Below are 72,089 nucleotides of genomic sequence, written 5' to 3'. Positions count from 1 at the left end.
TAATATGGTTAACATATCTTATCTTCCACCCCCATGCTACACAGTAGGTATGGTGTTCTTTGGATGCAACTCAGCATTCTTTGTCCTCCAAACACGACGAGTTGAGTTTTTACCAAAAAGTTATATTTTGGTTTCATCTGACCATATGACATTCTCCCAATCTTCTTCTGGATCATCCAAATGCTCTCTAGGAAACTTCAGACGGGCCTGGACATGTACTGACTTAAGCAGGGGGACACGTCTGGCACTGCAGGATTTGAGTCCCTGGCTGCGTAGTGTGTTACTGATGGTAGGCTTTGTTACTTGGGGCCCAGCTCTCTGCATGTCATTCACTAGGTCCCCCCGTGTGGTTCTGGGATTTTTGCTCACCGTTCTTGTGATCATTTTGACCCCACGGGGTGAGATCTTGCGTGGAGCCCCAGATCGAGGGAGATTATCAGTGGTCTTGTATGTCTTCCATTTCCTAATAATTGCTCCCACAGTTGATTTCTTCAAACCAAGCTGCTTACCTATTGCAGATTCAGTCTTCCCAGCCTGGTGCAGGTCTACAATTTTGTTTCTGGTGTCCTTTGACAGCTCTTTGGTCTTGGCCATAGTGGAGTTTGGAGTGTGACTGTTTGAGGTTGTGGACAGGTGTCTTTTATACTGATAACAAGTTCAAACAGGTGCCATTAATACAGGTAACGAGTGGAGGACAGAGGAGCCTCTTAATCAAGTAAGAACTGTCTTGTAAATTAGGAATATTTTAGATGATGACACTTATCTAGATAGTTAGCTAGCTAACTATAGCTACAGAAACAGATTATCTAGTTTTGCTATGTTTTTGGGAAAGAACATTGTTTGTATCCATCAGCTAACGTTAGCTAGCTTATTTACGGCCAGCACTGTCCAGAACTTGGGGAAGTGTTTCTGGGATAGTGCGACATAGCATACATATCGGCGAAACGTTGTGACATATGAAATACGAGTGTTAGTATAATCAAAGATAGTGCCATTTATTTAAACTTGTCCTGTTAACAAGTACGGTCCTGTCACGTTCTGACCTTTATTTCCTTTGTTTTGTCTTTATTTAGTATGGTCAGAGAGTGAGTTGGGGTGGGCAGTCTGTTTGTTTTTCTATGTTTGGTTTCTGTTTCGGCCTAGTATGGTTCTCAATCAGAGGCAGGTGTCATTAGTTGTCTCTGATTGAGAATCATACTTAGGTAGCCTGGGTTTCACTTTTGGTTTGTGGGTGTTTGTTTCCGTGTCAGTGTTTGTCGCCACACGGTACTGTTTCGGTTTTCGTTCATGTTCACATTTATTGTTTTGTATTTCTTAGTGTTCAGTTTATGTTTTAAAATAACCGATATGGACACTTACCACGCTGCACCTTGGTCCGATCCTTACTCCTCCTCTTCCATTTTTTTTGTTTTAGCCTTATTCTAAAATTGATTAAATAAAACATTTCCTCAGAAATCTACACACAATACCCCATAATGACAAAGCAAAAACAGGCATAATTCTGATATTAAGTTTGTATTTCATAGTTGTCAAAATGCCACTTGCGTCCAATTACAGTACCAGTCAAAAGTTTGGACTCACCTACTCATTCAAGGGATTTTCTTTATTTTTACTATTTTCTAAATCAAATCAAATTTGATTGGTCACATGCACATGGTTAGCAGATGTTAATATGAGTGTAGAGAAATTCTTGTGCTTCTAGTTCCGACAGTGCAGTAATATCTATCTAGTAATCTAACAATTCTCCAACAACTACCAAATACACACAAATCTAAAGGGATGGAATAAGAATATAAGAACTGGAAGAAGAATATAAGAACTGCCGATCTGCGGCCAACAAGGCAGAGTTCATCTCAGCCTATGCCTCCCTCCAGTCCCTCGACTTCTTGGCACTGACGGAAACATGGATCACCACAGATAACACCGCTACTCCTACTGCTCTCTCTTCGTCCGCCCACGTGTTCTCGCACACCCCGAGAGCTTCTGGTCAGCGGGGTGGTGGCACCGGGATCCTCATCTCTCCCAAGTGGTCATTCTCTCTTTCTCCCCTTACCCATCTGTCTATCGCCTCCTTTGAATTCCATGCTGTCACAGTTACCAGCCCTTTCAAGCTTAACATCCTTATCATTTATCGCCCTCCAGGTTCCCTCGGAGAGTTCATCAATGAGCTTGATGCCTTGATAAGCTCCTTTCCTGAGGACGGCTCACCTCTCACAGTTCTGGGCGACTTTAACCTCCCCACGTCTACCTTTGACTCATTCCTCTCTGCCTCCTTCTTTCCACTCCTCTCCTCTTTGACCTCACCCTCTCACCTTCCCCCTACTCACAAGGCAGGCAATACGCTCGACCTCATCTTTACTAGATGCTGTTCTTCCACTAACCTCATTGCAACTCCACTCCAAGTCTCCGACCACTACCTTGTATCCTTTTCCCTCTCGCTCTCATCCAACACTTCCCACACTGCCCCTACTCGGATGGTATCGCGCCGTCCCAACCTTCGCTCTCTCTCCCCCCGCTACTCTCTCCTCTTCCATCCTATCATCTCTTCCCTCTGCTCAAACCTTCTCCAACCTATCTCCTGATTCTGCCTCCTCAACCCTCCTCTCCTCCCTTTCTGCATCCTTTGACTCTCTATGTCCCCTATCCTCCAGGCCGGCTCGGTCCTCCCTCCCGCTCCGTGGCTCGACGACTCATTGCGAGCTCACAGAACAGGGCTCCGGGCAGCCGAGCGGAAATGGAGGAAAACTCCCGCCCCTGCGGACCTGGCATCCTTTCACTCCCTCCTCTCTACATTTTCCTCTTCTGTCTCTGCTGCTAAAGCCACTTTCTACCACTCTAAATTCCAAGCATCTGCCTCTAACCCTAGGAAGCTCTTTGCCACCTTCTCCTCCCTCCTGAATCCTCCTCCCCCTCCCCCTCTGCAGATGACTTCGTCAACCATTTTGAAAAGAAGGTCGACGACATCCGATCCTCGTTTGCTAAGTCAAACGACACCGCTGGTTCTGCTCACACTGCCCTACCCTGTGCTCTGACCTCTTTCTCCCCTCTCTCTCCAGATGAAATCTCGCGTCTTGTGACGGCCGGCCGCCCAAGAACCTGCCCGCTTGACCCTATCCCCTCCTCTCTTCTCCAGACCATTTCCGGAGACCTTCTCCCTTACCTCACCTCGCTCATCAACTCATCCCTGACCGCTGGCTACGTCCCCTTCTGTCTTCAAGAGAGCGAGAGTTGCACCCTTCTGAAAAAACCTACACTCGATCCCTCCGATGTCAACAACTACAGACCAGTATCCCTTCTTTCTTTTCTCTCCAAAACTCTTGAACGTGCCGTCCTTGGCCAGCTCTCCCGCTATCTCTCTCAGAATGACCTTCTTGATCCAAATCAGTCAGGTTTCAAGACTAGTCATTCAACTGAGACTGCTCTTCTCTGTATCACGGAGGCCCTCCGCACTGCTAAAGCTAACTCTCTCTCCTCTGCTCTCATCCTTCTAGACCTATCGGCTGCCTTCGATACTGTGAACCATCAGATCCTCCTCTCCACCCTCTCCGAGTTGGGCATCTCCGGCGCGGCCCACGCTTGGATTGCGTCCTACCTGACAGGTCGCTCCTACCAGGTGGCGTGGCGAGAATCTGTCTCCTCACCACGCGCTCTCACCACTGGCGTCCCCCAGGGCTCTGTTCTAGGCCCTCTCCTATTCTCGCTATACACCAAGTCACTTGGCTCTGTCATAACCTCACATGGTCTCTCCTATCATTGCTATGCAGACGACACACAATTAATCTTCTCCTTTCCCCTTCTGATGACCAGGTGGCGAATCGCATCTCTGCATGTCTGGCAGACATATCAGTGTGGATGACGGATCACCACCTCAAGCTGAACCTCGGCAAGACGGAGCTGCTCTTCCTCCCGGGAAGGACTGCCTGTTCCATGATCTCGCCATCACGGTTGACAACTCCATTGTGTCCTCCTCCCAGAGCGCTAAGAACCTTGGCGTGATCCTGGACAACACCCTGTCGTTCTCAACTAACATCAAGGCGGTGGCCCGTTCTTGTAGGTTCATGCTCTACAACATCCGCAGAGTACGACCCTGCCTCACACAGGAAGCAGCGCAGGTCCTAATCCAGGCACTTGTCATCTCCCGTCTGGATTACTGCAACTCGCTGTTGGCTGGGCTCCCTGCCTGTGCCATTAAACCCCTACAACTCATCCAGAACGCCGCAGCCCGTCTGGTGTTCAACCTTCCCAAGTTCTCTCACGTCACCCCGCTCCTCCGCTCTCTCCACTGGCTTCCAGTTGAAGCTCGCATCCGCTACAAGACCATGGTGCTTGCCTACGGAGCTGTGAGGGGAACGGCACCTCAGTACCTCCAGGCTCTGATCAGGCCCTACACCCAAACAAGGGCACTGCGTTCATCCACCTCTGGCCTGCTCGCCTCCCTACCACTGAGGAAGTACAGTTCCCGCGCAGCCCAGTCAAAACTGTTCGCTGCTCTGGCCCCCCAATGGTGGAACAAACTCCCTCACGACGCCAGGACAGCGGAGTCAATCACCACCTTCCGGAGACACCTGAAACCCCACCTCTTTCAGGAATACCTAGGATAGGATAAAGTAATCCTTCTCACCCCCTCCCCCCTTAAAATATTTAGATGCACTATTGTAAAGTGGCTGTTCCACTGGATGTCTTAAGGTGAACGCACCAATTTGTAAGTCGCTCTGGATAAGAGCGTCTGCTAAATGACTTAAATGTAAATGTAAATGTAATATGTACATATAAATATATGGATGAGCGGTGGCCGAGCGGCATAGGCAAGGTGCAATAGATGGTAATGAGTAATGAGATTAATATGGTTAACATATCTTACATTACTCAAGTGGCATTGTTTAAAGTGACAAGTGATCCATTTATTAACCTTGCCAGTGATATGAGTCTCTATGTAGGCAGCAGAGTTCGTGATTGCTGTTTAGCAGTCTGATGGCCTTGAGATAGAAGCTGTTTTTCAGTCTCTCAGTAGGATAGTCAGTTTTACGAGGGTATGTTTGGCAGCATGAGGAGGCTTTGTTGCGAAATAGGAAGTCAGTTCTAGATTTAATTTTGGATTGGAGATGCTTCATGTGAGTCTGGAAGGAGAGTTTACAGTCTAACCAGACACCTAAGTATTTGTAGTTGTCCACATATTCTAAGTCAGAACCGTCCAGAGTAGTGATGCTAGTCGGGCGGGAGGGTGCGGGCAGCAATCGGTTGAAGAACATGCACTTAGTTTTACTCATATTTAAAAGCAGTTGGAGGCCACGGAAGGAGTGTTGTGTGGCGTTGAAGCTCATCTGGAGGTTTGTTGCCAGGTCGCAGTTGAAAATGAGAACTTGTTCTCAACTAGCCTACCTGGTTAAATAAAGGTGAAATAAAAAAATAAAAATAAAGTGTCCAAAGAAGGGCCAGATGTATACAGAATGGTGTCGTCTGAGTAGAGGTGGATTAGAGAATCCCCAGCAGCAAGAGCAACATCATTGATATATACAGAGAAAAATGGTCGGCCTGAGGATTGTACCCTGTTGCACCCCTGACGGGATGAGGTCAATATCCTTCCAGGATACCCAGGCCAGGTAGATTAGAAAGGCCTGCTCGCTGAAGTGGTTTAGGGAGCGTTTGACAGTGACGAGATCCTGGTTGAAGACAGCAGAGGTGTATTTAGAGGGCAAGTTGGTCAAGATGATATCTAAGAGGGTGCTCATGGTTACAGATTTAGGGTTGTACCTGGTAGGTTCCTTGATAAATTGTGTGAGATTGAGGGCATCTAGCTTAGATTGTAGGACGGCCGGGGTTTTAAGCATCTCCCAGTTTAAGTCGCCTAACAGTAAGAACTCTGAAGATAGATGGGGGGGCGATCAATTCACTTATGGCGTCCAGGGCACAGCTGGGGGCTGAAGGGGGTCTATACCAAGCAGCAACGGTGAGAGACTTGTTTCTGGAAAGGTGGATTTTTAAAAGTAGAAGCTCGAATTGTTTGGGCACAGACCTGGATAGCATGACAGAACTCTGCAGGCTATCTCTGAAGTAGATTGCAACTCCGCCCCCTTTGTCAGTTCTATCTTGTCGGAAAATGTTATAGTTAGGGATGGAAATTTCAGGATTTTTGGTGGCCTTCCAAAGCCAGGATTCAGACACGGCTAGGACATACGGGTTGGCGCAGTGTGCTAAAGCAGTGAATAAAACAAACTTAGGGAGGAGGCTTCTAATGTTAACATGCATGAAACCAAGGCTTTTACAGTTACAGAAGTCAACAAATGAGAGCACCTGGGGAATGGGAGTGATGCTTGGGTTTGCAGGGTGTGGGTTAACCTCTACATCACCAGAGGAACAGAGGAGGAGTCGGATAAGGGTACGGCTAAAGGCTATAAGAACTGGTCGTCTAGTGTGTTCGGAACAGAGTGTAAAAAAAGGGATTTCTGCACGAGGAAGAATAGATTCAAGGCATAATGTACAGACAAGAGTATGGTAGGATGTGAGTACAGTGGAGGTAAACCTAGGCATTGAGTGATGATGAGAGGTTTTGTCTAGAGGCACCATTTAAGCCAGGTGAGGTGACCGCATGTGTGGGGGGTAGAACAAAAGGGCTAGCTAAGGCATATTTGTAACGGCTTTCTAATGGTGAAGGAGAGTCGGACCAAACTGCAGCGTGTCTATTGTGATTCATCTTTAATAAACAAACGTAACACACAACAAAACACTAACACTACAAAACGAAAAACGAAAACAGCCTATACAAGTGTCTACTAACCTCTAACCAGGACATCAAGACACACAGGACAATCACCCACAATACAACCAAAGAATATGGCTGCTTAAATATGGTTCCCAATCAGAGACAACGGTAAACACCTGCCTCTGATTGAGAACCACTTCAGACAGCCATAGACTCTCCTAGAACACCCCACTAAGCTACAATCCCACTATACACACATTCCAAAATCCCAAGACAAAACACACCACAATACAAAAACTCTATGCCACACCCTGGCCTGACCCAATACATGAAGAAAACACAAAATACTTAGACCAGGGCGTGACAATATTGAGCAGGGCTGGAGGCTCTACAGTGAAATAAGACAATAATCACAAACCAAAACAGCAATAGACAAGGCATATTGACATTAGGGAGAGGCATGTGTAGCCGACTGATCATAAGGTCCAGTGAGTTGCTAGGCGAGCTGGAGACACGGCAATTCAGACAGCTAGCAGGCTAGCTGATGGGCCTCCGGGGGACGTGGAAATGAAAGAGCCTGTTGAAACCGCCTCGGACGGTTACGTCAGCAGACCAGTCGTGATGGATCGGCAGGGCTCTGTGTCGGCAGTAAAGGGTACAGGCCAATTGTAAAAATAATAGTGAAGACATCAAAACTATGAAATAAGACATATGGAATCATGTAGTAACCAAGAAAGTGTTAAACAAATCAAAATATATTTTAAATTTGAGATTTTTCAAAGTAGCCACCCTTTGCATTGAAGACAGCTTTGTACACTCTTGGCATTCTCTCAACAAGCTTCACCAGGAATGCTTTTCCAACAGTCTTGAAGGAGTTCCCATATATGCTGAGCACTTGTTAGCTGCTTTTCCTTCACTCTGCGGTCCAACTCATCCCAAAGCATCTCAATTGGGTTGAGGTCGGGTGATTGTCGAGGCCAGATCTCCATCACTCTCCTTCTTGGTCAAATAGCCCTTACACAGCATGGAAGTGCATTGGGTCATTGTCCTGTTGAAAAACAAATGAATGTCCCAATAAGCACAAACCAGATGGGATGGCATATCGCTGCAGAATGCTGTGGTAGCCATGCTGGTTAAGTGTGCCTTGAATTCTAAATAAATCACAGACAGTGTCACCAGCAATGCACCCCCACACCATCACACCTCTTCCATGCTTCATGGTGGGAAATGCACATGTTGAGATCATCCGTTCACCTACTCTGCGTCTCACAAAGACACAGCGGTTGGAACCAAAAATCTCAAATTTGGACTCATCAGACCAAAGGACAGATTTCCACCGGTCTAATGTCCATTGCTCATGTTTCTTGGCACAAGCAAGTCTCTTCTTCTTATAGGTGTCCTTTAGTAGTTGTTTCTTTGCAGCAAATCGACCACGAAGGCCTGATTCACGCAGTCTCCTCTGAACAGTTGATGTTGAGATGTTGCTGTTGCTTGAACTCTGTGAAGCATTTATTTGGGCCACAATTTCTGAGGTGCAGCAGAGGTAACTCTGGGTCTTCCTTTCCTGTGACGGTCCTCATGAGAGACAGTTTGTATCATCATATCGCTTGATGTTTTTTGCGACTGCACTTGAAGAAACTTTGAAAGTTCTTGAAATTTTCCGGATTGACTGACCTTTATGTCTAAAAGCAATAACAGACTGTCGTTTCTCTTTACTTATTTGAGCTATTCTTGCCATAATATGGACTTGGTATTTTACTAAATAGGGCTATCTTCTGTATACCACCCCTACCTTGTCACAACAAAACTGATTGGCTCAAACGCATTAAGGAAAGAAATTCCTCAAATTAATTGAAATGCATTCCAGGTGATTACTTCATGAAGCTGGTTGAGAGAATGTGCAAAGCTGTCATCAAGGCAAAGGGTGGCTACTTTGAAGAATCTCAAATCCAAAATCCACTTTTTTGGGTTACTACATGATTCCATATGTGTTATTTCATAGTTTTGATGTATTCCCTATTATTCTACAATGTAGAAAATAGTCAAAATAAAGAAAAATCCTTGAATCAGTGTGTCCAAACGTTTGACTGGTACCGTATATCAGTGCATTTGAAACAACCTAAACATAACAAAACTTCTATTCGATCAAATAGGTCTCATGCAGCAAATGAGCAATTCCATTTTTTGTTGACCTAATCCTCTCATTGACCTCCATAAAAAATTCCTCACTCTGTGGTCTTATTTTCGTGTAGAGATTTTGGGTAGAGTAAACCCTCTCGTTTCCCTTCTTTCGCTTTGGTTTTAATCAGGTATTGGGTGACGTGAATATATTTAGTATAGTTTCAACTAAAAATGTTAATGCTTTAAAAGAGTTTCTCAGGTACTTCATCAGTGGTGGAAAAAGTAAATACTACTTGAGTAAAATACTACTTGAGCAAAAGTCTAAAAGTATTTGGTTTTTAACTAGACTTAAGTATCAAAAGTAAAAGTAAACGTATAAACAATTTCAAATTCCTTATATTTAGCAAACCAGATGGCACCATTTTCTTGTTACAAACAAAGCATTTGTGTTTAGTGAGTCCGCCAGATCAGAGGCAGTAGGCATGACCAGGGATGTTCTCTTGATAAGTTTGTGAATTGGACCATTTTCCTGTGAAAATGTAACGAGTACTTTTGGGAGTCATTGAAAATGTATGGAGTAAAAAGTGCATTATTTTCTTTAGGAATGTAGTGAAGTAAAAGTAACAGTTGATATAAATAGTAAAGTACAGTTACCCGAAAAAACTACTTAAGTAGTACTTTAAAGTATTTTTACACAACTGCACACTCTCTCTCTCTCTCCCTCCCTCCCTCCTTCCAATTTAAGGGGGCTTTATTGGCATGGGAAATATATGTTTACATTGTCAAAGCAACTGAAATAGATAATAAACAAAAGTGAAATAAAAAAGGAATAGTAAACATTATGCTCACAAATGTTCTAAAAGAATAAAGACATTTCAAATGTCATATGTCTATAATGTTGTACAAATAGTTAAAGTACAAAAGGGAAAATAAATAAACATAAATATGCGTTGTATTTACAATGGTGTTTGTTCTTCACTGGTTGCCCTTTTCTTGTGGCAACAGGTCACAATTCTTGCTGCTGTGATGGCACACTGTGGTATTTCACCCACTAGATATGGGAGTTGTTTTCGAATTCTTTGTGAATCTGTGTAATCTGAGGGAAATATGTGTCTTTAATATGGTCATATATTTGGCAGGAGGTTAGGAAGTGCAGCTCAGTTTCCACCTCATTTTATGGGCAGTGTGCACATAGCCTGTCTTCTCTTGAGAGGCAAGTCTGCCTACGGTGGCCTTTCTCAATAGCAAGGCTAAGCTCACTGAGTCTGTACATTGTCAAAGCTTTCCTTAAGTTTGGGTCAGGTATTCTGCCACTGTTTACTCTCTCTTTAGAGTCAAATAGCATTCTAGTTTGCTCTGTTTTTTGTTAATTGTTTCCAATGTGTCAGACATGACAGATGTGGCAAACCTACGACTACGAATAGTTTCTATTCGTGCTAACTGTTTTTCTACGACTACAAATCGATTTCTACGCATGAGAACCTTTTTATTTTTCTTGTCGTCAAATCCCTGCCAAAAGTCAGGTGACCTAAGCGCTTCCAAATATGGAGTGGCAGGTTTGCCATATATGTCATATTTGTGCATATCTCTCTTATGTGCAAATCTTTATGGCAGTCATTTTACTTAAGGCCCTTGGAAATGACCTGCATATCTGCAGCTCTAAAAAAAATTCTAATGCAATATATCGATTTACAAATACAAATCAAAAGGTTTTGTTTGTGGATAGTGATTTACATATGTGGAAAGTGATTTACATTTGTGGATTGGTACTTATTTGTACAGATCATGATACACAAATACAAAATGCATATTGTGTGTTCACAATGCATTTGGTATGATTCAGGCTGAATCACATCCGGCCGTGATGGGGAGTCCCATAGGGCAGCTCACAATTGGCCCAGCGTCAACCGGGTTTGGCCGGAGTAGGCCGTCATTGTAAATAAGAATTTGTTCTTAACTGACTTTCCTAGTTGAACAAAGGTTAAATAAATAAATAAATAATATTGATCCCATAGGTATCGGCCTAATTCTCTCTGCTGTGTCCAGTGAGCCATTGGGCCTACCCTACAACCTAATTGGATAGCGCTGGGCAGTCCTCTTGTTAGCTGTCACTCAAATGTGAGGGGCTGAAGATCATTGGCTAGAACTCAGACTGCTAGGGGGCTATCCTATGTGGGGGGAAAATGTAGGGAAAATGGCATGGCACAGCTTCAAGACAACAGTCTCTTTCAAACTAGGGATTTCTGCTCATAGATTATGCATGTATGACCTACACATTGACACCTTCAGCCCAAAGCAGGAGATTTAAAAAATACTTTCGAACATGCTGACCAAGCCGGACACGTGCACGTTGATTTTGTTCACCCACATCAGAAACAATCAGGGCACGCAGGTTGCAATATCAAAACAAACTCTGAACCAATTATATTAATTTGGGGACGGGTCGAAAAGCATTAAACATGTATAGCAATTTAGCTAGCTAGCTTGCTGTTGCTAGCTAATTTGTCCTGGGATATAAACAATGGGTTGTTATTTTACCTGAAATGCACAAGGTCTTCTACTCCAACAATTAATCCACAGATATAAAGGTAAACCAAATTCCTTTCTCATCATCTCCTCCTTCCTCAGACTTATTATTATTTTGGACTTAATATGGCGGTTGGCAACCAACTTTACAGCATTACTCCAACCTACCGGAGAGTGGACCTAAATTAATCTTTCAATCACCCACATAGGTATATTCTCCTAAAAACCTATGAGGAGGTGGCACGTGGTTATATGCTTCTGAAAACCAACGAAGAGATGGGAGAGGCTGGACTTGAAGCACGTTGAGCTTAACAAATTGAACCGATTTCTATTTTAGCGCCTGGCCACGCACACTGATGCCAACTTAGCAATTTTGTTGCTAGATTTAGCACCTTTTCAGACTACCCTGGCAACTTATTTTTCAAACAGCACCTAGCAACAAATATAGGTACTTTAAAAAATGTATTTTGAACTTTTAGCAACTTTTGAAAAGTGACTCAAAAGCTAAAATGAACACATTTTCCCTCTAAATGACACAAAAACTATTTTCTCTGTCACACACTCAGTCACAACACACGTGCCTGGCTGCAAAAGTGCATTGTGAATGACGTCAGCAGCAGGCGCTCAGCTCATGCAAAGGCATCAGCAGACCTGCAGCAATTTCAGCAAATTGCACATCATTGTTGGCTAATTCCAGCAGCAGTAGTATGTGTTCGACGAGACAAACCCAAGGAATATAGTTGGTCACGAATATTTGAGCTTGAACAGAACGTACAACATCAATCAACATGTCTCAATCAAAATTGTACAGCCAGAAGTACAGAATAGAGTGGGAGTCTGTACCTGAATTTAAAGGGTGGCTGAAGCCAGTAATTGGGGATGATTGTCGGGCATACTGTGCGTACTGCAAATCAGATATGCTTGCAAAAATGTATGACATCAAAAAACATTGTGCTACAGCAAAGCATAGAAATACATCAAAACCGCAACGCAGTCTACATTACCACAGTTGGTTAAGAAAGTGGATAACTGCAAAAGCGCCGAAGCTACTATGGAAATGGCCATTGTTAGCTGCTAGCATGAGACCATTTAGGTATGGCTTGCAAAGTGTAGGGGATGAGAAGTTCAGTCTCCTTTTGGATGAGTTCACTGATGTCAGTGTCTTGAAATACCTGGGTGTGGTGATTTGGTATTTCAGTGCTAAAGAAAGAACCGTTGTGTCAACATTTCTTGGGCTGGCTGAATTGGAGGGGGGCGATGCCAGATCAATAGTAAAGGCGGTAGTTGAGTTTCTTGAGAAGTGTAACCTTAAAAAAGAGATCAGTATTGCCACTGATAATGCGTCCGTGATGACTGGGGTGCACAACAGGGTGCACAAGATATTAAAGGGAAAATGTGCATTGCCCAAATTCCCCTTGTGTGTGCCATTCTGTACAATTGGCTGTCAGTGCAGCATCCAAAGAAACCATCCCTCGGAGTGTTGAGTACTTAATCAGGGAAACCTACAACTGGTTTTCGATTTCCCCAAAACGTTGCGAGGCGTACAAAGCAGTGTATGCCGCAATAATTGTGGCCAGAAACCCCTGCAGATCACCAAAGTGTGTGCCACACGTTGGCTATCGATTGAGCCTGCGGTAACTCGTATATTGAGCCTGCGGGAAGAACTGAAACTCCACTTTGAGTTGACCAAGGCCAGTGAGCATTACTACATGGTGGATGTGCTCCACGCCACGTACATGGACAAGACCAACTATGTCTACCTGACATTCTTGAAATCAATCCTGTCCGACGTACAAGTTGGAGTGAAGTCACTTGAGGGAGAGCAAACATCGAGAGCGTCCTGACCGGTTTCATCACTGCCTGGTATGGCAATTGCTTGGCCTCCGACCGCAAGGCACTTCAGAGGGTAGTGCGTACGGCCCAGTACATCACTGGGGCAAAGCTGCCTGCCATCCAGGACCTCTACACCAGGCAGTGTCAGAGGAAGGCCCTGAAAATTGTCAAAGACCCCAGCCGCCCCAATCATAGACTGTTCTCTCTACTACCGCATGGCAAGCGGTATTGGAGTGCCAAGTCTAGGACAAAAAGGCTTCTCAACAGTTTTTACCCCCAAGCCATAAGACTCCTGAACAGGTAACCAAATGGTTACCCGGACTATTTGCATTGTGTGCCTCCTCCCAACCCCTCTTTTACGCTGCTGCTACTCTCTGTTTATCTTATATGCATAGTCAATTTAACTATACATTCATGTACATACTACCTCAATTGGCCCGACCAACCAGTGCTCCCGCACATTGGCTAACCAGGCTATCTGCATTGTGTCCCACCACCCGCCAACCCCTCTTTTTACGCTACTGCTACTCTCTGTTCATTATATATGCAGTCACTTTAACCATACCCACGTGTACATACTACCTCAATAAGCCTGAGTAACCGGTGTCTGTATATAGCCTTGCTAATCTTATTTTCAAATGTCCTTTTACTGTTGTTTTACTTACCTACACACACACACACATACACACTTTTTTTCTCCGCACTATTGGTTAGAGCCTGTAAGTAAGCATTTCACTGTAATGTCTATAACTGTTGTATTCAGCGCATGTGACAAATAAACTTTGATTTGATTTGACAGATCCTGTCAAGCTTTTGGACAATCTGGTATACCTCTTAATATCAATTTGCAGCAGAGTAGTCAACCCTATGGCAAAAATGTATGTCCCGAAGGATGCCATTGATGGACATCTCAGTCCATCACTATTCCTCGCTGCCCTCTCCTTGCCACACTCAAATGTGGAGGTTGAACGGCTGTTCAGCCAAATGAGTGTGTTCAAGTCAAAGTTAAGAAATAGAATGTCACTGCACACTCTCAAGTCCATACTCCTGGTGCGGTGTGGACTGAAGCTTGCTGGTGATACCTGTTACCAGCATAAACTACCAAGTGAAGTTCTGCAGCAGTTTGGCACCACAGCAGCATACATCTTTTAAGGCCACTCCATCCTCTACTGCTGGTTCCAGCTCCGTGACAATTCAGTTAGACAGTGAAGATGAAGAGGATTTCCTTGCCAATCTATGATTCATCATATTTACAGTACGTATGCAAGGAGTGGACTTTCTGAAACTGGCGGAGACACACAGCTGATGGTGGCAGTGTGCACTGCAGTGTCAGCGAGAACAGTGGCAATATCTGGAGGAAACCAGTGAGCAGCTAGCCAGCCAAGCAGCACAACAACCTGGAGAGATGCCTAGCACACACATCAGTATTTGAGTTAAGCTGCGTGTTCAATAAGATAGCATTTATACCTTGTTATTAGCTTATACCTATAATTGTTGATCAGTTTGGTAGCATGTTAGCTACCAATACACTGCTTAAAACTATAATTGTTCAGAATATGTAGGTTTACTAGTTAAAAATAAAATAAATAAAATGCCATTTTTCAATAATGTGTAATGTGTAATTGTTCAATAATTCAATGTGTTGTGTTTAAAAAAATCTGATAATATAAAATGTGTTGTGTTTATATTATTTATTTATTTTATTTTATTTCACCTTTATTTAACCAGGTAGGCAAGTTGAGAACAAGTTCTCATTTACAATTGCGACCTGGCCAAGATAAAGCAAAGCAGTTCGACACATACAACAACACAGAGTTACACATGGAGTAAAACAAACATACAGTCAATAATACAGTAGAAAAATAAGTCTATATACGATGTGAGCAAATGAGGTGAGATAAGGGAGGTAAAGAGTGCCCGGCTGATTTGTAGGGGACCCGATTTTGCAGCTCTTTCAGAACATCAGCTGACTGGATTTGGGAGAAGGAGAAATGGGGAAGGCTTGGGCGAGTTGCTGTGGGGGGTACAATGCAGTTGAGTATAGGTAGGGGTAGGGGTAGCCAGGTGGAAAGCATGGCCAGCCGTAGAAAAATGCTTATTGAAATCCTCAATTATAGTGGATTTATCGGTGTTGACAGAGTTTCCTATCCTTAGTGCAGTGGGCAGCTGGGAGGAGGTGTTCTTATTCTCCATGGACTTTACAGTGTCCCAGAACTTTTTTGAGTTTTTGTTGCAGGAAGCAAATTTCTGCTTGAAAAAGCTAGCCTTGGCTTTTCTAACTGCCTGTGTATATCTGTTTCTAACTTCCCTGAAAAGTTGCATATCACAGGGGCTGTTCGATGCTAATGCAGAACGCCATAGGATGTTTTTGTGTTGGTTAAGGGCAGTCAGGTCTGGAGAGAACCAAGGGATATATATGTTCCTGGTTCTAAACTTCTTGAATGGGGCATGCTTATTTAAGATGGTGACAAAGGCATTTAAAAAAAAATAACCAGGCATCCAATACTGACGGGATGAGGTCAATATCCTTCCAGGATACCCGAGCCAGGTCGATTAGAAAGGCCTGCTCGCTGAAGTGTTTCAGTGGAGGTCGCTTGACCGCTGACCCATTACGGATGCAGGCAATGAGGCAGTGATCACTGAGATCTTGGTTGAAAACAGCAGAAGTGTATTTAGAGGGCAAGTTGGTTAGGATGATATCTATGAGGGTGCCCGTGTATACGGCTTTGGGGTGGTACCTGGTAGGTTCATTGATCATTTGTGTGAGATTGAGGGCATCAAGCTTAGATTGTACGATGGCTGGGGTGTTAAGCATGTTTCAGTTTAGGTCACCTAGCAACACGAGCTCTGAAGATAGATGGGGGCAATCAGTTCACATATGGTGTCCAGAGCACAGCTGGGGGCAGAGGGTGGTCTATAGCAGGCGGCAACGGTGAGAGACTTGTTTTTAGAGAGTTGGATTTTTAAAAGTAGAAGTTCAAATTGTTTGGGTACAGACCTGGATAGTAGGACAGAACTCTAGAACTCTGCAGTAGATTGCATCATCGCCCCCTTTGCCCGTTCTATCTTGTCTGAAAATGTTGTAGTTAGGGATGGAGATTTCAGAGTTTTTGGTGGTCTTCCTAAGCCAGGATTCAGACACAGCTAGGACATCCGGGTTGGCAGAGTGTGCTAAAGCAGTGAATAAAACAAACTTAGGGAGGAGGCTTCTAATGTTAACATGCATGAAACCAAGGCTATTATGGTTAGTGAAGTCCTCAAAAAAGAGCGCCTGGTGAATAGGAGTGGAGCAAAGCACTGCAGGGCCTGGATGCACCTCTACATCACCAGAAGAACAGAGGAGGAGTAGGATAAGGGTACGGCTAGAAGCTATGAGAATTGGTCATCTAGGACGTCCGGAACAGAGAGTAAAAGGAGGTTTCTGGGGGCGATAAAATAGCTTCAAGGTATAATGTACAGACAAAGGTATGGTAGGATGTGAATACAGTGGAGGTAAACCTAGGCATTGAGTGATGATGAGAGAGATATTGTCTCTAGAAACATCATTGAAACCAGGTGATGTCATCGCATGTGTGGGTGGTGGAACTTAAAGGTTGGATAAGGTATAATGAGCAGGGCTAGAGGCTCTACAGTGAAATAAGCCAATAAATACTAACCAGAATAGCAATGACAGAGATGGCCGCCTCGCTTCGCATTCCTAGGAAACTATGCAGTTTTTTTTTTTTACGTGTTATTTCTTACATTAGTACCCCAGGTCATCTTAGGTTTCATTACATACAGTCGAGAAGAACTACTGAATATAAGATCAGCGTCAACTCACCATCAGTACGACGCATATAAGGCCCTGCTCCGCCCCCCTTTCGGAAAAGCTGACCACGACTCCATTTTGTTGATCCCTGCCTACAGACAGAAACTAAAACAAGAGGCTCCCACGCTGAGGTCTGTCCAACACTGGTCTGACCAAGCTGACTCCACACTCCAAGACTGCTTCCATCACGTGGACTGGGATATGTTTCGTATTGCGTCAGATAACAATATTGACGAATACGCTGATTCGGTGTGCGAGTTCATTAGAACGTGCGTTGAAGATGTCGTTCCCATAGCAACGATTAAAACATTCCCTAACCAGAAACCGTGGATTGATGGCAGCATTCGCGTGAAACTGAAAGCGCGAACCACTGCTTTTAATCAGGGCAAGGTGACTGGTAACATGACCGAATACAAACAGTGCAGCTATTCCCTCTGCAAGGCTATCAAACAAGCTAAGTGTCAGTACAGAGACAAAGTAGAATCTCAATTCAACGGCTCAGACACAAGAGGCATGTGGCAGGGTCTACAGTCAATCACGGACTACAAGAAGAAATCCAGCCCAGTCACGGACCAGGATGTCTTGCTCCCAGGCAGACTAAATAACTTTTTTGCCCGCTTTGAGGACAATACAGTGCCACTGACACGGCCTGCAACGAAAATATGCGGACTCTCCTTCACTGCAGCCGAGGTGAGTAAGATATTTAAACGTGTTAACCCTCGCAAGGCTGCAGGCCCAGACGGCATCCCCAGCCGCGCCCTCAGAGCATGCGCAGACCAGCTGGCCGGTGTGTTTACGGACATATTCAATCAATCCCTATACCAGTCTGCTGTTCCCACATGCTACAAGAGGGCCACCATTGTTCCTGTTCCCAAGAAAGCTAAGGTAACTGAGCTAAACGACTACCGCCCGTAGCACTCACTTCCGTCATCATGAAGTGCTTTGAGAGACTAGTCAAGGACCATATCACCTCCACCCTACCTGACACCCTAGACCCACTCCAATTTGCTTACCGCCCAAATAGGTCCACAGACGATGCAATCTCAACCACACTGCACACTGCCCTAACCCATCTGGACAAGAGGAACACCTATGTGAGAATGCTGTTCATCGACTACAGCTCGGTATTCAACACCATAGTACCCTCCAAGCTCGTCATCAAGCTCGAGACCCTGGGTCTCGACCCCGCCCTGTGCAACTGGGTACTGGACTTCCTGACGGGCCGCCCCCAGGTGGTGAGGGTAGGCAACAACATCTCCACCCCGCTGATCCTCAACACTGGGGCCCCACAAGGGTGCGTTCTGAGCCCTCTCCTGTACTCCCTGTTCACCCACGACTGCGTGGCCATGCACGCCTCCAACTCAATCATCAAGTTTGCGGACGACACAACAGTGGTAGGCTTGATTACCAACGACGACGAGACGGCCTACAGGGAGGAGGTGAGGGCCCTCAGAGTGTGGTGTCAGGCAAATAACCTCACACTCAACGTCAACAAAACTAAGGAAATGATTGTGGACTTCAGGAAACAGCAGAGGGAACACCCCCCTATCCACATCGATGGAACAGTAGTAGAAAGGGTAGCAAGTTTTAAGTTCCTCGGCATACACATCACAGACAAACTGAATTGGTCCACCCACACAGACAGCATCGTGAAGAACCTCAGGAGGCTGAAGAAATTTGGCTTGTCACCAAAAGCACTCACAAACATATACAGATGCACAATCGAGAGCATCCTGGCGGGCTGTATCACCGCCTGGTATGGCAACTGCTCCGCCCTCAACCGTAAGGCTCTCCAGAGGGTAGTGAGGTCTGCACAACGCATCACCGGGGGCAAACTACCTGCCCTCCAGGACACCTACACTACCCGATGTTACAGGAAGGCCATAAAGATCATCAAGGACATCAACCACCCGAGCCACTATCTGTTCACCCCGCTATCATCCAGAAGGCGAGGTCAGTACAGGTGCATCAAAGCTGGGACCGAGAGACTGAAAAACAGCTTCTATCTCAAGGCCATCAGACTGTTAAACAGCCACCACTAACATTGTGTGGCTGCTGCCAACACACTGACTCAACTCCAGCCACTTTAATAATGGGAATTGATGGGAATTGATGTAAAATATATCACTAGCCACTTTAAACAATGCTACCTTATATAATGTTACTTACCCTACATTATTCATCTCATATGCATACGTATATACTGTACTCTATATCATCGACTGCATCCTTATGTAATACATGTATCACTAGCCATTTTAACTATGCCACTTTGTTTACATACTCATCTCATATGTATATACTGTACTCGATACCATCTACTGTATATTGAAAATATAGAAAATAGGTCCGGTATGCTCCGGTCTGAGTCGCGTGGTACAAAACTGTCGATAGCTTTTCGAGCTAAAGGATAGCTGATGACCACCAACCGTGGCTAGCTTCTATTGTGGATTTCAAATGTGAGGTGAATAATACTTTTTTTTTGTTTAAATTGGTGAGGTGGTTTGCAGGAGAGTGTTTTGAAGTTGAGATTTTTAGAAAAAAAATATATAAAAATATATGCGAGGAAAAGATGTAAATAAATATATACACGGGACATGACAAAGGACGTATGCCATCTTGGGTAAATTTTTTACAAATAAAAATATGTGACAATAAACAAATCTAAACTAACCAATGTCAAATCATATTTTTCGCCGAGATGGCCAGTCAATTTGAGGAACGTCATTGTATTTACGTGACTGACGCGGTTTTCGTTATTACATAATGACGTCATCACGCAATGACATCCCAACGTAATTTAGCAACTTTTAGCAACAAATCGACCTGCCTCTAGCAACTTCCCCTTAAAATGTGTTGGCAACACTGGCCACGCAGACCAACTAGCAGTGTGGGTTTAATGCTTGAGTAACATGTATGTGAAAATGTATTTTGCAACGCTCGCGCGCGACGTGTCCGGTCTGGTCAGCATGTCAGTCGCCAAAGTACCCAATTGTCTTACCTCAATAAATGTAATACCTTAATTAAGTATTTCAAGGGCTCAGACGGAGTGACGTCACCAATTGAATCGCTACTAGTGCGCACCGGTAACTAGTGAGCCATTTTACACGGGTTAAAATAGCAACATATTTTTTTTTTATGTCAGGTGGTCGCTGTCATCTCTCTGTATTGTTATTTCCAACTCCACAAGCAAAACAGGAAGGTGTATCATGGTCTTATTGTTTAGCCTAGTCTGCAAAACCATGGTGGCCAAGGTTTGACCTTTTGCACAATCATTCATCCCAAATGGCAACCTATAGACTAGTCCCTACATAGTACACTACTTTTGAATTGAGCCCTACGCTGGACAAAATTAGCTAGTGCATACTGGGAATTGAGTGTCTTTTGGGAGTGCAACCTTTTACTTTTATTGCGGAACGAGGAGCTGCTGTGACTCATTTTTATAACATGGAACTTGTCATTTTTACTGTAGGGACGAGGTAATGATGCGTTATACTGACAAACATGTGACTCCTGTAAGACTTAGATAACTTGTTATACCTCCTATAGGCTAATTGTAGCAAGAGTTACCTTGTCTTTTGCATTTCTGTTAAGCCAGTCGTGTTTGCACTTGTCTGCTATTGCAAGAGCGACTCAACAACGATATGTCAACATGGGGACAACGGGTCCGAACATTCGTGACCGTGGAGCCGGTCATTTTTTTCTACATGACCAGCACGTTCATCGTGACGCCTGCGTATCAGCAGCTGGTCATCGCAAAGGTACAGTGGGCCAACGATCTGCTCGCGGCATTATCAAACACACCTGTTTACTTACACATGTTCGCGTATTAGGCTATTCATTAAACTATCAGAACTATGGTTGATATTTTCAGTAGCATCGGCTATACTCGATTTTTGTTGCTTATACATGTTCAACTAGACCAATGTTTCCACCAAAATGAGGTGAAACAGTCCTGTCAGTTCCAGTGACATATGAACAGTAAAAGTCTAAATCAATCAACCTGACATTGAGATTAAAATAGTAGGCCTACCATTAGATATGATATCCCGAAATTTAGAGTAGAGTGTATACAATTTGGGAACAGTTTTTTTTTATTTCAATGGAACTCAAAGCAAATGTAAAGCTCAGACATAGGACTGAACCGATATAGGCTACTGTATGCTTGTGGGTTACAAATAGCATAGATATGCAAATATCTGATTCTCACAGCTCCCTGCCTTTTCATTAATATACAGTATACTCCCTCCTCTCTCTCCTACCTCTGCTGAACTCAATTCAATATCCATGTATAGGTGAGGCAGCACATACATATAATACACTACAGAGTTCAACCGTCAAACAACGTCTGTATATACTGTACATAAAACTCTGTAGACAATGTGCCTCTTGCAGCGAGGGCCATCATTTCTCTGTGTCGTTTTTCTCTGTTTTATGGTTTATATTGTCCAGAAGTATTTAATAATTTCAGACTGACATCTTATCTGTCTGTTTGGGCTCATTAATGCTGCAGCACTTTCCATGTTGCAATAGCATGCATAGCAGATGAAATGGTTCCCCAAGAGTAAGTTCAGCTCTGCAGGTTCGATTTTATCCAGTAAAATGTGAATGATGAATGTAGACAGGGAAGCAGAAGTATGGTTTGAATTAAATGTGTTCTTGAGTCTGTGCAATGGGAACTGTGGGATTGACTAAGGTCATTTTACATGCCTCAACACTGCATACGTATTTTGAGCTGAAGCCTAGGCATTAGCTCTGGGAGTCATTATGAAATTATATTATGATAAAAGTGTATAATAGCAATAGTCCCTAACATGAGTACCTACTAAATTAGGGAACAATTCCTGTGTCCAGATTACGCCTTTTCCTGGACCAAAAAAATGTATTAAATAGATTCTCTATTGTGCACGCTTTCTATTCCAGGACTAGGCTTAATCTTGATCTGGAAACCTTAAAGTGTCTGTTCCTCTGTCCAGGTGTGCTATGAGCTGTTTCAAGACTCTTACATCTGCAGCAGCCCGGCACACCTCAAGGATGAGGAGGAGCTGATTGAGGGTCGTTCCTCCTACATCCTCCTGATCTACACATGTGTGACCAGCCTACTGTCCATCCTTCCAGCCATGCTGCTAGGCTCCTGGTCTGACCGCTCCAGCCGCAAGGCTGTCATGCTGCTGCCTTGCCTTATGTCTCTGGTCAGTGGTGGTGTGCTCATAGCAATGTCTCTACTGGAGGACATTAGTGTGTACTGGTCGCTAGTCGCCGCAGGGGTAACGGGCCTCTCTGGAGGATACGTCTCAGTATTCCTTAGCTCGTTTAGTTACTTAGCAGATGTCACAGCCGGGTTGGGGAGTAACCGTACTCTGCGTATGGCGGCGGCAGAGTCGATGATCTACGTAGGAGGGATGGTGGGGTTCTTGTTAGTTGGTTTCTTGATACAGGAGTTTGGGCTGATGTCTGCATTTGTGGCATACTGCTCCTGCCATGTTCTCTCAGTGCTCTATATTCTGGTTTGGTTACGGGATCCTGAACGCTCAGTCCCACCTCCACCCTCAGGGGAAGATGGAGACAGACTGCCATGTGAAGCTGGTGACACTGACACTGAACCATCATCCAACCTGTTGTGCCTGTCTGATGTCAAGAGGTCCTTCAAAGCCATGTTCAGGAGGAGGCCAGGACAGCAGAGGCAGAAACTCCACCTTCTTATAGTCTGCACATTCATCAACAACCTGGTAGCTGTCGGTGAGTAAACTCCATCTGTTGTTTGATCATTATTGTCTCAACACAGCTGTTCAACTGAGGGTTTTCAAATGAGCTATTAATGCCATTGTTTTCCTATTTGAAACATACAGTATGATAGACCTTCACAGTATAAGCAATACAGCATCTGTGCACTCAACAATGTTGAATGTGGTTAAAGAGCTCAGAATCCAGATCGAAGAGGTGATGCTTTCCCATTTAGTCTGTGTCGGCTCGCTGCTCCGCACGGTGCCACAGGGGCTCTCAGAACGTTCTGCTGCCTTTTGTTGGGCCGACTCTGAGGCAGGCAGCCGCATCGATTTGGAGGAGGAGGTGTATTAAGTCCGTAGTCTATGGGGGATGTCTGAGTGTTGCTTCTTGCCCTGAGGGTTTTCAATCGAGCTGTCATATTGTTTTCTTATTTGACACATACATTATGGTAGGCCTTTACAGTATTAGCAGTACGCATCTGTGCACTCACTGTCACCAAGAAACAATTTTGAATGTGGTTCAGTGTTTACATTCCCTACATACCTCAATGTCAATGTACAGTTTGTCATCCATACATGACCACATGATTTTTTAATTAATGTACAGTTATGGTACACTTCATAATAAACCCAATCCATTTTTTGAAATGGCCAAGACTGTCAGTTATATAGTCACCATTATAGTAATTCATACTTGGTTATGAATACATTACAAATGTACTTCAGAGCTCATGTCTATACATACAAGAGGCCATGTGTTCAGGCAATGTCCTTAGAACCCTAAATAGTGAATAAAATGCCCGTATCTCAAATGTCTTATAGAATCATTCCTAGCAATTATTTTATGAAATGGAAAATGAGATGTACCATTTCAGTGACACTTCTGTAAATACAGACTATGTGATTGCCCTGTACACCTACATGTAAAATTACCCATTTAAAGACAGTCATGAAAATCTATGGTTCACGTACAGTACCCGTGAAAAGTTTGGACACACCTACTCATTCCAGGGTTTTTCTTTATTTTTTACTATTTTCTACTATTGTAGGATAATAGTGAAGAAATCAAAACTATGAAATAACACATGTAATTATATAATAACCAAACAAGTGTTAAACAGATCAAAATATATTTTATATTTGAGATTCTTCAAGTTGCCACTCTTTGCCTTGATGACAGATTTGCACACTCTTGGCATTCTTTCAACCAGCTTCATGAGGTAGTCCCTGGAATCCATTTCAATTAACAGGTGTGCCTTGTTAAAAGTGAATTTCCTTAATGCGTTTGAGCCAATCAGTTGTGTTAAGATAGCCCTATTTGGTAAAATACCTAGTCCATATTATGGCAAGAACAGCTCAAATAAGCAAAGTGAAATGACAGTCCATGATTACTTTAAGACATGAAGGGCAGTCAATCCGGGAACATTTCAAGAACTTTGAAAGTTTCTTCAAGTGCAGTCACAAAAATCATCAAGCGCTATGATGAAACTGTCTCTCAAGAGGACCGCCACAGGAAAGGAAGACCCAGAGTTACCTCTGCTGCAGAGGATACGTTCATTAGAGTTACCAGCCTCAGAAATTGCAGCCCAAATAAATGCTTCAGAGTAAAAGCAACAGTAACATCTCAACATCAACTGTTCAGAGGAGACTGTGTGAATCAGGCCTTCGTGGTCGAATTGCTGCATAGAAACCACTAAATGACACCAATAAGAAGAAGAGACTTGCGTGTGCCAAGAGACACAAGCAATGGACATGAGACCGGTGGAAATCTGTCCTTTGGTCTGATGAGTCCAAATTTGAGATTTTTGGTTCTAACCACCGTGTCTTTGTGAGACGCAGAGTAGGTGAACAGATGATCTCTGCATGTGTAGTTCCTACCGTGAAGTATGGAGGAGGAGGTGTAATGGTGTGGGGGTGCTTTGCTGGTGACACTGTCTGTGATTTATTTAGAATTCAAGGCACATTTAACCAGCATGGCTACCACAGCATTCTGTAGCGATACGCCATCACATCTGGTTTGCGCTTAGTTCCACTATCATTTTGATTTTCAACAGGACAATGACCCAACACACTTCCAAGCTGTGTAAGGGCTATTTGACTAAGAAGGAGAGTGATGGAGTGCTGCATCAGATGACCTGGCCTCCACAATCACCCGACCTCAACCCAATTGAGATGGTTTGGGATGAGTTGGACCGCGGAGTGAAGGAACAGCAGCCAACAAGTGCTCAGCATTTGTGGGAACTTCTTCAAGACTGTTGAAAAAGCATTCCATGTGAAGCTGGTTGAGAAAATGCCAAGAGTGTGCAAATCTGTCAATAAGGCAAAGGGTGGCTACTTTGAAGAATCTTAAATATAAAATATATTTTTATTTAACACTTTTTTGGTTACTACATTATTCCATATGTGTTCATAGTTCTGATGTCTTCACTATTATTTTACAATGCAGAAAATCGTAAATTAAAGAAAAACACTTTGAATGAATTGGTGTCCAAACTTTTGACTGGTACTGTATATATAACCGACAAGTAATATTCCACCACAATAACTGCATTACAACTCTATATTAACCTTTCCTCTATATCTTAAACTCGCTCTAAACATTTATTACGTTTGCAATAATTCTCTCTGTGTGTGTGTGTGTGTGTGTGTGTGTGTGTGTGTGTGTCCTCCCTCCAGGAGAGCAGGCTATCTCCCTGCTCTATTTGAAGTACGAGCCAAGGGAGTTCACAACTGAACTGTATGGCGTGTTCAAATCAGCCCAGATGCTGCTGTTAGTAAGTGGCTCTGCTTCATCAGAAAGGTCATGATTGTGATTTAGATGCACCAAAAGGCAAACATCAATTGATTTCCCCAGCAACTAAAGACTCAAATCACTGAGAAATGCATTGACAATTATACTGTAATAAGACAGTAATATGTAAAGATTTGGATGATATGGTGCAAAGTCTGATCCACATAACTAGAGGTCCAGCTCTGTACTGTACATTTCAAATGGAAGCTAAATTTGTTTGCATTACCACTTGCACCTATGGGTTTATTTGTTCAGCTGATTCAATCATAAATCTAAATCTAACTGAAAAAATGATGATCCCATGGCCTTTGGCTTTATATGTTCCTAGAGTACTGCCAATGGTCATTGCGTAATGTTGTGAAAACATTTGCACATGACTCAGATCACATGATTACTGTTCCTCTGTCTGCGTACTGGGGTTAGTTACCCACGTGCGACTTTCCAAACCAAGGTCCACAGGTCTCCACTTGACTGGCCATGGATTGGATGATAGTTAATGATATGCACTAGCTATGTCCCATGGCTCGGAGCAAGAGTGCATAGTACCATCCGGTCCCCACACATTTACAATAACACATTCTTACCGTTTCACCTTGTTTTAGAAATCCCAAACCACATAACGACAAAACAGAAACAAAGATAGTTTAAATAAAAATAGCTGAAACCACACAAAAAACATTCAAACAATGTACTTACACAAGACCTTTACTGATCTGAACCAATAGCAACCATAGTTTTAATATGTTCACAGCAGTTACAACTCAGATGCTGTATGTATTTCAAGGGACCCTTTGGGGGTGTGTATGATTGTGTGTGTGTGTGTGGGGGGGGGGTGCGGGTACTTGAGTGTGTCTCTCTTCGTCCTTCGTGATCTCATGAATGAGTCTGGGTCGATGTCTTGCCTTGATGTGACACTTAAACAAAGACTGCTTGTTAAAGAGCTCAGAATCCAGATCGGAGAGGCGACGCTTTCCCATTTAGTCTTTCGGCTCAACTGCTCCGCACGGTGCCACAGGGGCTCTCAGAACGCTCTGCTGCCTTTTGTTGGGCCGACTCTGAGGCAGGCAGCCGCATCGATTTGGAGGAGGAGGTGTATTATGTCCGTAGTCTATGGGGGATGTCTGAGTGTTGCTTCTTGCCCTCTGCTACAAACATACTTTAATTACCAACAGATGAAAGACTTTAGAAGGGGGGAAAACTACAGGGTTTGTTTTTAGCTCTCGGGATTCAAACAGTGGAAGTTGAAAAAACAAGGGAGAGCTCTGGGAATTAGGAGGAGAAAATGAGCAGCTTGTAGCCTCGGCTAAACTAACACAGGTAATCCATCCCCAATATTAATGTTAGTTACATAATAGAATATCAAAGGGTTATGGAATTGTCAATTAAATGTATTACTTCTCCTCCGTAGCAGGTCTGGGAGGGCAGCAGGGGTGGGTTCACGGCTCCTCTCCTTGAGGTAGCTTTTAATAATTGGCTTAAAGGTTGAGAATGAGATTGACTTGTAATTAGGGCAGAGCAGAGTTCCCTAAGAATGATTAAACACCACAAACACCACAAGCTCTAATGAGTTGATTGAAGTAAAAACATAGAGAGCTGACCTTCTCAGGGAAATGTTTATGCATTCCTATTATGTTTCCTAGTGTAGATTTGAGACTGCTGGTGAGGGAAGGGGGCAGAGGGGGGATGAGGACACTGGCAACTTGTCACCCTGAGCTGTACGGGATAATTAAATCAAATCTGTCAGCTTTTAGACAAAGAGGGCAAATGAGTCACATTACACACAGGCACTCTGACGGGCATAGACAGACGCGCGCACACACACACACTCGGGCGTGAAGTGTATGCACGCACATATATAGCCTACACACACGTACATAAATATCCATGTTTGTTGTTTTGACACAATCTCTAAAGGTTAATTGATGCAGTGTTTTGGCAAACTAAGGAATGCGGTTCCAACATATAATGACTCGTTGTAGAACAAAAGCCAAACAGCAAACTTTCCCAAATTACCCAAAATTGTGTTTTTAGGAGCGACCAGTAAATTGATTGCCCAACTGTAATTGCAGATTGTTAATTGTTAGGAATAATAGACTCTATGATCCCATCACTCAATGTATCCAATTTATTCAACTTCCAATCAAGCATCAAACAATCATTAATATGCAATAAGAAGTAGAGAATGTCTAAAGGTATGTAATGTTTTGTCCTAGGGGTTTACCCTGCTGGGGATCTTCCCACTGCTTATGAGAGTGGTAGGAGAGATGACTCTGGCCAAAGTGAGTGTTCTCTTCAGGACAGCAGGCTTAGTTCTAATGGCCTTCTCCACTAACACATGGATGGTGTTTCTAGGTGAGGGGACCTATGCACAGATTGATGTACTGAACTAATATGAAATTCTGGGCCGCTATTCACAAAGTGTTTTAAGAATACGGATAGATCAGCACTCCTACTCTGAGACACTATGAATAAAATCCCTGACGTTTTCTCAAATATAAAAGTTTTGGTGCCTTTACCGTCCCCCTGTAGAGTTACCGTCCTCCTGTAGAGTTACCCTCCTGCAGGCTCCTGTAGAGTTACCCTCCTCCTGCTCCAACCCTAATCTAACACACTTGATTCTAGGAATTGGCTACCCACCAGGACCCTGATTGGCTGTATCAGGTGTGTTACAGCAGGGTTGGAGTAAGCATGTAGATGCAGGGCCTCCCTCTTTGGGAGGAGGGTGGCCACCCCTGGTATAAAATAAAAAATATTTGAAAGGTTTCATGCAGAGACCTTCGTAACTGACGAGGTTAAGACTGCAACGTTACAGTACAGGCTGGATTGGATTTTAGCCAGGAGTTGTTGTGATGATGTTGACACACTTCGACACTGCTGTGCTTTAATTAAAAAGAGACACAAATCCTTTTGTCTTGGAGTATGTAAAGTTGTCATTTTCCTGACGAGCTGCTTAAACACGGACTCCTTTAGGATAACAGTGCATTGTGCCAGCCTAGTGGTCAGACAGGCTTTTGAGACCGAGGGAGATGTACAGGATGGGTATTGATATCCTTAATGAAATAAATAGTTGTGGAAATTGTTATTCTAATCAACGTGGAGGTGGACTAAAGCATTTTAGAGGGGAGATGAGTGGCGTGACCACACACACACTTTTAAGCGTTATGTGAATAATTAGCTGCAACCTCACCAGATATCTGCATTCCGCTCTCTTCCTTTGTCTGGAATAATGAGGGTTAGCACGCTGGTACAGCTTCAGAGTCATCACCCCCATTTCCATAGCCAGGCAGGAGTTGGTTCGTCTGACTGCATGTTTTAAAGCTGCAATATGTCACTTTTTGGGGGTGCTATTTCTATGCTTCCCGTTCTTACGTTTCGTCTTTATCTTTTACTTTCGGTTTTGTACACCAGCTTCTAACAGCTGAAAATGCAAATGTTTGGTTATGGTAAATTAGGCCAACTATTTGAATTTTAGCCACCAGGAAATTACGGAGCCCTTTCTGCGTAGTGCACCTTTTAAGTAACAAACATAATAAGTACACATACAGCACACCTACATGTGCGCACACACACGAACACACACACATCCTCATTTGTGATGATTAGGCTTTAAACTGTATTCTAATAAAGGAGAATGCAATGCCTTACCCTCACCTCCCCTTTAACGAGCCTGAGCTTAATAACATCAACCTTATCTCATAGATAATGCAGTTTATTGGCTAATATGTCTCATAGTTTTTTAATGTAACTTTTGTCTTGTTCTGCTCTATCCTGTCTGTCCTTCTGTCCCGTCTGTCCTCTTCTGGGTTAAATGTCCTCCTTTCCTGTCTGCCCTCATGTCATGTTTGCCCTCTTGACCTGTCTGTCGCCCTGTCCTGTCTGTCCCCTGTCCCATCTGCCCATTTGTCCTGTTCTCCTGTTCTGTCCTGTCTGTCCTCATTTTGTTCTGTCTGTCCTCCCCTGCCATTTCCCGTTCTCTCCCTTCACCCCAGTGGCTGTGGTGTCTGCCCCTGCTGGCATCACTCAGGCTGTCATCCGCTCTCTGTCCTCCACCATCGTAGAGCCAGATGAACAAGGTGGGTCTTGAGCTCCACCACATTTGCTCCATCACATTTGACTTATAAAGCCCTTTTTACATCAAGTGTTCACAAAGTGCCTCACAGTAACCTGACCTAGCCCCCTAAAGAGCAAGCGGAATAAGTTGCAAGGCGTACCTTACATTACACTTCAACGTGACTGAAATGAAGAGACAGTTTAACATTGGACTTTTGACCCAGAATGTTCCCTGTTCCTCAAGTCCAACTCCTGAGAGAAATATGCATGTTATTATATTTTGATGAACCTTGAGATCCTCAGCATAGAGAAAAGAGCCAGCAGCCTCGTGGATATTCCGTGTTCTCCGTAAGTCCATCATGGCCACATCAGAGAAGGGTTGGGTGAACAAATGATGCACAGTAACATTTTGTTATTCCTTTCTCTTATTCAGTCATTTTATTGAAACAATACGATGTAGAATGTATACCTGCATTGAAAGATTGGTAACATTTGTATTATTTCTCAAATCATTGCACCACTAGTAATGATACTGTTCTTGCAGGCAAAATAACATTGAATAGCAATCAAGATTTTCAAGAGTTAAATAGCTACCTTGTCTCGATTACTTAGCTACTGAAATGCCCCTGTATATTTATGTGAAATGCAAAGCCTGCTGTTGCATTTATGTACAACCTGTACCGTTTGTTCATCTCTCTCTCTCTCTCTCTCTCTCTCTCTCTCTCTCTCTCTCCTCTCTCTCCTCTCCTCTCCTCTCTCTCTCTCTCTCTCTCTCTCACACCAAAAATAAAAAAAATTGTAACACAGAAATCAATGCTTAGAATAATTTGTGTCTTCAAACTTAGAACCGCTGAAAACTCAGAGCCTTATATTTGGAGAGTTTCAACAACTATTGCAACGTTCATGAGTTCAGTTGATGGAACTCTGTCAACGTAAGGCTCTGCATAAACCCGTGTTTCTTTTGTGACCCTGCAGGTGCGATGTTCTCCTTCTCTGCGTCTGTGGAGACCACATGTATTATGTTTGCAGCGGTGATGTTTAATGGCCTGTTCCCTCTGACCCTGCCCACCTTCCCTGGCATGCCCTTCATCGTCATGGCAGGCTTCACACTCATCATCTTCATCTTAATGCAGTAAGTCACCTGCCTGTTGTCTTTATATAACTTATTGATAACCATTTAACAAAAAAATATTACAATGAAATACCATGGTTTAGCAATCAGAATTCTTCAAACTACTTCAGTTGTCAGAAAGTGTCTGTCTTTGACACGCGATGATTCAAGTCTTGGCATGGACGTGCAGTCTATGATCGATAAGGAGTCATATGTATAGATGTAGGATCTATATTTAATCACCCTGTTGCAGGAGAACTTTCCTGCAATGCAGGAAATGTAAAGCTTATAGTGCATTTGAGGTTTAAAAAGGCTTTAGAAGTTTGTAATTTCCACTTCAGAAATTTTACTTAATTTTCCCTTGTGAAAAATGTATCAACCCATACAAAACTGCACATTAATTATAATCCACATAATAATTCACATTTCCTATTGTTGCAGGTTTAAATTGGCTCAAATGAAGATCCTACATGTGTACTGAAAGTTTTCAGACCCCTTGACCTTCCCCACATTTTGTTAGGTTACAGACTTATTCTAAAATGTATTAAATCTTTTTTATTTTCAATCTAAACAGAATACCCCATAATTTAAAAAAATCTAAAACATGTTTAGAAATGTTTGCTAATTTATAAAAAATAAAAACCAATCAAATTTTACATAAGTATTCAGACCCTTTACTCAGTACTTTGTTGAAGCACCTTTGGCAGCGATTACAGCCTCGAGTATTCTTGGGTATGACGCTAAAAGTTTGGCACACCTGTATTTGGGGAGTTTCTCCCATTTTTCTTTGCAGATCCTCTCAAGCTCTGTCAGGTTGGATGGGGAGCATTGCTGCTCAGCTATTTTCAGATCTCTCCAGAGAGGTTAGATCATGTTCAAGTCCGGGTTCTGGCTGGACCACTCAACGACATTCAGAGACTTGTCCTGAAGCCACTCCTGCGTTGTCTTGGCTGTGTGCTTAGAGTCGTTGTCCTGCTGGAAGTCGAACCTTCACCCCACTCTGAGGTCCTGGACCCTCTGGAGCAGGTTTTGATCAAGGATCTCTCTACTTTGCTCCCATTACCTGCCAGTGAAAACCATCCCCACAGCATGATGCTGTCACCACCATGCTTCACCGTAGGGATGGTGCCAGGTTTCTTCCAGACGTGACGCTTGGAATTCAGGCCAAAGAGTTCAATCTTGGTTTCATCAGACCAGAGAATCTTATTTCTCATGGTCAGAGTCCTTTAGGTGCCTTTTGGCAAACTCTTAGCGGGCTGGTTGTACTTCTGGAAGGTTCTCCCATTTTGGCCAGCTCCAGCAAGAGTCTTTGCGGTTCCAAAGTTCTTCCATTTAAACATTTTGGAGGCCACTGTGTTTCTAGGGGACTTTCAATGCTTTCAATCCTTCCCGTGATCTGTGCCTTGACAAAATCCTGTCTCGGTGCTCTACGGACAATTCCTTCAACCCCATTGCTTGGTTTTTGCACTGACATGCACTATCAACTGTGGAACCATATAGACAGGTGTGTCTTTTCCAAATCATGTCTAATCAATTGAATTTACCACAGGTGAACTCAAATCAAGTTGTAGAAGCATCTCAAGGATGATCAATGAAAACAGGATGCACCTGAGCTCAATTTGGAGACTCATAGCAAAGGGTCTGAATACTTATGTAATGAAGGTATTTTGTATATAAAAAAAAAAAGTTGAATATACATTTGCAAAAATGTCTAAACCTGTTTTCGCTTTGTCATTATGAGGTTTGTATGTATATTTTAGAAAAACATAAAATTTAATCAATTTTAGAATAAGGCTGTATAGTAACAAAATGTGGAACAAGTCAAGGGGTCTGAATACTTTCTGAATGCACTGTACGTAGTAGAAAATGCAGGTTTAGCTGCAGTCACTTTGGTTGAAGGGGACATAAAGGCAATTCACATTTCAAAAGGGTAATTGTTCAAAGGTTTCTCAAAATTGTATGATTATTACTCCAAATTAAAGTATTTTCAAAAGGGCAATAAGGAATTAAGATTACATTTACTAACATAACATGCCGCTAACCGATAGTTTTGTGGTCAATTTGGTCTTTTAACTTTTTTTCAGACACTTAAGTAATCTTCACTTGAATAGACTTTGATTACTTCAGTAATTCATTTCCTAGAATGTGTGTGTGATTTGAATTTACAATGGAGAAAGTAATCATAGTACAATATGGTATAATTGTAGTGAGGGGGAATCATCGCTACTGGATGAATGTAATTTAATTTCCTGGGTGTGGGTTGCTTGCTGATAGGTATTAGGTTTCTATTCATGGGGAGTGAACCGTTTAGTCTGAAGCTGAGATGGGTATCCACTTTTTAAATAGATTTTATTGATTTTGTAATTTAATTGATTAATTCTATTCACTTACTTTTGAGCTGTCACTTGAATGTTGAATACAGTACAGGACCGTCGGTCTCCATGCCTGTACCTTTCTATTCTATGCATGGACATGAAGTAAATGGCTATAAATGAAAGTCTGTAGTTTGTTTAGCTGTTTGTATCTGCCACAATACCAGGGATCAGGGTGGTCCAACATATATCATTATTTTGCCCTACCATGTTGTTCAACATCAGCAATAGGTTTTGCTTTAGTGTAGCAACACAGTACAGAAACGTAATATCATTTAATGGTGTCAACACAACGTCAAACTCAAGGAAATGTATGAAACATACAGTAGTATACCAATTACATTTAACATTTGAGTCATTTAGCAGACTCTCTTAGCCAGAGTGACTTATGGGAGAAATGGCCTTGCTCAAGTGCACCTCAACAGATGTTTCACCTAGTCGTCTCGGGGATTTGAACCAGCTGTACCTCAACGCATAATGTAGGCTACAATAAGTGAATTCCAACTGACGCACAGGGATACCATTAAACACTAACCGCTTTAGCTCTGGTCAAAAGATGTGCACTATAGGAATAGTAGGGTGCAATTTGGGATGCGTCCTATAACTGACTGGCTGGAGCCCTGAACAGACACTACCAACTCCATTACCATCCTTTCAATTCATTGTGACGGTCCACATTTGATGTTCTTGCCACTCTATAATTAAGCCATTGTCTTTGGTAATTGAGGTATTAAGTAATGTAGTGGTCCCTGTAATATAAGCAACATGTGGTCAGGTGGTTAGTGCTTATATTTGTTCTATTTCACACATGAAAAAGTGTGTATTAATACACGTGTGATTTGGAAATGTGTTTTTGCATATCCCATCTCCCCCTAAGAGACACCCTCAGAGAGTGGGGTCATGGCCAGTGTCAGCCATTATCCACGCCAACCCTAGAGAAATTAGGGTTTAAGTGCCTTGCTCAAGGGATTCGAACTAGCACCCTTTCGGTTACTGGCCTAACACTCTAACTGGTAGGGTACCTGCCCCCCATTTTGTGTGTGTGTGCACGCGTGCGTGGATGGTGTAGTGAGGAGGGGAGCGGTTGCGTTATCGTCCCCAGGCTGTGGGGTTGGGCCTGCTGCCTTGGGGCCATGGTGGCTGCCCCCTCCCAACCATGCTGCTGCTACTAACTCACACACACATTCAGTCATACCTACATACAAGTTGAAGTCGGAAGTTTACATACACTTTAGCCAGTTTTTCACAATTCCTGACGTTTAATCCTAGATAAATGTCCTGTCTTAAGTCAGTCAGGATCACCACTTGATTTTAAGAATGTGAAATGTCAGAATAAAAGTAGAGTGATTTATTTCAGCTTTTATTTCTTTCATCACATTCCGTGGGTCAGAAGTTTACATACACTGAATTAGTATTTGGTAGCATTGCCTTTAAATTGTTTAACTTGGGTCAAACATTTCAGGTAGACTTCCACGAGCTTCCCACAATAAGTTGGGTGAATTTTGTCCCATTCCTCCTGACAGAGCTGGTCTAATGGAGTCAGGTTTGTTGGCCTCCTTGGTTGCACACGCTTTTTCAGTTCGTCAGTTACATTTACATTTACATTTAAGTCATTTAGCAGACGCTCTTATCCAGAGCGACTTACAAATTGGTGCATTCACCTTATGACATCCAGTGGAACAGCCACTTTACAATAGTGCATCTAAATATTTTAAGGGGGGTGAGAAGGATTACTTTATCCTATCCTAGGTATTCCTTAAAGAGGTGGGGTTTCAGGTGTCTCCGGAAGGTGGTGATTGACTCCGCTGTCCTGGCGTCGTGAGGGAGTTTGTTCCACCATTGGGGGGCCAGAGCAGCGAACAGTTTTGACTGGGCTGAGCGGGAACTGTACTTCCTCAGTGGTAGGGAGGCGAGCAGGCCAGAGGTGGATGAACGCAGTGCCCTTGTTTGGGTGTAGGGCCTGATCAGAGCCTGGAGGTACTGAGGTGCCGTTCCCCTCACAGCTCCGTAGGCAAGCACCATGGTCTTGTAGCGGATGCGAGCTTCAACTGGAAGCCAGTGGAGAGAGCGGAGGAGCGGGGTGACGTGAGAGAACTTGGGAAGGTTGAACACCAGACGGGCTGCGGCGTTCTGGATGAGTTGTAGGGGTTTAATGGCACAGGCAGGGAGCCCAGCCAACAGCGAGTTGCAGTAATCCAGACGGGAGATGACAAGTGCCTGGATTAGGACCTGCGCCGCTTCCTGTGTGAGGCAGGGTCGTACTCTGCGGATGTTGTAGAGCATGAACCTACAGGAACGGGCCACCGCCTTGATGTTAGTTGAGAACGACAGGGTGTTGTCCAGGATCACGCCAAGGTTCTTAGCGCTCTGGGAGGAGGACACAATGGAGTTGTCAACCGTGATGGCGAGATCATGGAACGGGCAGTCCTTCCCCGGGAGGAAGAGCAGCTCCGTCTTGCCGAGGTTCAGCTTGAGGTGGTGATCCGTCATCCACACTGATATGTCTGCCAGACATGCAGAGATGCGATTCGCCACCTGGTCATCAGAAGGGGGAAAGGAGAAGATTAATTGTGTGTCGTCTGCATAGCAATGATAGGAGAGACCATGTGAGGTTATGACAGAGCCAAGTGACTTGGTGTATAGCGAGAATAGGAGAGGGCCAAGAACAGAGCCCTGGGGGACACCAGTGGTGAGAGCACGTGGTGAGGAGACAGATTCTCGCCACGCCACCTGGTAGGAGCGACCTGTCAGGTAGGACGCAATCCAAGCGTGGGCCGCTCCGGAGATGCCCAACTCGGAGAGGGTGGAGAGGAGGATCTGATGGTTCACAGTATCGAAGGCAGCCGATAGGTCTAGAAGGATGAGAGCAGAGGAGAGAGAGTTAGCTTTAGCAGTGCGGAGGGCCTCCGTGATACAGAGAAGAGCAGTCTCAGTTGAATGACTAGTCTTGAAACCTGACTGATTTGGATCAAGAAGGTCATTCTGAGAGAGATAGCGGGAGAGCTGGCCAAGGACGGCACGTTCAAGAGTTTTGGAGAGAAAAGAAAGAAGGGATACTGGTCTGTAGTTGTTGACATCGGAGGGATCGAGTGTAGGTTTTCAGAAGGGGTGCAACTCTCGCTCTCTTGAAGACGGGAGGGACGTAGCCAGCGGTCAGGGATGAGTTGATGAGCGAGGTGAGGTAAGGGAGAAGGTCTCCGGAAATGGTCTGGAGAAGAGAGGAGGGGATAGGGTCAAGCGGGCAGGTTGTTGGGCGGCCGGCCGTCACAAGACGCGAGATTTCATCTGGAGAGAGAGGGGAGAAAGAGGTCAGAGCACAGGGTAGGGCAGTGTGAGCAGAACCAGCGGTGTCGTTTGACTTAGCAAACGAGGATCGGATGTCGTCGACCTTCTTTTCAAAATGGTTGACGAAGTCATCTGCAGAGGGGGAGGGGAGGAGGATTCAGGAGGGAGGAGAAGGTGGCAAAGAGCTTCCTAGGGTTAGAGGCAGATGCTTGGAATTTAGTGTGGTAGAAAGTGGCTTTAGCAGCAGAGACAGAAGAGGAAAATGTAGAGAGGAGGGAGTGAAAGGATGCCAGGTCCGCAGGGAGGCGAGTTTTCCTCCATTTCCGCTCGGCTGCCCGGAGCCCTGTTCTGTGAGCTCGCAATGAGTCGTCGAGCCACGGAGCGGGAGGGGAGGACCGAGCCGGCCTGGAGGATAGGGGACATAGAGAGTCAAAGGATGCAGAAAGGGAGGAGAGGAGGGTTGAGGAGGCAGAATCAGGAGATAGGTTGGAGAAGGTTTGAGCAGAGGGAAGAGATGATAGGATGGAAGAGGAGAGAGTAGCGGGGGAGAGAGAGCGAAGGTTGGGACGGCGCGATACCATCCGAGTAGGGGCAGTGTGGGAAGTGTTGGATGAGAGCGAGAGGGAAAAGGATACAAGGTAGTGGTCGGAGACTTGGAGGGGAGTTGCAATGAGGTTAGTGGAAGAACAGCATCTAGTAAAGATGAGGTCGAGCGTATTGCCTGCCTTGTGAGTAGGGGGGAAGGTGAGAGGGTGAGGTCAAAAGAGGAGAGGAGGGAAAGAAGGAGGCAGAGAGGAATGAGTCAAAGGTAGACGTGGGGAGGTTAAAGTCGCCCAGAACTGTGAGAGGTGAGCCGTCCTCAGGAAAGGAGCTTATCAAGGCATCAAGCTCATTGATGAACTCTCCGAGGGTACCTGGAGGGCGATAAATGATAAGGATGTTAAGCTTGAAAGGGCTGGTAACTGTGACAGCATGGAATTCAAAGGAGGCGATAGACAGATGGGTAAGGGGAGAAAGAGAGAATGACCACTTGGGAGAGATGAGGATCCCGGTGCCACCACCCCGCTGACCAGAAGCTCTCGGGGTGTGCGAGAACACGTGGGCGGACGAAGAGAGAGCAGTAGGAGTAGCAGTGTTATCTGTGGTGATCCATGTTTCCGTCAGTGCCAAGAAGTCGAGGGACTGGAGGGAGGCATAGGCTGAGATGAACTCTGCCTTGTTGGCCGCAGATCGGCAGTTCCAGAGGCTACCGGAGACCTGGAACTCCACGTGGGTCGTGCGCGCTGGGACCACCAGATTAGGGTGGCCGCGGCCACGCGGTGTGGAGCGTTTGTATGGTCTGTGCAGAGAGGAGAGAACAGGGATAGACAGACACATAGTTGACAGGCTACAGAAGAGGCTACGATAATGCAAAGGAGATTGGAATGACGAGTGGACTACACGTCTCGAATGTTCAGAAAGTTAAGCTTACGTAGCAAGAATTTTATTGACTAAAATGATTAAAATGATACAGTACTGCTGAAGTAGGCTAGCTGGCAGTGGCTGCGTTGTTGACTTTGTAGGCTAGCTGGCAGTGGCTGCGTTGTTGACACTACATTAATCAAATCGTTCCGTTGAGTGTGATAGTTTCTACGGTGCTGCTATTCGGGGGCTAGCTGGCTAGCTAGCAGTGTTGATTACGTTACGTTGCGTTAAAAGAACGACAATAGCTGGCTAGCTAACCTAGAAAATCACTCTAGACTACACAATTATCTTTGATACAAAGACGGCTATGTAGCTAGCTATGTAGCTAGCTACGATCAAACAAATCAAACCGTTGTACTGTAATGAAATGAAATGAAAATGTGATACTACCTGTGGAGCGAAGCGGAATGGGACCGGGTTGTTGAGTGTTCAGTTCGTACCACTCATTTTCTATAGGATTGAGGTCAGGGCTTTGTGATGGCCACTCCAATACCTTGACTTTGTTGTCCTTAAGCCATTTTGCCACAAATAGGGAGGAGGCTTGGGGTCATTGTCCATTTGGAAGACCCATTTGTGACCAAGTTTTAACTTCCTGACTGATGTCTTGAGATGTTGCTTCAATATATCCACATAATTCTCCTCCTCATGATGCCATCTATTTTGTCAAGTGCACCAGTCCCTCCTGCAGCAAAGCACCCCCACAACATGATGCTGCCACCCCCATGCTACATGGTTGGGATGGTGTTCTTCGGCTTGCAAGCGTCCCACTTTGTCCCCCAAACATAACGATGGTCATTATGGCCAAACAGTTCCATTTTTGTTTCATCAGACCAGAGGACATTTCTCCAAAAAGTATGATCTTTGTCCACATGTGCAGTTTGAAACCATAGTCTGGCTTTTTTTATGGTGGTTTTGGAGCAGTGGCTTCTTCCTTGCTGAGCGGCCTTTCAGGTTATGTGATATAGGACTCTTTTTACTGTGGATATAGATCATTTTGTACCTGTTTCCTCCAGCATCTTCACAAGGTCCTTTGCTGTTGTTCTGGGATTGATTTGCACTTTTTGCACCAAAGTACGTTCATCTCTAGGGGACAGAACGCGTCTCCTTCCTGAGCTGTATGACGGCTGCCTGGTCCCATGGTGTTTATACTTGCGTACTATTGTTTGTACAGATGAACGTGGTACCTTCAGGCATTTGGAAATTGCTCCCAAGGATGAATCATACTTGTGGAGGTCTACAATTTTTTTTCTGCTGTCTTGGCTGATTTCTTTTGATTTTCCCATGATGTCAAGCAAAGAAGCACAGAGTTTGAAGGTAGGCCTTGAAATACATCCACAGGTACACCTCCAATTGACTCAATTGATGTCAATTAGCCTATCAGAAGCTTCTAAAGCCATGACATCATTTTCTGGAATTGTCCAAGCTGTTTAAAGGCACAATCAACTTAGTGTATGTAAACGTCTGACCCACTGGAATTGTGATACAGTGTATTATAAGTGAAATAATCTGTCTGTAAACAATTGTTGGAAAAAGCACTTGTCATGCACAAAGTAGATGTCCTAACTAGTGAACAAATCACAGATGTAGGGTGCTGTGCTGTGGAATTTTCTTTTGTAATTTGATGTTGGCTGTGTTGGAATTCTAGAAATAGAAGTAATGACAGGTTATGGATGATCAGCGGATTCCCAAGGCGCCGACCAAATCTAATCAAACTATTTGTCACATGCGCAGAATACAAGTGTAGACTTTACAGTGAAATGCTTACTTACAAGCCCTTAACCAACAGTGCAGTTCAAGAAGAGTTAAGAAAATATTTACCAAGTTGACTAAAATAAAAAAAAGTAATAATAAAAAGTAACACAATAAGAATAACAGTAATCGGCAAAACGGCCATTAACAGATCAATTGGCAGTCGGATACTTTTTCCACTTCATAAATTAACTAGGCTTCTTTTCATTTAAAAGTTTCAATTATCTAGTCAGAAAAGTCCATATAGCCTTCTCCCCCTAGAGTGAATGAAATGATGCATCTTCTAGTGATCTATTGACAGGGCTTATACAAATGGAGAGATGACAGGGAAACTCTGCTGGTCTGTCAATCTGCTGCCTGTCCCGCCTCTCGGTACCTGTGTTATTTTTGTGCACTGTGGTTGGCTGCAGTCAATGTATTTTCAGACAGAAGAAAAAGCATGATGCTTCTTCGTCTCCTGTGAGTGAATTTATACGTCCCTTGTAATGTAAGTGGTAACGATGAGTTGAAATCCACTTAATTCTCGTTTTGTGGCACATTCATTTATTTTGCGTGTTTAATTTAGCAAGCCACGGAGTTGGGACCGCATAGGCTATTGACTGTGTTTACTGTGCTTTGATTGTGTTGACTAGATTATAAAAGGTGCCGAACTGAATAAAGTCAAACTCCTATATCCCTTTGCTATTCATAAATCATACAACGTAGTTATATGTCCATGGTATCGCGTTGGGACAAGTAAACTAAAGATCTTGTGTGTATTTTCTTAGGATTCAAGCTCATGTCGAGATTTTCCAGGGGCCACTAAAGTGACGTCAGTGTAGCCTAGTGATGGGCTGTTTGTGAACGAACAGCTATTTTTGAATGTCTCTTTTAGGTGAATGTCAGGAACCGAATTGCATAGGTGAGAGGACCGTTAGTTTGGCTCCCTAATTTGAATAATGGTAGGCTATTACTGTTTTTCCGTAATTTATCTGCAGATAAATTATGAAAACATTCGAGGAAGATGTTGAATCCTCACTGAAGGAACAATCGGTAGTGGAGAGAGCCTCATTCTGGACCAAAACATAACATTGACGGTTATAAAAGCTAATGATAATTATATGTTATTATTACAGATATTGATATAGGCCTACTGATTTGAATGAAGTGCTGACTATGGAGTAGTCAACTGTTGCTTTCTGTGTAGCAAAGCCCATGTTTAACAACTGCTTATTTCTTCATTCATACCTGTAGGTCTATTCATGAAAGCATGACTTTGTATAAAAGTGTGGGTGCACACTATGGTGGGAGTCTGGGGGTCACCCCCTGAAAACCAGTTTCCTGCAATTCTATATTGTTTTGTAAACACGGAATGTATGTTTACTTGATAGAATACAGCCTCATTTCTTAGGTTTTTGCCTCAATAAATGTAATTAGAAGATTTTTGGGGGGCTATTCCCACCCACAATAACTGACAATAACTAATTGACGGGTCTGAAACCATACCAACTCTGTGACTGACAAACATCCTGCCCCCTCCCCTGACAATCCCAATCACAGTGACTGATTGACAGGCCAAAGAGAGAGTTCACCCAAATAACAAAAAAATGACACATTGGTTTGCTTACCCTTAGTGTCCACAGCCACAGAGCCAATAAAATACAGAATTTGAAAAACAAACATCATTGAGGCCATTCATAACTTGCAATAAAATGGTAGATATGAATATCTTGAATATCAATAGAAGACAGGTTTATTGTTAAAAAGGGTTATCTTACTTAGAAAATAGTCCTGATCATACAGTATAGATGTAGGCAATATCCCAAACAACTAACAACTCAATGAATTCATGCATTTTCAGTCATTTAAATGTTTGCCTTTCTACACAATACCACAATTCATTTTTACCAAACTGGGAGATTAAGTTGTTCAAGTATTCAATCATTTTGCTGTGTATTTCAGATGGAATCATGGTATTATAATGTATCAGAGGCCACCAAAATAGGGCTGTATACCTTGTGCAGTGTGCATGCATGGGTGGGTGACTAGCTGGAGACCACATTTTGAGAGACGTGCTGACAAAAGCAGGTTGTAATTTCCTTTGGATTTGCAATACAAATACAGAAATGTTCTTTGTTGAAATCAACATGTTTCATAATCAAAATATTGAATCCCATGGAGAGAGGTTAATTTCTAACAAGGCACAATACACCATTTATAGACAATGCATACAATGAAGCAGCTTGTACTGTAGTATTCTTCCAAGATGTTGTGTTAGTGAGAGAGAGAAAGAAACAGTGAGCGAGGGAGGGAGCAAAATAAAGAGTGCACATGTCTTCCTAGTTTTGACCCCTTGGAATACTGATGAGAAAGAGGAGGACGATGAAAGGGAATCAGTGAAGACGATGACAAATTCAGTGGAGAAGAATGAGAGACCATGCAGTCTGTCTGGTATTGGGTGCACGTAACAACATGCACTGATATGAGAGAGACCGAGAGACAGACAGAGGGAGAGAGAGATTTAATCCAACCATCAAAGACTGTCTTCTATTGACTCTGAATGTATTTTCGATTTTAGATGGAACCAAATTAGATATTGTAATTCTGAACCAGCTTTTTGAGACCTGTTTTGGTGTCTACCGTGATTAGACGAGGTTGGTATTGTTGTGAAAGTAAACGGGAGGGATGGAGTTGGTATGAAATGTGTGTTTTTACCACTCAGAAAAAATACAATTAACCCGCAGTATACGGTGCATTCGTAAAGTATTCAGACCCCTTGGCTTTTTCCACATTTTGTTACGTTACAGCCTTATTCTAAAATGGATGAAATTGCCCCCCCCCCCATCAATGTATACACAATACCCCATAATGACAAAGAAAAAAAAAGAATTTTTGGAAATGTATAAAAAAAAAAAAGAAGTTGAATCACATTTGCATAAGTATTCAGACCCTTTACTCATTACTTTGTTGAAGCACCTTTGGCAGTGATTACAGCCTCAGGTCTTCTTGGGTATGACTCTACAGGCTTGGTACACCTGTATTTGGAGAGTTTCTCACATTCTTCTCTGCAGATCCTCTCAAGCTCTCCGGTTAGATGGGGAGCATCGCTGCACAGCTATTTTCAGGTCTCTCCAGAGATATTAGATTGGGTTCAAGTCCGGGCTCTAGCTGGGCCACTCAAGGACATTCCGTGACTTGTTCCGAAGCCTCTCCTGCGTTGTCTTGGCTGTGTTATCTAGGGTCGTTGTCCTGTTGAAAGGTGAATCTTCACCCTACTCTGAGGTCCTTAGCGCTCTGGAGCAGGTTTTCATCAAGGATTTCTCTGTACTTTGCTCTGATCATCTTTGCCTCGATCCTGATTAGTCTCCCAGTCTCTGCCGCTAAAAAACATCCCTACAGCATGGTGCTGCCACCACTATGCTTCTCCGTAGGGATGGTGCCAGGTTTCCTCCAGACGTGACACTTGGCATTCAGGCCAAAGTGTTCAATCTTGGTTTCATCATACCAGAGAACCTTGTTGCAAGATGGCGCCGATAGAGATGGCAGCTTCACTTCAAGTCCTTAGGAAACTGTGCAGTATTTAATTTGTTATGTATTATTTATTACATTGTTAGCCCAGAAAACTTGAAGTGTTATTATATACAACTGAGAGGAACTATTGGATATCAGAGAGTCGTGAACTTACCAGCACAACCAGCACTACGACCAGGAATACAACTTTCCCAAAGCGGATCATTTGTCTGTATCTCCCAGGGCATTTGAACTGATTCCAGAGGCCGACCCAAAACAACGCCGCCGGAAGAGATTGTCCCGGGGCGGTCTTCTATTTAGGCTTTGGGATGCGCACACACCACCTACCGCTCCCAAGTATATTACTCACTAATGTCCAGTCCCTAGTTAACAAAGTCGACGAAATCTGGGTAAGAGTTGCTTTCCAAAGAGATTTCCGGGATTGTAACATACATGCTGTCGGAGTCCATACAGCCAAGTAATTTTAGTGCATCACACCGACAGAAATGAACATCTCTCCGGTAAGGGGGAGGTGTATGTTTCATGATTAACTACTCATGGTGTAATTGTAACAACATACAGGAACCCAAGTCCTTTTGTTCACCTGACCTAGAATTCCTCACAATCAAATGCCAACTGTATTATCTCCCACTCCCACTGTCCTCGGTTATTGTCACGGCCGTGTTTATCCCCCCGCAAGCGGATACCAAGACGTCCATCAAGGAACTTCACTGGACTTTATGCAAACTGAAAACCATATATATTGAGGCTGCATTTATTGTAGCTTGGGATTTTAACAACGCTAATTTGAGAACAAGGCTACCTAAATGCTATCAGCATATCGATTGTTGTTCACGAGCAAGTAACACACTCAACTATTGCTACTCTTAACTTCTGCAATGCATACAAGGCCCTCCCAGCCCTCCTTTTGGCAAATCTGAAAAATACTCCATCTTGTTGCTCCCCTCCTATAGGCAGAAACTAAAACAGGAAGCGCCCGTACTTAGGTCTATCCAACGCTGGTCTGACCAATCGGATTCCTCACTTCAAGATTGCTTCGATCACGTGGACTGGGATATGTTCCGTGTAGCCTCCGATAATAACATTACGTATACACTGACTCGGTGAGCGAGTTTATAAGGAAGTGTATAGGAGATGTTGTACCCACTGTAAGGATGGGTATCGTTAAGATTTGAACGGTATTACTACTCTTACCAATACTGCTTATCGATCCGGTACTTTAACGGTATTCTTATTGGTTTGTTTTCTGTAATTTTTTACGAAAAAACGAAACATTAAGAACAGAATTAACATTGCTTTTTTTCTGAAATGTAAAATAACAGTTATTTACAGCTAAAGAAACAGGAATGTTTCGAATAAATCACTATTATAGACTCTAATGTTGTGATGTGTAACGGCAGATTTCCTCCTCTTCATCTGAACCAAAACGCAGCGTGGTAAGTGTCCATATCGTTTATTATAAAACATAAACTGAACACTAAGAAATACAAAACAATAAATATGAACATAAACTAAAACCAAACCGAAACAGTCCCGTGTGGTGACAAACACAGACACGGAAACAAACACCCACAAACCAACAGTGAAACCCAGGCTACCTAAGTATGATTCTCAATCAGAGACAACTAACGACACCTGCCTCTGATTGAGAACCATATTAGGCCGAAACAGAAACCTAAACATAGAAACACAAAACATAGACTGCCCACCCCAACTCACGCCCTGACCATACTAAATGAAGACAAAACAAAGGAAAATAAAGGTCCGAACGTGACATGATGATGGAAATGTAAAACAAATGAAATGAACAATATTTTCCTGCGAAAGAAAATAGTGGTATAGAGCAACACGGGTGGGGCTTGAAGGTAGGCTGCAAAAGGACTACCAGCTCTTAGCAGTTCTTCTGGAGAAAGATCAACATGTTTGCCTTCTCTGGCAGATGTCGGGACCTCTCCTGGCCTATTGTGTTCCCTGCAATCGAAAATACCTTCTCGCTAGTGGTGGAGGAGGCTTGAGCACAGAGGTAGTTTGTTGTGCTGTTTGTGAGGAAGGGCAGAGTGGTGGTGGGAGAAAACCACATCACAGTATCTTCAGCCATGGGGATGGGAGGCAGGCCTTTGTAGAGCTCGACCTCTAGGTCAACACGCTCGGTGAGGGACGAGGTGAGGTAACTGAGGTAACTCCTGGAGGGAGGGGTATATTTGGCGTTGAGTGCCTTGTCATCTCCCTACAGTAAAAAAATAAAATAAGTTTTAATGTGTTGAATGTTAATTATTGATTTATTGTGTTGTTGTGTATTGTGGAGTGATGGGACTAACATACAACCCTTTTATACTACTATAACCTAAAAATGAATACAACTCAATATATACTGACTGACTGTTACCTAAAAGCCTTGGACTCCACTGTGTCAAAGGGGTCTAGGCCTATCACTATGAACTTGGTCACGGTTAGGTGGCACTCATTCACCCTCTCCTCAGTCATCCTCACACTATCTGCCAGCGTGAAGGGGCTTTGGGCTTGTCTTTGGCTTGGACCAGCGGTATTAGAGGGAGGAGTGGGTTGGTTCATTGTAGCTGGAACTTTAACAAAAAAGTAGCAAAATCTTTAAATGGGTGATTTTTAGCTATGGGTACGTACCTAAATTAAATCAGCTGGCTAATGGTTACTTTTGATCATGACCCCGTGTTTCTCATAATTGAGTTAACTCCGTGTGTGGGCTCCAGGCTGCTAGCATATATACCGAAAGTAGATCGGGCAACTAGGGATGAACTACGAGCTAGGCAGTCGAAAACTGCATTTCTCTGCCTGTTCATGATGCACTTTCCATAGATGTTTGGACAGATTGTTTGTATTTCCGCCCTTACAAGCAAAAATCTTGTTGTACTTGTGGCCTTTTGAACATTTAGTTCTCTCCTCCATCTTCGCTAATTAAGGTGTGTGTGTGTGTGATGTGTGCGAGACACACACAGGCTCTGCACGAGAGAAGTCTCTCTTCCTGATTGGGAATAGCGAATATGCTTCATAGACGAATGTCTTCATCTTATTGCAAATTAGAAACAGTTGGTGAGATAAAATGTGCAAGATAACATTTATGCAGCAATAATAAATAGGAAAGGTATTTTCTTAATTTCTCCAGTACCGAAAGCAGAACAGATCACATCGGAGCTTATCGTTACTACAGTCTTTCATAATTTAGCTCCAGGGACTGTTTAATACCTGTGACTATTAAAACCTTCCCTAACTAGAAACGGTGGATTGATGGTAGCATTCGCGCAAAGATGAAAGCACGTACCACCACATTCAATCATGGCAAGGCGACTGGAAATATGACTAAATACAAACAGTGTAGTTATTCCCTCCGTAAGGCAATCAAACAAGCAAAGTGTCAGTATAGAGACAAAGTGGAGTTGCAATTCAACGGCTCAAACACGAGACTATTGTGGCAGGGTCTACAGGCAATCATGGATTACAAAAAGAAAACCAGCCCCGTCGTGTACATAGACGTCTTGCTTCCAGACAAATTAAACAACGCTTTGAGGAATATACACTGCCACCGAGGCGGCCCGGTACCGAACACTGTGGGCTCTCCTTCTCTGTGGCCAACGTGAGTAAAACATTTTAAACGTGTTAACCTTCGCAAGGCTGTCGGCCCGGACGGCGTCCCTAGCCGCGTCCTCAGAGCATGCGCAGACCAGCTGGCTGGTGTGTTTACGGACATATTCAATCAATCCCAATCTGCTGTCCCCACATGCTTCAATATGGCCACCATTGTTCCTGTTCCCAAGAAAGCTAAGGTAACAGAACTAAATGACTACCGCCCCTTAGCACTCACGTCTGTCATCATGAAGTGCTTTGAGAGACTAGTCAAAGATCATATCACCTCCACCCTACCTGTCACCCTAGACCCATTTCAATTTGCTTACCGCCCCAATAGGCCCACAGACGATGCAATCGCCATCACACTGCACACTGCCAAATCCTATCTGGACAAGAGGAATACCTATGTAAGAATGCTGTTCATTGACTACAGCTCAGCATTCAACACCATAGTATCCTCCAAACGTATCATTAAGCTTGAGGCCCTGGATCTTGACCCTGCCCTGTGCAACTGGGTCCTGGACTTCCTGATGGGCCGCCCCAGGTGGTGAAGGTAGGAAACAACATCTCCAACAACACTGGGGCCCCACAAGGGTGTGTTCTCAGCCCCCTCCTGTACTCCTTGTTCACCCACGACTGCATGGCCATGCACGCCTCCAACTCAAACATCAAGTTCGCAGACGACACAACAGTGGTAGGCATGATTACCAACAGCGCCGAGACAGCCTACAGGGAGGAGGTTGTGGCGGCCCTGAATTTTTCTGAACCAACTGTGCTTCTTCTTCCAATAGGGCGCTTCCCCTTTAATTCCCAATTAAATAGCCAGCATCAGCTGCGCAAAAGTGGGGTTGTGATGGAGACGTGAATGAGTATGTGTTCAACCCTCAGTTCCGAAGCTTCTCTATTCCGTTTGTTTTGTTGCCTTTTAAAAGTGTGTTTTGTAGCCTAATAGCAAGTTTACCCAGGATCGGATCCACTCTTTGCTCCGTGGACTACACCTCTCCGTTGTTCTTCGTGGCCTTTCTCCGCTGGAGATATATTGGCGGATTGGATTGTCTAACTGACCGACTGACTACAACCTTTTTGTATACGGTATTTAATTTGTTTTGATGTGATGTATACCGTGATGATTTATGTACTTAGTTGTAGTTGAGGACTTAAGAGTTGAAACGCTTGATGGTTGTGTGGTAAAATAATTGTTATTTTGATTGTATGATTTGATACTGGGTTTACGCTACACTTTTATGAACGGACAAACATTGCGTGACTAAGGTCACTTGAGTTCCCTGAACTTCTTTACCGGTCTGGACTCTTATTAGGCCTGAGGTACAGGACATTTCTGGAGGAACCAGAGCTCATTGTTTGTTATATTGTTATGTGTATGTGATCATTTATGTTTGTAATACAACCCACGCAAAAGAATAAAGTTGTTTTTGAATTTTTTTCCAATGTTTTAAGGGTTTATGAAAAGTGTATTTCCATCCTGACTTTTCATGAGTCCTTTGTATTGGTGTAGACTTGACGGACCAGATGGGACTCATTCCCTCCCAAACCAAAAGGAGAAACCAATGTTTTCTCTGGTAGGCACAAACTACCTGGCACCCCTATAAATAATAACCTCAAGTCAAAACCGTTACAGGGTGAGGGCCCTCGGAGTGTGGTGTCAGGAAAATAACCTCTCACTGAATGTCAGCAAACCAAAAGAGATGATTGTGGACTTCAGGAAACAGCAGAGGGAGCACCCCCCTATCCACATCGATGGGACAGCAGTGGAGAAAGTGGAAAGTTTTAAGTTCCTCAGTGTACATATCACCGACAAACTGAAATCGTCCACGGTCACAGACAGTGTAGTGAAGAAGGCACAACAGTGCCTTCAACAGCGCAACAACAACAGCATCCTGTCGGGATGTTTCACCGCCTGGTATGGCAACTGCACCGCCCACAACCGCAAGGCTCTCCAGAGGGTGGTGCGGTCTGCACAACACATCACCGGGGGCAAACTACCTGCCCTCCAGGACACCTACCACACCCAATGTCACAGGAAGGCAAAAAGATCAATAACCACCCGAACCACTGCCTGTTCACCCCGCTTCCATCCAGAAGGTGAGGTCAGTACAGGTGCATCAAAGCTGGGACAGAGAGAGAAGGCCATCAGATTGTTAAACAGCCACCACTAGCACTGCGAGGCGGCTGCCTACCTACAGACTTGATATCATTGGCCACTTTTTAATAAATGGAACACTAGTCACTTTAAGAATGTTTACATATCTCGCATTACTCATCTCATATGTATATAATATCATTCACTATCTATTCTTTACTATCTATTGCATCTTAGCCGCTCTGTCACTGCTCATCCATATATTTTATACTTCTATATTCTTGTCCCATTCCTTTACTGGATTGTGTGGGTTTTGTTGTGGAATTTGTTAGATATTAGGTTTTGTTGTGGAATTTGTTAGATATTAGGTTTTGTTGTGGAATTGTTAGATATTACCTGTTAGATACTGCTGCACTGTCGCATCTAGAAGCATAAGCATTTCGCTACACTCGTAATAACATCTGCTAACCATGTGTATATGACCAATAAGATATGATTTGGGATTTGTTTTTCATGGTCAGAGTCCTTTAGGTGCCTTTTGGAAAACTCCAAGCGGGCTGTCATGTACCTTTTTACTGAGGAGTGGCTTCCGTCTGACCACTACCATAAAGGCCTGATTTGGTGGAGTGCTGCAGAGATGGTTGTGCTTCTGGAAGGTTCTCCCATCTCCACAGAGGAACTCTGAAGCTCTGTCAGATTGACCATCGGGTTCTTGGTCACCTCCCTGACCAAAGCCCTTCTCCCCCGATTGCTCAATTTGTCCGAGGTGCCAGCTATAGAAAGAGTCTTGGTGGTTCCAAACTTCTTCCATTTAAGAATGATGGAGGCCACTGTGTTCTTAGGGACCATCAATGCTGCATACATTTTTTTGGTACCCTTCCCCAGATCTGTGCCTCGACACAATTCTGTTTCGGTGCTCTACAGACAATTATTTCGACCTTAAGGCTTGGTTCTTGCTCTGACATGCACTGTCAACTGTGGGACCTTAAGTAGACAGGTGTGTGCCTTTCCAAATCATGTCCAATCAAATGAATTTACCACCGGTGGACTCTAGTTGTAGAAACATCTCAAGGATGATCAATGGAAACAGGATGCATCTGAGCTCAATTTCGAGTCTCATAGCAAAGGGTCTGAATAATTATGTAAATAAAGTTTTATGTTTTAATACATTTATGTTTAATACAACCTCTTTTCACTTTGTCATTATGGGGTATTGTGTGTAGATTGATGGAAAAAATGTTTAATCAATTTTAGAATAAGGCTGTAACGTAACAAAATGTGGAAAAAGGGAAGGGGACTGAATACTTCCCGAATGCACTGTCCATACATTCCCCACAATAAATCAAAATGGATGAGGTTAAGACAGCCTCCCATGTTGTACAGCCTGGAAATCAAACTCTGTTTATTGGTTGAGCAGGTTGGGAAATTGAATGCAAATGTGGTATATTCCACTAGAGATTTACATTTATCATAAAGTAGTGAGCTTAGATTATAATTAATGACTGTGGAAATGGTACAGAATGCCGTATAATACATGACAAAATATATTATATTCCAATGATATTTTTCACAAACAATCAAAGGGAAGTTGCAGAAAACGGAACTGAGGTGATGACAGACAGAAGTCCAAATGTGTCCAAACTGATGAAAAACATTTGCAAGAGACTGATAATTTGAAGGATTTTTTGTCATCTGTTAGGATGGTCGTAGTACCGTCTGGTGAAGGCAGATATGAAACAGATTACTGTCTTTTTGTGGTGTCTGTCAGTCTGTTGATGCGTGGGAACAGTCTGTTACTCCTACTGTTGCTGAATGGAGATTTGTTGAAGCGACTGCATTGATTACGACAGTGGATCGATCCAGTTTGTTAAAGACACACAAACCAGAAACACACTTGCCAGAAAGATGCTGCTACTGCTCAGATTCAAGGCAAAGTAAGCATGTCTGTTGATTTAATTATTTATTTAGGTATACATTTACCTTCCTTCTTATGTTCCACTCAATGGCTAAACTGTCTGACTGGTACAATGGTGATAACTGGTGGCTGTAAAACCAGGGTTGTTTCCATAGCCGTCTCTCTCTTTCTCTGTCTCTATTTCACTCTCCCTTTTTTCCCTCCCTTTCTCTTTCTATATTTATTGATTCCCTGGATTTTTCTGTGCTAGACATGGACAAAGCAGAGCCAGACTGGCACCCTACTGTAGGTAGATGAGTGACAGTCCACTCTGAATGGGCAAATTGTGCAGGAGCTGAAGATACTATTAATGACTTTAACCACGTTTCCATCCACAGTTTTTAGACGAGTAAAGTCATCTTATTAAAAGAAATCAAGACAGCTATGATACAATTTTATAAATACTGACAGATAATTTGTTCGTTCGACATGGTCGGATCTTTTTGTCGGTAAAATTAATTCTGCGATAAATGTGGGTGGAAATGCCTTTATGCATAAATGTTGATATAATAACCATCTCGATGTAAACTTGGAGTCACGCGATACGACTCGGGGAAACCATGTAGTTTATTAGGCCACTTCACAGGGTGGTGAAAGTGCAAAGTGATCTTGATGCTCCTTTCCTATAAATATTTTTTTAATGTTATTTTTTATTTCACCTTTATTTAACCAGGTAGGCTAGTTGAGAACAAGTTCTCATTTACAACTGCGACCTGGCCAAGATGAAGCATAGCAGTGTGAACAGACAACAACACAGAGTTACACGTGGAGTAAACAATAAACAAGTCAATAACACAGTAGAAAAAAATAGTCTATATACATTGTGTGCAAAAGGCATGAGGAGGTAGGCGAATAATTACAATTTTGCAGATTAACACTGGAGTGATAAATGATCAGATGATCATGTGCAGGTAGAGATACTGGTGTGCAAAAGAGCAGAAAAGTAAATACATAAAAACAGTATGGGGATGAGGTAGGTAAATTGGGTGGGCTATTTACCGATGGACTATGTACAGCTGCAGCAATCGGTTAGCTGCTCAGATAGCAGATGTTTAAAGTTGGTGAGGGTGATAAAAGTCTCCAACTTCAGAGATTTTTGCAATTCGTTCCAGTCACAGGCAGCAGAGAACTGGAAGGAAAGGCGGCCAAATGAGGTGTTGGCTTTAGGGATGATCAGTGAGATACACCTGCTGGAGCGCGTGCTACGGGTGGGTGTTGCCATCGTGACCAGTGAACTGAGATAAGGCGGAGCTTTACCTAGCATGGACTTGTAGATGACCTGGAGCCAGTGGGTCTGGCGACGAATATGTAGCGAGGGCCAGCTGACTAGAGCATACAGGTCGCAGTGGTGGGTGGTATAAGGTGCTTTAGTGACAAAACGGATGGCAGCACTGTGATAAACTGCATCCAGTTTGCTGAGTAGAGTATTGGAAGCTATTTTGTAGATGACATCGCCGAAGTCGAGGATCAGTAGGATAGTCAGTTTTACTAGGGTAAGTTTGGCGGCGTGAGTGAAGGATGCTTTGTTGCGGAATAGAAAGCCTGACTCAAGATTTGATTTTAGATTGGAGATGTTTGATATGAGTCTGGAAGGAGAGTTTACAGTCTAGCCAGACACCTAGGTACTTATAGATGTCCACATATTCTAGGTCGGAACCATCCAGGGTGGTGATGCTAGTCGGGCGTGCGGGTGCAGGCAGCGAACGGTTGAAAAGCATGCATTTGGTTTTACTAGCGTTTAAGAGCAGTTGGAGGCCACGGAAGGAGTGTTCTATGGCATTGGAGCTCGTTTGGAGGTTAGATAGCACAGTGTCCAAGGAAGGGCCAGAAGTATACAGAATGGTGTCGTCTGCGTAGAGGTGGATCAGGGAATCGCCCGCAGCAAGAGCAACATCATTGATATATACAGAGAAAAGAGTCTGTCCTAGAATTGAACCCTGTGGCACCCCCATAGAGACTGCCAGAGGACCGGACAACATGCCCTCCGATTTGACACACTGAACTCTGTCTGCAAAGTAGTTGGTGAACCAGGCAAGGCAGTCATTAGGCACCCAAAATGAGTACCGGAACCTATATCAGTCCAAGTCGAGCACTGATGTAGGATAGTGAAAATTCAGTTTGTCTGAGGATAACAGAGAATGTGTGTAGGGGTCTCTGACCCTACTATGATATGCCATCTAACTTCATTATCATATGAATGCTATAGGCCCATAATCGTATACAGTGGGAATAGCCAAGGTTGCGAGCCTTATGTCACCGCTCGAAATACTATAAGATGCACGTGTCTAGGTTTACAATGCAATTTTTAAGAGGCTAAGTTAATGTCTTGCAATCAATGTCCTAGCATTAAATGATTGAGTTAACCTTGACTCAGAGATGTATAGTTAGAGACCAAGCATGCATGTGACCGACCGCCTAGATCCGGTCATACACTGCAATTGAAGAACAATGGGAAAGTAATTCTGCCTTGAAATTTGATCAACTTGTAACCCCACTTTTGAGAAAATGGCCCTTGAATATTTTGGTACACGTACTGGAGAGCTCTTCTTTGTCTACATCCATTCAGCATCGTTCACACCTTAAGCCTTAGCTCCATCCATCTCTTTAAGGATTCACATGAGGCCATTTGGTGAACACACGCTATATTAAATGAAAGGTCATTATATTTGTGACATGCACAGGATACAGAAGGTGTAAACGGTACAGCGAAGTGGTTACTTGTATATTAGTATCAAAAACAGAAAGTGTCCAGAAAAAAGTATTGTATAAATATTTTATTATTATTAGACTACGCTTACCCAACACTTGTCTAAATTGATGGGTCATGTGAAGTAAATGCTATAAGCACCCCCCAGCCACATCTAGCTAAGTGGACAGGTCACTATTGTTTAGACATTGTACACATGTTCATGAAATTCAAATAGATGGCCGTAATCACCCCCAGACACACCTGGCTAATTTGATGGGTCATGTAATAATGCGGCCGAAGTGGAGTCTTTTGTTTAGACATGTAGCTAGCTAGTTATGAACCGGGATAATTCCAACTCGTACTACTACCAATACAAACATTATCATAGCTGTAGTATGAATCTGCAGGTAGCTGAAGCTAACAAACTAGGTTCAATGTTAGCTAGCTAACGTTAGGCTGTAACTAGCAATGCAAATGGATTTCTGATTTAAATAATATTACTACACAGATCATACACGTAATGTTAGCTAGCAAACCAGCAAGCTAACGTTTGCTAGCTAACAGTACAGTTTATCTTGCAATAAAAACAACTTTCTGACAATATTAGAACATTTTGTTAGACTCTGACTTGCATACATGGATGAATGCTTCACGGCAGACTGGAACCATTTAACTCTGTTTAGTTTGTGGCTACATCTTGTTTGGCCAGCGTTGTGTCAGGTCACTCCGGTTCACACTGACCGTGGCATGTGCAGAAAGTAGCCCATTACTTTTTACCAGCTGATCTGTCGATAGCGCCTGGTAAATTCAGGGTATCAATGTTGTTGAGAAAAGTAGCAAAACTCTTGTAGTTCTCGATGGCTAACGTTATATCTTTAAAAATGGCGCTGTTGAAAAGATTATCAACACATCCGGAACAACTCACTTTACAGACAGAAGCATGCTACATGCACACCAATCCAAACTCATCTCCCGGCATGTCCAGCCCATCTTATCTCAGCCAATCATGGCTAGCGGGAAGGCTTCTGACTTTTTCTGTAGCTAAACCAACTAGGCTCATTTAATTAACAATTTTATTCGGATTTATGGATCAAATACAAGTTTGTTATTAAGGCACATGAACGTTCACATGTTCCTGAAGGTCTTTCTGCCAAAAAACTAATTTTGATAAAAAGTACATGTTTATGTTCAAATGCAGTTCCTGTGAAGTAGTGACATGCGACATAGGCCTAGTTTCCTGAATACGAGCCACATATGCTATATGTATTGTGAATAACATTTACCATTAGACATTTCACCAAATAATAATTAAAGGAATATTACTCAGAAATGTGAGGACTACTGTTTGTATCCATTTTAAAAGTAATCATATTTATTGCAGTTACGCAATAAGAATTCAATAAGCAAATGGTACATACCGGAAGTCTTCACGATATAAAGAATACAACATATCCTAAGTCTTAACAGCAAAGAAAATTCACCACTATGACATACAAATGTACATCAAGAGATCGGTTTACCATTGACTCCCTGGTCTAAATTTGAGCCCAGCTTTTATTCTTCCAAGATCGCTAACTCCCAGTATCTCCTATCGTCTAATTACCATCACTTTGCGTGACTCAAAACATTAAAACAGAGGCATGAAAACAACACACAGATTCTTGGATCTAATCATCACAACTCTTATCTAAATTATACGGGTGCACCCCTGTGTCACTCCTCTTTGAACTATCCGCCCTCCGACAATTAGAATAACAGTTCCTCTGTAACGATAAATCCATACCACTTACAGTACAATGTAACATATCAACATTCTTAGCTCTTTATGAACTCTTGAAACAATCCAAACATAACCATTTTAATTCACTAACATTAATTTAGTCGATTCAAGTTTCATCATTCTTCACATCTCTCCTGGCTTCAGTGACCCTATGACTTCTGTGGGAATGGCTCTTCCTCGAGCTTACCACAGATAAGGTGTGTTTGACCCTCTGATAGTACACAGATGACAGGCCACCCAAACAATGCCATAAATCGTGATTGAGTCATCAAGCTGGTCCCCAGCAAGTCGCTAGACGCATCTTCATCACTGGCCTTCATCATCATTCACATTTATTCACTATCTCTATTTTCAACTACACTAGCGTACCCTCACAGCCGATCCGGACTGTATCTGCAAGCCATTGACTAGAGTACACGTGCCAAGACCAGAGTAGGCACATTTTCTATTTAATGCAACTGTTTTTGTGACAAAACGGTAGAGTTCCAAATGCGATGGAAACCCATTGAACTTTAGATTTTTATTTGTGAACATTAAATTGTAGCAGAAAAAGTGTACAAAATGATTCTTCAATTGAATATATCCAAATGAACAGTCACACTGGTATTCAGTATAATATTAATGACATGGCCCTAAGGCTGATTGGACTGTACAAGAGTAAGTGCACCTCTGCAAAGGTCCCCCTTAGACTTGTACATTTGCAAGTTAATATTTGTCTGTATCCTTTTCTAAAAAGTCACTTGAAATGTTTTTCAAAAGATACTTTTTTTATTTATTTCATTAACATAAGTATTCCCGCCCCTGAGTCAATACATGTTAGAATCACCTTTGGCAGCGATTATAGCTGTGAGTCTTTCTGGGTAAGTCTCTAAGAGCTTTGCACACCTGGATTGCACAAACAATTCTTATTCAAGCTTTGTCAAATTGGTTGTTAATCATTGCTGGACAGCCAGTTTTAAGTCTTGCCATAGATCTTCAAGCCGATTTAAGTCAAAACTGTAACTAGGCCACTCGAAACATTCAATGTCGTCTTGGTAAGCAACTACAGTGTATTTTTGGCCTTGTGTTTTAAGTTATTGTCCTGCTGAAAGGTGAATTCATCTCCCAGTGTCTGTTGGAAAGCAGACTGAACCAGGTTTTCCTCTAGGATTTTGCCTGTGCTTAGCTCTATTCTGTTTCTTTTTATCCCCCCAAAAAACTGCCTAGTCCTTGTCCATGACAAGCATATCCATAACATGCTGTAGCCACCACCATGCTTGGAAATATGAAGAGTGGTACTCAGTGATGTGTTGTGTTGGATTTGCCCTAAATATAACTCTTTGTATTCAGGACATAACGTTGATTTCTTTGCCACATTTTTTTGCAATTTTACTTTAGTTCCTTATTGCAAACATGATGCATGTTTTGGAATATTTGTATTATGTACAGGCTTCCTTCTTTTTACTCTGCCATTTAGGTTAGTATTGTGGAGTAACTACAATGTTGTTGATCCATCCTCACTTTTCTCCCATCACAGCCATTTAACTCTGTTTTAAAGTCACCATTGGCCTCATGGAAAATCCTTGAGCGGTTTTCTTCCTCTCTGGCAACTGAGTTAGGAAGGATGCCTACATCTTTATAGTGACTGGGTGTATTGATACACCATCCAAAGTGTAATTAATAACTTCACCATACAGTACTCAAAGGGATATTCAATGTTTGCTTTTTTTACTCATCTACCAATAGGTGCCATTCTTTGCGAGGCATTGGAAAACCTCCCTGGTCTTTGGTTGAATCTGTGTTTGAAATTCACTGCTTGACTGAGGGACCTTTACAGATACTTTTATGTGTGGGGTACAGAGATGAGTCATTCAAAAAATCCTGTTAAACACTATTGTTGCACACAGAGTGATTGCATGCAACTTATTTTGTGACTTGTTAAGCAAATGTTTACTCCTGAATTTATTTATGCTTGTCATAACAAAAGGGGTTGAATACTTTCAAGACATTTCAGATTTACATTTTTAATAAAACATAAAAATGTTCTGAAAACATAATTCCACTTTGACATTATGGTGTATTGTGTGTAGGCCAGATACAGTACATTGTAAAAACAACAGTGTTGTAATGCACCTGCAAAAAACATCCAGGCTGTTTCAAAGTCAAAGGTATAACCAAGAACTCCAAACCAAGCTGGTAATTGGACCGGTGATGATAAACATGACACTTCCAATTGTCTCACTCTCAATGACAAGGATGGGTATATTGCATAATCCCACTGGACATTCCTTCATCAGCACCAACTAGACTCTCTGCAGGGATCAGGCTCGGAGCGCATTGTAGCGTGCCGACACATCCGACACAATTATATTTTTTATTTCCCAAAATTACAGGTTTAATTTGGCCTCAGCTGCGCTCGTGTTATTACAGTGAAGGAACGGCAACAGAGAGAAGGCTGTTTGGATTAGTTGTGACTGCGGCACCCTAAAGCTTTTCTGTTCCGCATGTACACTCTCTCATTAAGACTGAAATGAAGGCACATCGTTGGGGCCTGTCACAGAAATGAGCCCGCAAGCAAAGAATGAATGCAAGCAGTCACCGGTGTATACACATCTGACAGCAGCAAGTAGTTATCAATTCAGTCACCCGCGCCAACCTTGGCTCCGACAACAAACAAATAGTTTATTAGCCAACACTTTTCTAAATTTGATTTCATCCAGGTGATTGTCTTTTGTATGAGTAGGTGTGTAATGGTCAAGTGTAATACACACTGTGATATCGTCTAGTGGTTTTACTACACCCATTGTTTGCTAAAAATAAACATGCTTAGAATGAGAATATGACTGTTACATTTCATCTTATACGTACGTATGTTATATTATCAAGTCATCAATGATGCTACATGCAGTTTTTCAACTCAAACATCCCATATGAAATTAGTTTGTTTCCAAAACGCTATTATGTGCATTTTCAGAAATGTTGGTAAATTAGCTTTTGTTTAATTTAAAGATCTTATGAAAGAGAGTGAAGAAACACAATCTCATCATGACATGGGGTTGTTCAATGACAGAGCTGTATTTGTTTAAAATATATCATTTCAAAACGCTATTCTGTGCATTCTATAAATATTCAGACACCTTGACTTTTTAAAAATGTTGTTAGACAAAATTGAATGAAATCGTTTTTTCCCCTTATCAATCTACACACAATACCCCATAATGACAAAGCAAAAAAAAAAAAACCCAAATGTTTTGCAAATGTATAAAACTAAATAAATAAATGGAAATATGACATCTACATACATATTCAGACCCTTTACTCAGTACTTCGTAGATGCACCTTGGGCAGTGATTACATCCTCAAGTCTTCTTGGGTATGACGCTACCAGCTTGGCACACCTGTATTGGCACACCACACTCTTCTCTGCAGATCCTCTCCAGCTCTGTCAGATTGGATGGGGAGAATCGCTGCACAGCTATTTTTTTTCTTTCTCCAGAGATGTTCGATCAGGTTCAAGTCCAGGCTCTAGCTGGGCCACTCAAGGACATTCAGAGACTTGTCCCGAAGCCACTCCTGCGTTGTCTTGGCTGTGTGCTTAGGGTCATTGTCTTGTTGGAAGGTGAACCTTCACCCCAGTCTTGATGCCCTGAGTGCTCTAGAGCAGGTTTTCATCAAGGATCTCTCTACTTGCTCCATTCATCTTTCCCTTGATCATAACTATTCTCCCAGTCCCTGCTGCTGAAAAACACGCCCACAGCATGTTGCCACCACCAAACTTCACCGTAGGGATGGTGCCAGGTTTCCTCCAGACATAACTCTTGCCATTTAGGCCAAACAGTTCAATCTGGGTTTCATCAGACCAGAGAATCTTGTTTCTCATGGTCTGATAGTCTTTAGGTGCCTTTTGGAAAACTTTAAGCGGGCTGTCATGTGCCTTTTACTGAGGAGTGGCTTCCACCTGGAATTTGTATTTTTTTTAAACGATTATAGAATAAGGCTGTAACGTAACAAAATGTGGAAAAAGTCCAGAGGTCTGAATACTCTCCGAGTGCACTGTATGTCTACAGTATCATTTGGCTTTATGTATTTTTAGATATATGCCTATTGTAAATGTGTATTGTTTTTGCATCACCATCTTTATTGCAAAAATAAATACAAGTACAAACATAACTTTAAGCCTCACATTCTTTTGACAGAGGTAATGAACTGTCCGTTGATCCTCAAAGCAATTAATAAAACAGGGCCATGTTTGAAAGACAAGTGGTTCTGAGCCTATGTCATTATTACACAGGTGAGCTAACAATTACAGAAATCAGGAATGCAGCTATCTGATCTACTGTGTCCAACACATTTAACATTTTAACATTTAACATTTAAGTCATTTAGCAGACGCTCTTATCCAGAGCGACTTACAAATTGGTGCGTTCACCTTAAGACATCCAGTGGAACAGCCACTTTACAATAGTGCATCTAAATCTTTTAAGGGGGGGTGAGAAGGATTACTTTATCCTATCCTAGGTATTCCTGAAAGAGGTGGGGTTTCAGGTGTCTCCGGAAGGTGGTGATTGACTCCGCTGTCCTGGCGTCGTGAGGGAGTTTGTTCCACCATTGGGGGGCCAGAGCAGCGAACAGTTTTGACTGGGCTGCGCGGGAACTGTACTTCCTCAGTGGTAGGGAGGCGAGCAGGCCAGAGGTGGATGAACGCAGTGCCCTTGTTTGGGTGTAGGGCCTGATCAGAGCCTGGAGGTACTGAGGTGCCGTTCCCCTCACAGCTCCGTAGGCAAGCACCATGGTCTTGTAGCGGATGCGAGCTTCAACTGGAAGCCAGTGGAGAGAGCGGAGGAGCGGGGTGACGTGAGAGAACTTGGGAAGGTTGAACACCAGACGGGCTGCGGCGTTCTGGATGAGTTGTAGGGGTTTAATGGCACAGGCAGGGAGCCCAGCCAACAGCGAGTTGCAGTAATCCAGACGGGAGATGACAAGTGCCTGGATTAGGACCTGCGCTGCTTCCTGTGTGAGGCAGGGTCGTACTCTGCGGATGTTGTAGAGCATGAACCTACAAGAACGGGCCACCGCCTTGATGTTAGTTGAGAACGACAGGGTGTTGTCCAGGATCACGCCAAGGTTCTTAGCGCTCTGGGAGGAGGACACAATGGAGTTGTCAACCGTGATGGCGAGATCATGGAACGGGCAGTCCTTCCCGGGAGGAAGAGCAGCTCCGTCTTGCCGAGGTTCAGCTTGAGGTGGTGATCCGTCATCCACACTGATATGTCTGCCAGACATGCAGAGATGTGATTCGCCACCTGGTCATCAGAAGGGGGAAAGGAGAAGATTAATTGTGTGTCGTCTGCATAGCAATGATAGGAGAGACCATGTGAGGTTATGACAGAGCCAAGTGACTTGGTGTATAGCGAGAATAGGAGAGGGCCTAGAACAGAGCCCTGGGGGACGCCAGTGGTGAGAGCGCGTGGTGAGGAGACAGATTCTCGCCACGCCACCTGGTAGGAGCGACCTGTCAGGTAGGACGCAATCCAAGCGTGGGCAGCGCCGGAGATGCCCAACTCGGAGAGGGTGGAGAGGAGGATCTGATGGTTCACAGTATCGAAGGCAGCCGATAGGTCTAGAAGGATGAGAGCAGAGGAGAGAGAGTTAGCTTTAGCAGTGCGGAGGGCCTCCGTGATACAGAGAAGAGCAGTCTCAGTTGAATGACTAGTCTTGAAACCTGACTGATTTGGATCAAGAAGGTCATTCTGAGAGAGATAGCGGGAGAGCTGGCCAAGGACGGCACGTTCAAGAGTTTTGGAGAGAAAAGAAAGAAGGGATACTGGTCTGTAGTTGTTGACATCGGAGGGATCGAGTGTAGGTTTTTTCAGAAGGGGTGCAACTCTCGCTCTCTTGAAGACGGAAGGGACGTAGCCAGCGGTCAGGGATGAGTTGATGAGCGAGGTGAGGTAAGGGAGAAGGTCTCCGGAAATGGTCTGGAGAAGAGAGGAGGGAATAGGGTCAAGCGGGCAGGTTGTTGGGCGGCCGGCCGTCACAAGACGCGAGATTTCATCTGGAGAGAGAGGGGAGAAAGAGGTCAGAGCACAGGGTAGGGCAGTGTGAGCAGAACCAGCGGTGTCGTTTGACTTAGCAAACGAGGATCGGATGTCGTCGACCTTCTTTTCAAAATGGTTGACGAAGTCATCTGCAGAGAGGGAGGAGGGGGAGGGGGAGGAGGATTCAGGAGGGAGGAGAAGGTGGCAAAGAGCTTCCTAGGGTTAGAGGCAGATGCTTGGACTTTAGAGTGGTAGAAAGTGGCTTTAGCAGCAGAGACAGAAGAGGAAAATGTAGAGAGGAGGGAGTGAAAGGATGCCAGGTCCGCAGGGAGGCGAGTTTTCCTCCATTTCCGCTCGGCTGCCCGGAGCCCTGTTCTGTGAGCTCGCAATGAGTCGTCGAGCCACGGAGCAGGAGGGGAGGACCGAGCCGGCCTGGCGGATAGGGGACATAGAGAATCAAGGGATGCAGAAAGGGAGGAGAGGAGGGTTGAGGAGGCAGAATCAGGAGATAGGTTGGAGAAGGTTTGAGCAGAGGGAAGAGATGATAGGATGGAAGAGGAGAGAGTAGCGGGGGAGAGAGAGCGAAGATTGGGACGGCGCGATACCATCCGAATAGGGGCAGTGTGGGAAGTGTTGGATGAGAGCAAGAGGGAAAAGGATACAAGGTAGTGGTCGGAGACTTGGAGGGGAGTTGCAGTGAGGTTAGTGGAAGAACAGCATCTAGTAAAGATGAGGTCGAGCGTATTGCCTGCCTTGTGAGTAGGGGGGAAGGTGAGAGGGTGAGGTCAAAAGAGGAGAGGAGTGGAAAGAAGGAGGCAGAGAGGAATGAGTCAAAGGTAGACGTGGGGGGAGGTTAAAGTCGCCCAGAACTGTGAGAGGTGAGCCATCCTCAGGAAAGGAGCTTATCAAGGCATCAAGCTCATTGATGAACTCTCCGAGGGAACCTGGAGGGCGATAAATGATAAGGATGTTAAGCTTGAAAGGGCTGGTAACTGTGACAGCATGGAATTCAAAGGAGGCGATAGACAAATGGGTAAGGGGAGAAAGAGAGAATGACCACATGGGAGAGATGAGGATCCCGGTGCCACCACCCCGCTGACCAGAAGCTCTCGGGGTGTGCGAGAACACGTGGGCGGACGAAGAGAGAGCAGTAGGAGTAGCAGTGTTATCTGTGGTGATCCATGTTTCCGTCAGTGCCAAGAAGTCGAGGGACTGGAGGGAAGCATAGGCTGAGATGAACTCTGCCTTGTTGGCCGCAGATCGGCAGTTCCAGAGGCTACCGGAGACCTGGAACTCCACGTGGGTCGTGCGCGCTGGGACCACCAGATTAGAGTGGCCGCGGCCACGCGGTGTGGAGCGTTTGTATGGTCTGTGCAGAGAGGAGAGAACAGGGATAGACAGACACATAGTTGACAGGCTACAGAAGAGGTTACGCTAATGCAAAGGAGATTGGAATGACAAATGGACTACACGTCTCGAATGTTCAGAAAGTTAAGCTTACGTAGCAGGAATCTTATTGACTAAAATAATTCAAATGATACAGTACTGCTGAAGTAGGCTAGCTGGCAGTGGCTGCGTTGTTGTTGTTCTATCTCTCTATAGTGCTGTTTCTTGTATTATGGTCTCTTGTTTCTTTAGAGGTTTCACTTTGTTGTCCTTTTTTCTTTTCCTTTTTCTTCTGTCCTTATTTTGTCTTCCTTTCTTCTGTTAACTAGATATTTTTTGTTGTTATTCTTTGTAAGCTAGCTAGCTTCTTCCAGGAGAGTCCCTAGCAACTGCTTAGCAACAAGTAAACAATTCAGCTAGCAATTCAGCTAGCTAAGATAACTGTACAATTTTATGAAAAATAGTTACTTCTTCAAAAGCCTGTCTTTTTGGTTTGTTCCTTGTTTTGTCTTCTATTGAGTCTTGCAGTTTTCTCTTGATTTTTTCGATGTACTTCACTCTAAAAAAACATTTAAATCTCAATATATACAGGAGCTCATTTTTCAGCAGCTGCTCAATTTGGAACTCCGGAACACAACACACCAACACCTTTTTGTTATGTTGGGCATCTACTGACTAAAAATGTTTCTTATTATGATATATTTGTTTCAATGACATGTTTTGCTAAAATAAAGGTTTAAGGAAATACAGGCATGCACCAACTTACAGTCCTGTAAGTATAAAATCAAAGCTTGCTTTCATTTAATAAAAAAAAGCATGTAAAGATAGTGTAATGGGATAATGTCTTACTGTGGTGTGTGAAGAATCCAAAACTTTATCTTGTATGCGGTACTAATCACATTATTGTGGAAGCACCTTCTCTAAGAGTATGAATTAGTCTATTTGAGAAGGTTTGAACCCTAAGCAACCTGCCTACACATAGTTTGCAGTACAATACCAACATAGCTACTGTAGTAGGTCAAAGCTGTGTGCTGGAAAACCTTGTTAGAGTATTGGTGGAATTGGCATTGTGGTGCTCATGTGAATTTCTTTTTCGGCTTTAGACCAATGCCTATTCTCACTTAAAGCATATTTGTTTTGTTTTTAAGAAAGAACTGTTCAAATGATACATTTGTGACATCAATATTTATATATTTTTTGTATAATTCAATGCAGTAATATGAGAGCTGTATGTAAAACATGTACATTTGCATTTGAGTCATTTAGCAGATGCTCTTATCCAGAGCGCCTTACAGTTAGTGCATTCATCTTAAGACAGCTCGGTGAGACAACCACATATCAGAGACACATATACAGGATACGAACAATCCATTCCAGCTAAACAATGGATTTTCAACCAAAAACCTATGATTGAAAAATCTGAGAATAGTCATATTTTACACCCAAATGAAGGTACCCATAACAATCATTTCTGATGAAAAAACACAAATGTGAAAAGTGTGTATATATTGTGTTTAAACCCTTCAGATGTAGCCTACTAGCTACAGGGTTATATTCTGTTCATGGTGGACATCATAGATAACATGTTGCTGATATGATATTCCGGGAACTTTCAATAAATTCCATGGTTTTCCCAAAATCCCAGTTGGAGGATTCCTGGAATTGAATGGAAGGAATAAGCAGGAAATCCAGAATCCTCCAACCAGGATTTCTGGAAAACCAGGGAATTTATTGAAAGTTCCTGGAATTTTGCAACCCTATCCCTGACTCTATTTCAAACTCACTTGGACGACCAAACGTTGCTGTATTGTTTCCAGCAGGATGATGGCTTGGAACAGCTCTAGCAATGCATTATGGTCGATACAACACATGGTCCCACCTGATGACCGTAGTCTTTAGATTATGTTATCTATAATAGATTACCATATTATAAAGTGTTTATCTGTGGATTTCTCCCTACTGGTATATCCTTTAATAATTCATACACAGTAATCTTATGTCCTGCATTTATATCCATAAAACTCCAATTTGATGAAATTCTGCACGGGATATGAGATTCATAGGGCTAGGTTGGGAGAATAGGGAGATCCCTCAGGAGAAATACAAACTGAAGCGTTTCATTGGTGGATAATTTGGTGTGATGAATAGGTCAGTTTCTCCAGTAAACAATGTATTTCTCTCTCTGTGTCTCTCTCTCTCACTGTCTCTTCAAACAGGTGGATCAGTGAGATGCCAGCCACACAACCTCGCCTGGTCATACAGGACTAAATCCAGTCCTATAGTACACCTAGGATGTGTCTCAAATGGCATCCTACTCCCTATACAGTGCATAATATACGGTAGATCAGGGCTATTCAACTCTTACCCTACCAGGTACGGAGTTTTCTGTTCTACCTGATAATTAATTGCACCCACCTGGTGTCCCAGGTCTAAATCAGTCCCTGATTAGATGGGAACAATGAACAAATGCAGTGTAATTGGCTTCGATGTCCAGAGTTGAGTTTGAGGGCAGTAGATGGTACATTATACAGGAAATCATATAGATTTTTTTTTTTTATATATATATATATATATTTATTTTCCGATAAATTAACTGTGAAAATGGGACAACCCTGTTGCATTTGAGTAACCCATAATGCATGTTTTTAAGTTATTCTCATCACACATGTTCTGATTCTGCTGTGCTCTGCAGGAAACGGGTAAAGGTAAATGAATAATATCGCCTCTTCTACCCATTTCTGTTATTTCAATCAACACATATGTTTCTTCACACCTGTAAAATGATTGCAGCAGAATTGCTTTTATGAATAAAATTGCATTATCATAATAAAAGCCTATGCCGCTTGAGAGAAAGACAAACATCTTAGATCTCCATGGTATCACTATGCATTCCATTATTATTTTAATTTGACATGGGAAAATATGGAGAGAGAAGGCAGAGAGGGGAGAGGGAAAGACCGATTTGAGGGAGAAAGATTGGGAGATGAGTGAGACGAAATGAGGGGAGAGCGAGACAAAGAAAGGCAGAGAGCGAGAAAGATGAGAGATTGTTGAAGTTGTTTTACAGAATGGAGAGTTGTGATTGAGCTGATAAAGGAAGTGATAATAACCGTTTAATAAAATTAGAAGAGTAAAAGGTCAGACTCCATATCTGGAGAAGGTCATTGAGAAAAGCTGTATTAAACCTCTCACTAGTCTCACTGATGAGGCTCTTCACACACACACACACACACACACACACACACACACACACACACAGGCTCTCATACGACACACCACAATTAGAGCTGAGAGCAAGCATTCTGCAGCTTTTTTACCTTTTACAGAGACAGAGCCAAATATCCTCCTCCAATTAAGGAGATACGATTTAAAAACAACATTCCTCCTACAGTACCTCCAGTACACCCTTTACCTTAGATGGTCTACAGTACCAAGCAGAGTGCTTTTTGTTGGTTTCAAGTTTTATTGTTGAGTACAGTGAAATGTCTTTATTGCATGCTCTTTCCCAACAATGCAGTAATCAATATCAGTAGTAAAAATATTATACTTAAGCAAGGCAGGAGGGGGTGTGGTACAGTATATGGCCAATATACCACGGCTTAGGGCTGTTCTTATGCACTACGCAATGTACAGTGCCTGGATACAGCCATTAGCTGTGGTATAATGGCCATATACCACAAAACCCTGAGGTGCCTTATCACTATTATAAACTGGTTACCAATGTAATTAAAACAGTAAAATAATGTTTTTGGTCATACACGTGGTATATGGTTTGCTATACCACGGCTTTCAGCCAATCAGCTTTCAGGACTCAAACGAGCCAATTTATAATATAAAGTCAAGTAGAACAAAAACACATTATAAATTGATGGAAGAACTCAAGAAAGTAAGTAAGCTACAGTATACAGGGTCAGTGCCAGTACCATTTACGATGTGCAGGGATACTGGATTGGTAGGGGTAAGTTGACTAGGCATCAGGACATATGATAAACAGAGTAGCAGCAGTGTATATGATGACTGTGTGTGAGTAGAGTCAGTATGAAAGTATGTGCGTGATATAAAGGTCCTGGATGGCAGGGAGCTCGGCCACACCACCCCCTGTTGCTCCATGCGATCAAGGGCGGTGCAGTTACCATACCAAGTGCTGATGCAGCCAGTCAACATGCTCTCAGTGGTGCAGCTATAGAACTTTTTAAGGATTTGAGGGCCCATGCCAAATCTTTTCAACCTCCTGACGGGGTCCCAACTGTATGTGTGTGTGGACCATTTTAAGTCCTTACCTACTGGGCACAAACTGGTTGAATCAATGTTGTTTCCACGTCCTGTCATTGAAATTACATTGAACCAATGTGGAATAGATGTTGAATTGACGTTTGTGCCCAGTGGGTAGTAATTTGGACACCGAGGAACTTGAAGCTCTCGACCCGCTCCACTTCGGCCTCGTCGATGTGTTGTCTCTCTATAGCTGTGGTATGACAATGTTTTAATTTCCTGTCACATGCCTTCTAGAGCAGGGAGCCCTTTCATCTCTTGAGAAACTATTTCAAAAAACTATTTCAACTGCAGTATCATATTGCAGTACATATTGAATTACTAAAGGGATTTGGTTGTTAACGCTACAGATGATCTATGCATTTTAACATACATTTGCAGCCGTATCCCTGCACTTGTTTTATTGACAATATAAGTAGATAAGTAGAGTATTATGTAGTTTATCTGTACATCAGCAGGCCCATTCCTCATTTAATTGCCATTCATTGTGTTCTAGGTCTAACCAGACCTTATCACGGAGGTAGTTATGGTACCAGAAAACAATTCAAGGATGTATTTTGAGGACAGGAAACGCTGAGTGTCAGCGCCAGTACATTTAGTTGCTAGGCTCTTAATGCTCTCTTAGTGCTGTTCTTTTGTCAAATTGAGTTTGACAGCAGTCAACAAAGGAATAACTCCTTCCTAAGATGCTTTTTTCCCCATCACTTACTTGAACACAAAAGATCTTCAGCTAGCCCTGTAAAGGCAATGGCCCATGATATTTGGAAACCGAACAACCCCAAGGTTTTTATTTGAACTTCACATTCTTTTTTTGTTGGAAGCACAAAAACATGTCATAATTGACATCTCCTGCTGCAATGCCAGCCAGTCAACATTACTGTGCTTGATGCAGTAAAAAGCGAGCCTAGGGGTACTTGATATTGTCCAATCCTTGCTGAACCAGTGAGGGGTCTTGTTTGGTCTTTGCCCGGTGTTTTCTCCCTCTCACTCTGTAATGTTAATGGTCCACACTCTCAGACACACACACACACCACACACAGGGAGCTGTGGCTTTGCCAAATCCGCACCACTTGGAAGCAGTGTGAATACAGAACAGTGAGACTGCTGCATATGGACACCACGTACAGAACACAGACACTCCAGCCAGGTCGCTCAAGATCCACTGCAAAAATTTGACGTCTGTTCAGGTAAGCAGGACATCGGAAGATTACTTCAAAACCGGCCCCTACGGGCAACGGTGAGAACTATTACCATCAAGCAGCGAGCTCTGGCACCGAGGGTTGTGTGTTCAATCCTAGTGCTAGAATTAATGCCTAAACTTAACAGTGCAGTTGCTTTGTTTTAACCCAAACCATAACCCCCTAGAGTCAACTGATGCTCCAGTGCGTTAATCTAAGTAACATAAAATCCCCATCCAAATCCATCAGTTTACGCTATCTGTTTTTTGCTTTGGATGTGTCTCGATCCACCACATCCGCCGATGTCCCGTGGATCAACAGTAACAGAGGAGAGAGCCCCTCAAAGAGATCATAATGCCACAGTGTGTGTGGGTGAGTGTGTGTGTTGAGACCCCCACCCCATTCACAGCTTAGACTTGTATTAACCCTTAATTCAGAATGAAAGCCTAAACTTAATTTAACTTCAAAATGTGACATTTATAGACAAATGTCAGATTCTTCAGAGGTACTGTGAGAACTTGTTGCACATGCAGAAATGTGTATGCTCAAATATTTTAAGAGATGACCTTACACTACAGCAACAGTCGTGGAAGCTTGAAGTCAATTAATAACGGATGTTTACTAAGGGGATTTATTTTTGTTCATCTCAGCTCTCATGTAGTAGCCCTGTTATGAGGGATGCTCCGGTGGCTCAACAGTAATGCCGGAGAGAGAGCCCGTCAGGGAGCTCATAATAACACAGTGTGTGTGTGGAGACCTCATTACACCTCGGCAGACTAGAAGACTGACTTTAGAATGTTTTCTGGCCCTTGAGCCCCGAGGAACAGATAAACAGATGATAGTCCAAGATAATGAGTAATAGAAGATGTCACTAATGGCCCTATCGTTATAGATCCTCCAGTCTGTGTTTCAAAAAATAATCCAATCTCACAGATTATTTCTCCCAGCAATATCTGCTCATCTGTACAGAAGGAATCGTTATTTCCAATTGGCTCTTCTTATTACCTGCTGAGATCAATACATACCAGTCCAGTAGCATGGTCGAATGGTCAGTGAGTTTCCCTCCACCAGTTACTCCCTGACTCAATGGTGCCGGCCCTAAAGACACCCTATTCCGTAGAGTGCCCACAGGGCTCTGTTCAAAAGTAGTGCTCAATTTAGGGAATAGGGTGTCATTTGGGACACATCCAATGTGTTAATTAATGACTCTGATGCCGCAGCTGACCAATGCAGTTGGAAAGAGTCTTGAGGAAATTGAAAATAACTTACTCTTAGCTGGGCTAAAAATGTTTGTTGTGTTGCAGGTTAAGTGTGTGTATAGTGATCATAAAGCACAGCTTTGTCTGAGTAACTGCACCATCACTCACCTCTTTGTCATTCTTACACTCCAGTGCTAAAGCTAGAAAGTGTGGTCCATGAACGGTGCTATTTCACCCAAATATAATCAGATAATATTGAGGTGATATTGTTCACTGTACTGTAACACGTTAGTTAAGTTTGTGTGTGAGTGTGTGTGTGTGTGGAGAAAGGGAGAGTGAGAGAGAAAGAGATGGACAGATTCCCTCAACATCAACCATCCCATGTGACATGCGATCATTCTTTGGCATGATGTTCCTCAGCCGTCTGTCAGGAAGAGACTTAAATGAGAGTAGACATTGCCTGTGGAACTCTTACTGACGTGTAGTCTGACATGTGTTCTCAAACAGACTGGGGCCCAAAGGCTGCTCTCTACTTTCAAAATCCCAGTCTGATGCCTCCCTCCTCACAGAAGCCAAGTTTAAACCTGGGGCTAACATAAGTCCTTTGTCTGCAGCAAGTTCTCACAGTACCACTGAAGAATCTGATTCTGATTGTGCCCACATTGTAGCTCCCGGGTGGCGCAGTGGTTTAGGGCACTGCATCGCAGTGCTAGCTGTGCCACCAGAGACTCTGGGTTCGCGCCCAGGCTGGGTTTGCGCCCAGGCAATGCACAATTGGCCTAGCGTCATCCGGGTTAGGGTTTGACCAGTGGGCCGGGCGCAGTGCACGCTAACCAGGTCGCCTGTGTTTCCTCCGACACATTGGTGCGGCTGGCTTCCGGGTTGGATGCGCCCTGTGTTAAGAAGCAGTGCGGCTTCTTGTGTTTCGGTTTGTGTTTCGGAGGACGCATGGCTTTCGACTTTCGTCTCTCCCGAGCCCGTACGGGAGTTGTAGCGATGAGACGAGATAGTAACTATTAACAATTGGATACCACAAAATTGAGGAGAAAAGGGGCTCAAATTTAAAAAATAAACGTCCTGTGTTTATTTTCAGCAAACTTAACATCTGTAAATATTTGGATGAAAATAACAAGATTCAACAACTGAGACATAAACTGAACAACTTCATGTGGCGAATAGAAATGGAATAATGATTTTTTTTCACTCTGGTTGCACACTTCCTGACGGGTCGCCCCCAGGTGGTAAGGGTAGGTAACAACACATTTGCCACGCTGCTCCTCAGGTGTGCGTGCTCAGTCCCCTCCTGTACTTCCTGTTCACTCCTGACTGCACGGCCAGGCACAAATTCAAACACCATCATTAAGTTTGTTGATGACACAACAGTGGTAGGCCTGATCACTGACATCAACGAGACAACCTATAGGGAAGAGGTCAGAGACCTGACCATGTGGTGCAAGGACAATAACCTATCCCTCAACGTGATGAAGACAAAGGAGATGATTGTGGACTACAGGAAAAGGAGGACCGAGATTGCACTCATTCTCATCGACTGGCCTGTGGTGGAGCAGGTTGAGATCTTCAAGTTCTTTGGCATCCACATCCCCAACAAACTAACATGGTCCAAGCATACCAAGACAGTCGTGAAGAGGGTATGACAAAACCTATTCCTATTAGGAGACTGAAAAGATTTTGGAATGGGTCCTTAGATCCTCAAAAGGTTCTACAGCTGCACCATCGAGAGCATCCTGATGGGTTGCATCACTGCCTGGTATGGCAACTGCTCGGCCTCCGACCGCAAGGCACTACAGAGGGTAGTGCGTACGGCCCAGTACATCACTGGGGCCAAGCTTCCTTCCATCCAGGGCCTCTATACCAGGCGGTGTCAGAGGAAGGCCCTAAAAATTGTCTAGGACTACAGCCAACCATGTCATAGACTGTTCTCTCAGCTACCTCAATGCAAGCGGTACTGGAGCGCCAAGTCTAGGTCCAATAGGCTTCTAAACAGCTTCTACCCCCAAGCCATAAGACTCCTGAACATCTAATCAAATGGCTACCACAGACTATTTGCATTGACTCTGTACCGGTACCCCCTGTATATAGCCTCACTATTGTTATTTTACTGCTGCTCTTTAATTATTTCTTACTTTTATTTCTTAATTTTTTAAGGTATTTTTCTTAAAACTTCATTGTTGGCTTTGTAAGTCAGCATTTCGGCACATGGACAAATACATTTTATTTGATTAAGCTAGTATTTTGCTGTAAAAGTAGGTACAGAAAAGGGCATTGAAATGGCATTGTATTCCTGGACAAAATATGTTCATGAACAAAATACAAAACATGTAATGCTCATTTATAGATGTAAAAATTAAGCTGACCTGACAACACACATTAGACTAGCAACCATCAAGCTGGTATTGTCCTTTGACTGAACACTCGGAATTATGTAAATCAAATTCATGTCAATGTAACCACCGAAAAGGGCTTTGTGAATGTCCATGGATAAAATACAAAACATGTCATTATCATTTCTAGATATGAGAATGAAACATTGCTCTGTGGTCTGGTTTGTTATCTTATGTATGGGGCTAATGCTAATCATAGGACATATCTGAAAGTGGACATCATCCTGGAATCAGTGGTCACATGTAAGGGGCACCATTGTGTGTGAGTGCTCTCACAGTCAGAAGAGGTGAGTGGGCACAATACATATTCACTGTGATGTGATTGCTATATAATTAGGCTTCTTTAATTATTGCACTAGTTCAAATGGCTCTAATAGCACAACCTTGCCGGTATGATAATTATCTGGTTTGTTAATGCGCCAATGTGCCCATGCAACCGGCATACACTCCATACCCCACAGGACA

At 43.3% G+C, this 72,089-nt stretch overlaps 1 protein-coding gene across 2 annotated transcripts; it reads left to right on the top strand.

Moving 5' to 3' along the window:
- The first annotated feature begins 20,288 nt into the window (after window positions 1–20,288).
- zgc:174356 (uncharacterized protein LOC100137120 homolog) lies at window positions 20,289–65,432 on the top strand. 2 transcript variants are annotated; one of them, XM_065004170.1, is made up of 7 exons: window positions 20,289–20,749; window positions 21,965–22,727; window positions 25,391–25,488; window positions 27,719–27,857; window positions 29,495–29,578; window positions 30,531–30,687; window positions 31,108–34,073. In XM_065004170.1, exons 1-7 carry the CDS (start codon window positions 20,633–20,635, stop codon window positions 31,145–31,147), a joined length of 1,398 nt encoding a protein of 465 aa, XP_064860242.1. In that variant the 5' UTR covers window positions 20,289–20,632; the 3' UTR covers window positions 31,148–34,073. The 2 variants fall into 2 exon arrangements, with proteins under 2 accessions (XP_064860242.1, XP_029543692.1); XM_029687832.2 differs by lacking the exon at window positions 31,108–34,073 and adding an exon at window positions 64,790–65,432 and having other exon boundaries at window positions 20,291–20,749.
- Window positions 65,433–72,089: the final 6,657 nt, after the last annotated feature.

The sequence above is a fragment of the Oncorhynchus nerka genome, linkage group LG18, assembly GCF_034236695.1.
Source record: "Oncorhynchus nerka isolate Pitt River linkage group LG18, Oner_Uvic_2.0, whole genome shotgun sequence".
Taxonomy (NCBI): domain Eukaryota; kingdom Metazoa; phylum Chordata; class Actinopteri; order Salmoniformes; family Salmonidae; genus Oncorhynchus; species Oncorhynchus nerka.
Note: the sequence above shows the minus strand (reverse complement) of the source record. Positions and strands in the feature narration are given on the sequence as shown.

What these genes read in the sequence shown, in the direction of transcription:
- zgc:174356 (XM_029687832.2), top strand. Translation starts at nt 20,633, where the DNA reads ATGTCAACATGGGGACAACGGGTCCGAACATTCGTGACCGTGGAGCCG. An exon ending in CAGCCCAGATGCTGCTGTTA is followed by an intron (nt 25,489 to 27,718) that starts GTAAGTGGCTCT and finishes GTTTTGTCCTAG; the next exon opens with GGGTTTACCCTGCTGGGGAT. An exon ending in CGTAGAGCCAGATGAACAAG is followed by an intron (nt 29,579 to 30,530) that starts GTGGGTCTTGAG and finishes GTGACCCTGCAG; the next exon opens with GTGCGATGTTCTCCTTCTCT.